At 37.3% G+C, this 60301-nt stretch overlaps 1 protein-coding gene across 1 annotated transcript; it reads right to left on the reverse strand.

The window, feature by feature from the left end:
* Positions 1-35182: 35182 nt before the first annotated feature.
* Positions 35183-53343, reverse strand: ADAMDEC1 (ADAM like decysin 1). The gene is made up of 13 exons (XM_003412371.4): positions 53265-53343; positions 48441-48559; positions 47477-47553; positions 46651-46729; positions 43897-43973; positions 42255-42441; positions 41969-42031; positions 41184-41255; positions 40721-40890; positions 40284-40365; positions 39260-39390; positions 38281-38458; positions 35183-35272 (listed from the first exon to the last, which is right to left on the reverse strand). The coding sequence occupies exons 1-13, from the start codon at positions 53341-53343 to the stop codon at positions 35183-35185; spliced, it is 1404 nt and encodes a 467-aa protein (XP_003412419.3).
* Between the last annotated feature and the right edge of the window lie 6958 nt (positions 53344-60301).

Here is a 60301-nt window from a genome sequence, read left to right on the forward strand (position 1 = left end):
GCAAAAGATCTCTTTAAAGTGTTGGAAAACAAAGACGTTACCTTGAGGACTAAGGTATGCCTGACCCAAACTGTGGTGTTTTCAATTGCCTCACATACATGCAAAAGCTGGACAATGAATAAGGAAGACCGAAGAAGAATTGATGCCTCTAAATTGTGGTTTTGGAAAAGAATATTGAATATATAATGGACTGCCAAAAGAAAGAACAAATCTGTCTTGGAAGAAGTAAAATGCTCCTTAGAAGCAAGGGATAGCAAGACTATGTCTCACATACTTCGGACATGTTGTCAGTAGGGATCAGTCCCTGGAGAAGGACATCATGTTTGGTAAAGTACAGAGTCAGCAGAAAAGAGGAAGACCCTAAAGGAGATGGATTGACACAGTGACTGCAACAGTGGGATCAGGCATAGCAACAATTGTGAGGATGGCATGGGACTAGGCAGTGTTTCACCCTGTTTTGCATAGGGTCACTATGAGTCAGAACCAACTCAACGACATCTAACAATAACAACAATGGGGAAAACAATGCAAGAAACTTCAAAAGACAATGGAAGCAAGGAAGGTCAGCCTAATTGGACTGGACTAAAAGCAAAGAGGTTTCTGGGATAAAATGAAAGCTTCAAAGATCAGCGGAGCAGGGGCTGGGGTCTAGGGAACTTGGTTTGAGGGGACTTCTAAGTCAATGGGCAAAATAATTCTATTATGAAAACATTCTGCATCCCACTTTGAATTGTGGCTCCTGGGGTCCTAAATGCCAACAAACAGCCATCTAAGATACATCAGTTGATCTCAACCCACCTGGAGCAAAGGCAAAGGAAGAACACCAAGGTCACACGACAACTAAGAACCCAAGAGACAGAAAGGGCCACATGAACCAGAGACCGACATTATCCTGAGACCAGAAGAACTAGTTGCTACCCGGCCACAATCGATGTCTGCCCTGTCAGGGAGCACAACAGACAACTCCTGAGGGAACAGGAGACCAATGGGATACAGACCCCAAATTCTCAAGAAAAGACCATACCTAATGGTCTGACTGCGACTAGAGGAATCCCAGAGACAATGCTCCCCAGAACTTCTGATGGCACAGGACAGGAACCATCCCCGAAGACAAATCATCAGGCATGAAAAGGACTGGTCAGTGGGGGGGAGAGAGATGCTGATGAAGAGTGAGCTAATTAAATCAGGTGGACACTGGAGAGTGTGTTGGCAGCTCTTGACTGGAGGGGGGATGGGAAGATAGAGAGAGAGGGAAGATGGCAAAATTGGCACAAAACGAGAGACTGAAAGGGCTGACTCAATGGGGGAGAGCAAGTGGGAGAAGGGAGTAAGATGTATGTAAAACTACATGTGACAGACTGATTGGAATGGTAAATGTTCACTTGAAGCTTAATAAAAATTAATTAAAAAAAAAAAAAGACAATGGAAGGCATACACAGAGTCACTATACCAAATATAATTGTTCCAACAGTTCTAGCCAATATGGCACCATAGACAGAAGTACCACACTTTTCCTCTACAGCAAAGACCTGAAAAACTAAGCAAAACAGAGACAAACATTATTCCTGGAACTGGAAGTGTCAAATTAAGAGATAAAGCAAGGACTATCCAAAACCAAAAGAATTACACCAGGGAACCAGAGAGGTTAATCTGTAAATGACAACAACATCAGAACAATAAAAGAGGGAATAAATGATATAGGTACAGAACTTTCTAATGGAGAGGAAGGCAAGGCAATACCAAGTAATAATAGGCTGATTCAAACCTAGGAAGATAAAGATAAATTTCAAGGTAACCACAAAGAAAGTTAACAAACCTACTCTTCAAAATAAAGAAGAAAAACATAAAGTCTCAATAAAAACAAAATCCACAGAAACAAAAAGAAAGAAAAAGAAATCCAAAAACAAAAGGAGCTCAGCACAGGAGAGTAAGAAGAACAAAGAAAATGTCAGCACTACAAAATAACAGTAATATACACCTATCAATAATTACACTAAATGTAAATGGCCTAAATGCACCCATAAAGAGACAGAGAGTGACGGAACGGATAAAACTAAAGATGTATCAATATGCTGTTTACAAGAGTCACATTTTAGAAACAAAGATGTAAATTTGTTAGAAATCAAAGGATGGAAAAAAATATATCAAGCAAATGACAACCAAAAAAGAGCAGAAGTGGCAATATTAATCTCAGATAAAATAGACTTTAAAACAAAATCCACTATAAAAGACAAAGAAAGGTACTATATAATGATTAAAGGGATGATCCATCCTAAAGACTTAACCATAATAAACATCTACGCACCCAATGGCAAGGTTCCAAAATGCATAAAACAAACTCTGACAGCACAGAAAAGAGAAATTGACAGTTCCACAATAATAGTATGAGACTTCAACACACCACTCTCAGTAAAGGACAGAACATCTAGAAAGAAATTCAACAAAGATACAGAAGAGCTAAAGAGCAAACTCAGTCAACTTGACCTCATAGACATATAAAGCACTCCACCCAACAGCTGCAAAGTACACAATCTTTTCCAAAAGTTCCCATGGAACTTTCTCCAGAATAGACCACATCTTAGGCCAGAGAAAAACCCTCAACAAAATCCAATACATTGATATAATATAAAGTATCTTTTCTGGCCACAATGACATCAAAGTAGAAATTAACAACAGGAAGAGCACAGAAAAAAAACAATTACAAGAAAATTGAAATAACACCCTGCTTAAAAACCACTGGGTGATAGAAGAAACCAGATATGGAATCAAAAAATTCCTAGATTCCAACAAGAATGAAAACACATTGTACCAAAACCTTTGGGACACAGCAAAGGCAGTCCTTAGAGATCAATTTACAGCAATAGATGCACACATCAAAAAAGAAGAAAGGAACAATATCAAAACATTAGCTACACAACTTAAATAGAAAGAGAACAGCAAAAGAAGCCCACAGCCACCAGAAGAAAGGAAATATGAGATTAGAGCAGTAATAAATGAAACTGAGATTAGAAAAATAATTAAAAAATCAACAAAACCAGAAGCTGGTTCTTGGGAAGGATCAACAAAATCGACCAATCATTGGCCAAACTAACAAAAGAAAAACAGGAGAGGATACAAATAACTAAAATAAGAAATGAAATGGGGGACATTACAACAGACCCAACTGAAATAAAAAGGATCATAACAGTACTATGAAAAACTATACTCCAACAAATTTGAAAACCAAGAGGAAATGGACAAGTTTTTAGAAACACTACCTACCCAAACTAACTCATAATGGTTTTGAAAATCTGAACAGACCCGTAACAAGAGAAGAGATTGAAAATGTAATAAAAAGAACTCCCAACAAAAAAAAGCGCTGGCCCAGATTGCTTCACTGGAGAATTCCACCAAACATTCAGAGAAGAGGTACACCAGTACTACTCAAACTATTTCAGAACGTAGAAAAGGAAGCTAGCATAACCCTGATACCAAAACCAGGCAAAGACAATACCCCAAAAATAAAATTACAGACCAATATCTCCCATGAATATAGAGGGGAAAATTCTTAGGCTCCAGGAATAGACAGAATACAAATTGAAAAGTTTCAACAAATGAATGCAGTGCTGGAAGTACTCACTTGTCTATGTCAAGAAATTTGGAAGACAGCTACCTGGCCAACTGACTGGAAGAGATCCGTATTTATTTATGCCTATAAAGAAAAGTAATCCAAGCGAAAGTGGAAATGATCAAACAATACCATTAATATCACATGCAAATAAATTTTTTTCTTTTCTTTTTTTTTAATTGTACTTTAGATGGAGGTTTCTCTTAGTTTCTCACTAAACAATTATTACATATACTGTTTTGTGATGTTGGTAGCCATCCCCAAAACATGTCAACACTGTTCCCTTCTCGACCTTCAATTCCCCGTTACCTGCTTCCCTGTCCCCTCCTGCCTTCTTGTCCTTGCCCCTAGGCTGGTGTGCCCATTGAGTCTCTCTCTCTCTCTCTTTTTGTTTTTTTTAATAAGTCTGTATAATCTTTGGCTGAAGGGTGAACCTCAGGAATGACTTCAGTGTCTCCAATATCTGTCAGACCAGTAAGTTTTTTGTTTGTTTGTTTTTGAGTTAGAATTTTGTTCTACATTTTTCTCCAGCTCTGTCCAGGACCCTCTATTGTAATCCCTGTCAGAAAATTCAGTGGTGGTAGCTGGGCACCACCTAGTTGTGCTAGACTCAGTCTGGTGGAGGCTGTGGTACTTGTGGTCCATTAGTCCTTTGGACTAATCTTTCCTTGTATCTTTGATTTTCTTCATTGTCCCTTGCTCCAGATGGGGTGAGACCAGTAAATATCTTAGATGGTCACTCACAAACTTTTAAGATCCCAGACACTACTCACCAAGTTAGGATGTAGAAAGTTTTCTTTATAAACTTTGTTACGCCACTTGAGCTAGATGTTCCGCAAGACCTTGGTCTCCAGCCCTCAGCCCAGTAATTTGATCCCTCAGGGAGTTTGGATGTGTCTGTGGAGCTTCCATGAACTTGCCTAAGTCAAGTTCTATCTTACCATTCACCAAAGTTACTGCTTACCTATTGTCTAGTTAGTGTTTTTCCCTCCCCACCACTCCCCTCCCTCATAACCATCAAAGATTGTTTCTTTTAGTGTGTAAACCATTTCGTGAGTTTTTAATTATAATGGTCTCATACAATATTTATCCTTTTGTGATTGACTTACTACACTCAGCATAATGCCCTCCAGATTCATCCATGTTGTGAGATGTTTTGCATGTTCATTACCGTTCTTTATTGTTGCATAGTTTTCCATTGTGTATATGCGCCATAGTTTGTTTATCCATTCATCTGTTGATGGGCACTTAGGTTGCTTTCATCTTTTTGCTATTGTAAAAAACACTGCAATGAACATGGGTGTGCACTTATCTATCCCTGTGATGGCTCTTATTTCTCTAGGATATATTCCTAGGAGTGGGATTGCTGCATCATATGGTATTTCTATTCCTAGCTTTCTAAGGAAGCTTCATGCCTTTTCCAAAATAGTTGTACCATTTTGCATTCCCACCAGCAGTGTATAAGAGTTCCAATCTCCCTGAAGCTTCTCCAACATTTGTTATTTTCTGTTTTTTTGATTGGTGCCAGTAATGTCAGGGTGAAATGGTATCTTATTGTGGTTTTGATCTAGTGATCTTGAGCATTTTCTCATGTGTCTGTTAGCCAACCTGAATGTCTTCTTTGGTGAAGTGTCTGTTCCTATCCTTTGCCCATTTTTTAATTGGATCATTTGTCTTTTTATTGTAGAGGTGTTGAATTTTCCTTCAGATTTTAGAGATTAGAACTTTGTTGGAAATGTCATAGCCAAAATTTTTTTCCCAGTCTGTAGATTCTCTTTTTACTCTTTTGGAGAAATCTTTTGATGAGCGTAAGTGTTTAAATTTTAGAAGATCTCAGTAATCTAGCTTATCTTCTCAAGTATGTGTATTGTTAGTTATGATTTGTATCCTGTTTATGCCATGTATTAGGGCCTCTAGCGTTGATCTTAATTTTTCTTCTACGGTCATTGTTGGTTTTGGTTTAACATTTAGGTCTTTGACCCATTTTGAATTAGTTTTTGTGCATAGTGTGAGATATGGGTCCTGTTTCATTTCTTTTTGCAGATGGACCGGACATCCAGTTTTGTCAGCACCACTTGTTAAAAAGACTGTTTTCTCCCCATTTGATAATTTGGGGCCTTTGTCGAAGATCAGGTGACCATAGGTGGATGGATATACATACGGATTCTCAATTCTGTTCCATTGGTCAATGTGTCTGTTATTGTACCAGAACCAGGCTGTTTTGACTATCCCAGCTGTATATTAGGTTCTGAGGTCAGGTTGCAAAATGTCTCCTACTTTATTCTACTTCCTCAATAGTTCTTTACTTACCCAGGGCCTCTTCCCTTTCCATATAAAGTTAATGTTTAGTTTTTCCATCTCTTTAAATAACACTGTTGGTATTTGGATCAGGATCACAGTGTATTTATAGATAGCTTTGGGTAGAATTCACATTTTCACAATGTTGAATTTATGTATCCATGAGGACGTTATATTTTTCTATTTATGTAGTCTCTTGGTTTCTTGCAGTTGTGTTTTGTAGTTTTCTTTGTATAGGTCTTTTACATCCCTGATTAGATTTATTCCTATGTATTTTATTTTTTTTAAGGGCACTTATAAAAAAATAAAAATAAATAAATAGAAAAATTTTTTATTATTTTTTTATAAATGGTATTGTTTTCCTGATTTCTTTTTTGTAGTTCTCTGTATTGGTGTATAGGAATCCAACTGATTTTTGTATATTTATCTAGTTTCCTGCTTCTTTGCTGAATCTCTCTTAGTTCCAGTAGTTTTCTTGTGGAGTCTTTTGGGTTTTCTGTGTATAGTATCATATCATCTGCAGATAGGGGCAGTTTTATTTCCTCCTTAGCAATTTGGACACCCTTTATTTCTTTTTCTTGCCTTATTGCTCTAGCTAGTACTTCCAGCACAATATTAAATAGGAGAGGTGATAAAGGGCATCTTTGTCTTTTTCCTGCTCTCAGGGGGAGTATTTTCATCCTCTCTCCATTACAAATGATGCTGGCTGTTGGTTTGTATAGATGCCCTTTATTATGTTGAGGAATTTCCCTCCTATACCTATTTTATTGAGAGTTTTTTTTTTATCAAGAATGGGTGTTGGACTTTGTGGAATGACTTCTCTGCATCAATTTAGATGATCATGTGATTCTTTTATTTTATTCATGTGGTAGATTATATTGATTGATTTTCTAATTTTGAACCATCCTTGCATACCTGGTTCATCCACTTGGATGTGGGTTTTTTTTTTTTTTTTTGATATGATGCTGAATTATATTGGCTAGAATTTTATTGAGAATTTTTGCATCTATATTCATGAAAGACACTGGTGTGTAATTTTCTTTTTTGGTGGTGTCTTTGCCTGGTTTTAGTATCAGGGTTATGCTGGCTTCAGAGAGTGAATTTGGAAGTATCCCTTCCTTTTCTATGTTCTGAAATAGTTTGAGTAGTACTGTTGTAATCCTTTCTCTGAATGTTTGGTAGAATTCTCCAGTGAAGCCATTTGGGTCAGTGCTTTTGTTTGTTGGGAGGGTTTTTTTTTTTTTTAATCTTTTCAATCTCTTCTCTTATTATGGGTCTGTTCAGATTTTCAACATCATTTTGTGTTAGTTTGGGTAGGTAGAGCATTTCTAGAAATTTGTCCATTTCCTTTAGGTTTTCAAATTTGTTAGAGTATAGTTTTTTATAACAGTCTGTTATGATCCTTTTTATCTCAGTTCGGACTGTTGTAATGTCCCCCATTTCATTTCTTATTTGAGTTATTTGCATCCTCCCCTATTTCTCTTTTGTCAACTGGCTAATGGTTTGTCGACTTTGTTGATCCTTTCAAAGAATCAACTTTGGTTTTGTCCATTCTATCATTTTGTATTCTCTATTTTATTTATTTCTACTCTGATTTAAAATATTTCCTTTCTTCTTGTGGCTGTGGGCTTCTTTTACTGTTCTCTTTCTATTTGGTCGAGCTGTGTAGCTAATGTTTTGATTTTGTCCCTTTCTTTTTTTGTTGTGTGCATCTATGGCTATAAATTGACCTCTGAGCACTCACTGCCTTTGCTGTGTCACAAGGATATGGATATGATGTGTTTTTATTTTTGTTTGATTCTAGGGATTTTTTTTTTTTTTTAATTCAACCTTTGATTTCTTCTATTACCCAGTGATTTTCAAACAGGGTGTTACTCGGTTTCTACATGCTCGATTTTCTTTTTTCCTTGTTCTTCCTAATTATATGGCATTTTGATAAGAGAAGATACTTTGTATTATCTCAATATTTTGGAGTTTGTTGAGGGTTGCTTTGTGGCCTAAGATGTGGTCTATTCTGGAAAATGTTCCATGTGCGTTAGAAAAGAATGTATACTTTGCTATTATTGGATGGAGTGTTCTGTGTATGTCTATGAGGTCAAGTTGGTTGTTTCTGGCCTTTACATCTTGTGTGCCTTTGTTTAGTTTCCTTACAGATGTCCCGTCCTTTACTGAGAGTGGCGTGTTGAAGCCTCCCACTGTTATTATGGAACTGTCAATTTCTCTTTTCAGTGTTGTTGGAGTTTGTTTTTTGTATTTTGGTGCCCTGGCATTGGGTGCATAGATATTTGTTATGGTTATGTCTTCATGGTGGATTTTCCCTTTAATCATTATATAATGTCCTTCTTTATCTAATGGTGGGTTTTGTTTTAAAGCCTATTTTTCTGAGATGAGCATTGCCACTCCTGCTCTTTTTCAGTCATTGTTTGATATATTTTTTCCTTCCTCTGATTTTTAATGTATTTATGTTTTTGTTTCTAACGTGTGTCTCTTGTAGATAGCATACTGATGAATCGTACCTATTTTTACCCATTCTGCAACTGTCTGTCTCTTTATAGGTGCATTTAGGCCATTTATATTCATTGCAGTTATCTATAGGTGTGTTTATTGCTGTCATTTTGTAGTTTTTTTTGGTGGTGGTGGTGATGGTTTCTTTGTTCCTCTTACTCTCCTGTGCTGAATTTCTTTCCTTTGTGGATTTTTTTTCATTTCTTTCATTTTTGTAGATTTTGTGTTTACTAAGACTTTGTTTTTTCTTCTTTATTTTGATGAGAAGCTTCATTAACTTTCTTTGAGGTTACCTTGGAAATATACCCCTATCTTAAGTTTGAACCAGCGTTTCATTACTTGGTATCACATTGACTTCCTGTCTATTTGAAAGTTCTATACCTAAATCATTTTTATTTCCTCTTTTATTGTTCTGATGTTGCTGTCATTTACAGATTGACCTCTCTTGTTCCCTGCTGTAAATTATTTAGTTTTGTTTAACCTTGAGTGTTCATAACCTAGGTTGGTATCTGGCTGATGCAGTCTTGCATCCTACATTAAGGCTGTTGTCTGGTGGTGTTTCTTCGCTAGCCAAAGGACTTCCTTTAATAATTCTTGAAAGTTTGGTTTCGTTTTTACATATTCCCTTAATTTCTGTTTATCTGGAAATGGCCTAATTTCGCCATCATATTTGAGCAAGAATTTTTCAGGATATATTATAATTGGTTGGCAATTTTTATCTTTCAAGGTTTTATGTATGTCTTCCCATTGCCAGTATTGTTTCTGCCAAGAAATCAGAGCTTAGTCTTAGTGTTTCCCTTCTATATGTGAGTTTTTGTTTTTCCCAAGCTTCTCTCAGAATACTTCGTCTTTGGCTTTAGCAAGTGTGATTATGGTATGTTGTGGTGATTTTCTTTTGAAATCTATCTTATGTGGAAGTTATTGGGTTTCTTGGATGATCAGCTTTTTATTCTTTCGTGATGTTAGGGAAGTTTTCTATCAGCAAACCTTCAGTGAGCCTCTCTGTGTTTTCAATTTTCTCCCCCTGTTCTGGAACTCTGATCACACACAAATTTTTGCTTTTGATTGTATCCCACATCATTCTCAGGGTTTCTTCATTTTTCTCTGTTCTTTTCTCTGATTTTTTCCTCGAAGTGGTACCCAAGGATTTGTCTTCAGTTTCACTGATCTTGTCTTCCATTGTTTCAAATTTGCTCCTAAAACCTTGTTTTGCACTGTACATTTCTGAAATCTTGTTGTTTATCTTTTGGATTTCTAATCAATATTTTTGTATGATTTCTAGTTGTTTGTTTATTTTGACATTTTGTTCTTGTATTATTTGCCTGATTTCTTCCATTATTTTGAAAAAAACAAGCCCCAGCATGGGAAGAGATATTTGTAATGCATGCATCTCACAGAGGACTTGTGTTCAGAATGTATAAAGCACTACTATCAGTTGATAATAAGCAAACAACCCATTAAAGATGTGCAAATAATTTAAACTAACATTTCACACAACAAACTTGACAGATGGCCAATCAGTGCGTAAAAATATGCTCAACAACATTAATAATTAAGAAAATTCAAATTAAAATCACAATGAGATATCACTATATACCCAATAAACAAACAAACAAAAAAACCCATTGCCTTTGAGTCAATTCTGACTCCTAGTTACCCTATAGGATGGAGTAGAATTGTCCCATAGAGTTTCCATGACTGTAACATTTAAGGAAGCATAGTGCCACTTCTTTCTCCCACAGAACAGCAGGTGGGTTTGAATCACTGACCTTTTTTGGTTAGCAGCCCAGTGCTTTAACCACTGCACCACCAAAAAAAAAAAAAAAAAAACCAAACCTGTTGCCATCAAGTCAGTTCCAACTCATAGTAACACTATAGGACAGAGTAGAACTGTCCCAGAGGGTTTCCAAGGAGCTTCTCTTGGATTCAAATTGTCAACCTTTTTGATTGGCTGCTGAACTCTTAACCCCTGTGCCATTATGTACACAATAGGATGGCTAAAATTGAAAAGACTGACAAAACTAACTCTTGGTGAGAATGTGAGTAGCTGTAATTCTCATATAGTTCATGGAAATGTAAACTAATAGTCTAGAAAACATTTTATAAGTCATATATAAAGTTAAGCATATACTGCCATATGCATAGCAATTTTACTCTTAGTATTTACCCTGGGAAATGAAAACATATGCCCACATGAAGGCTTGTATACAGATGTTCATACCAGTTATATTCCTAGTAGCCACAAACAGCCTAAATATCTATGAACAATTGAAAGGATTAAACAAAATATAGTCTTACAAAGATACACTACTCACTAATTAAGAAAAAAACCTGTTGTTGCACATAATTAAATAGATGTAGCAGTTTTAAAATATGTTCACAAATTCTTTGTTGAAGCATCCCCTTGAATTTAGCCTGACCATACTGACACAGTTAAAAGCAATATAATGCAACTGAAGCAATGCTTCATGGCTAGGTCACATAAGGACCAGCTTCTGCCTGCTTTCCTGTGACAGTTGCCTTTAGATCTCTGATAATAATTGCCAGGTAATAATTATACTACTATCAGGCCGCCGTGTTGTGAGGAAGCCCAAGCCATACGGAGAAGCCACATATTAAGTATTCCAGCCCACAGATGCAAACGAGGGCTCTGCCAATAGCAAGTGTCACCGCCAGACATGACAATGAAATTGTCTCCTGTTGTTCTGGCCCCCAAGTAGTTAGCCACACACAGTCTTCAGTCTTTCCAGCTGAAGCCCTAGACATCATAGAGCAGAAACAAGCTGTCTCCACTGTGCCCTGTTGAAATTCCTGACCCACAGGTTCAATGGGCTCAGTTAAATATTTGTTTTGTGCCACTAAGTTTCGAGGTAATTAGTTACACAACAATAATAATAATTGGAACAATGAATGGACCTCTCAAATGTTATGCTCAGTGAAAGACACAAAAGATACATACTGAAAAGCACAACGAATACATACTGTATGATTCCATTTACTTGAAACTCGAAAGGACAAATTTAGTTTATAGCAGCAGAAAGCAGTGAAGTGACCTCCTGGAGCCGGGGGGCAGGGTTGGCCTTGGCTGGGAAGCCACATAAAGGAATGGGTAATGGAAATGTTCTGTGTCTTGATTGTGGTACTGATTATATGCCAAAATTCATCAAAAGTAAGTGCATTTTATTGTATGTAAATTATACCTCAATAAATCTGTATTAAAAAAAATAGGAACAGAGGGACAGGTGCTATTTATATGCCAAAAAAAGGATAGGGTAAAAAAAAAAAAAAAAAAACCCAGTGCCGTAAGGAGATAGGGTAAATGTCTGCAAATACTTGTCTATCTGGTGCTCATGGAATCACTCATCACCAGATCCTCAGGAAAAAAGGAGGGAGCGATAGAGAGGTTTCTCTTAGCAACATACAGTGCTAACTGCTCAATATAGGAATTGCAATTTTCAGAAAACATTAGCTATTATTTGCTCACTTTCCCCTAGAAATTTTCACGTTCTATTTTTTTTTTTTTTTTAGTGATATTCTCTTCGATAGGTAAGGCCTGTTATTGACCAGAGGGGAAGTTCTTCATTTCAGACAGCAGGTGTCACAATTGCCCAATAAAAGAGAAGAATGCTCTATGATTTCTTCATGCAAAAAAAAAAAAAAGCAATAATCGCCTAAAAGCATGGCTTCAAGTAGTAACATTAACACTGTTAGAATTGACATGGTAACTAGTGTACTTCCTCCATTCAGAGATAACATGCTAGTTAGCTACAAAATTGATTTAGTAATAACTCTTAAGGGGAAAAAAAGTATGTGCGTGTGTATGTGTGCTTGTGTGTTTGCATGCAAGTGTGTGTGTGTGTGTATAGTGGTTAGTGCTTGGCTGCTAACAAAACGTAGCCGGTTCAAAACCACCAGCTCCTCCAGGGCAGAAAGATGTGGCAGTCTGTCTACACTTAATGTAAGGAGACCTGGTGGCACAAATACTTAAGTACTTAACTGGTAACAGAAAGGCTGGAGGTTTGAACCCACCCAGACACTGCAAGAGAAAGACTTGGAGATCTGCTTTTGTCAAGATTACAGCCAGGAAAACTCTATGGGGCAGTTCTATTCTGTCACCTGGGGTTGCTATGAATAGGAATTGACTTGACAGCACCTAACAACAACAACAGCATGTCTAATGTGCTAAAAAAAAAAAATGCCTTCAGGGTAGCTGAGCTGAGCAAGGCGTCCTGGTTTATTCCAAATATGATGTATATTTTCCTCAGGTTTACTATTTCTTCTAGTTATTCCACGAAGGAAGAAATATTACCCTGAACACTTAAGCAAATAAACGAACAACAATAAAATGAAACAAAAAAGTATAAATCCTTTCAACTACCAATTACAATTAATATGAGATCCCCCTGACCATGGAGACAGTCTCTGCAGGGTGAAAGCTAGAAGATGTCTTTTCTAAATTGAATGAATGGGCCAAAGCTGCTGCCTACGCAAAACATAGATGATTCCACTGACTTGGAGGGTGGAGAAAAGAGAGCCGTGCTTCTTAAATCAGCCTGGTTCTGGATGGGAGGATATCAGTTATGAGACAAGAAGGTCATCACCTAGCAGGATTAGGGACGAGCAAGCCATCAGGATATGGAACAGGACACACATGCCAGGCTCAGAGTGATAGAGCCAGTGGGAAGGAAACTGGTTGGACAAACTGATTAAGGAATAGCTCTTAGTGTCTAAATAGCGTGATCAATCAATGGACGGTAATGAAATTTACAGTCCCGAGGATAAGATATCACAAGGAAAGGCAACACACAAATTTAGAATCTACATAAGAGTTACTAGAACTAATAAGTTAGTTTAGCAAGATGACAGGATAGATATATAACCCAATGAAGCAAAATAAAGAGGCCAGAAATTGACTCACTTATTTATTTATTTATTTAAACAATTGTATCAAGGGAAATAAATGGGGAAAAGTTTTTTTTTTTTCCCCTCAGTAAATGGTGTTGGCATAATTGGCTATATATAGACATACGTGAATATTGGACCTTATCTAACACCACTCTTGAAAATTGACTTGAAATACATCATAGGCCTAAATGTAAGAGCTAGAACAACAAAACCTCTGGAAGAAAACTTAGGAGAAGTTTTCAGCCACCAAGAGACAGCAAAGATTTTTTAGGTAGTACAGACCAAATAAGAAGCATTTTAAAAAGAAAAAAATAATAAAGTGGACTTCATCGGAATTACAAATCTATTCTTATAAAGACAACGTTAAGACAATGGAAAGGCAAGCCTCAGCCTGGGAGATAATAGTTGTGTACCCACCTCGGGCTTACTGAAATATTCGTATCACAGACGGGGACAGATTCCTCATAAACAGGGTACAAATGGGTTTATTTACTAATCTGTAGTGCGTACTTTCACCAGATTAGTATTCAAACACAAGTAAGCCTGTTCCGATCACAAAGGACTTGTGTCCAAAATGCTGCCACACAAAAATGGTAGTAAATAGGTAGTCATGATGCAAGCGATTTGCCTGTATGTGAGAAATAAGGCAAAGCTCCAGTTCTAAGGAGAACTAACAAGGAAAGACAGAGTAAAAAGGCCGTTCTGCTGAGGTTGAGGAGAAAGGACAAAGATTGTGTAGAATGTAATTAGAAGATAACTTTCCCTCTGAATAGAAGAGGAAAGGAAAAAATTGATGAGCACTACCTAGTTTACGAGAGGAGCCCCAGTGGGGCAATGGTTAAGCACTCAGCCACTAACTGAAAGGATGACAGTTCAAATCCACCAGCACCTCTGTAGGAGGAAATATCTGGATATCTGCTCATGTAAATATTACAGCCTAGGAAACCCTATGGGACAGTTCTAGTCCATCCAATCAACTCAAAGGCACACAACAACAACAAGGGTAGGAGATATCATGGTGGGACTAATTTTGATCTTTAGGCAGAGCAGATGATGGTACCATCCTGCCTGTTATTTCCTTCCTACAAGTTCAAGTTCAGTGATTACTCTTGCACCGAATTCCCTGAAAGCCCATGAAAATAGATCATATTCCTCATAGGACTTAGCAGAGTCCATCTGGCTGGCTGAGCTAAAGTTACCTCTAGGGCCTGCTCTCTGGGGCCTAAGGGATGGTTACATTCGAAAGCTCTGAGGTATGTCACTCTAGAGCAAGTGATCTACCAAAACCAGCTTTGACTCAGAATTCTGAATCCTCTAGTCCATTTTTTTTTTTTTTGCCCATTCACTTGTTTGTTTGTTTTTCCTATTCATATCTGTGTTAGTTATCTAGTGCTGCTATAACACAAGTGGATGACTTAACAAACAGATTCTATTCTCTCACAGTCCAGGAGGCTAGAAGTACCAATTCAAGGTGTCAGCTCCAGGTGAATGCTTTCTGTCTCTGATGGCTCTGGGAAAAGGTCCTCGTCATCAATCTTCCCCTGGTCTAGGAGATGCTCAGTGCAGGAACCCCAGGTCCAAAGGACCTCTGCTCCTGGTACTTCTTTCTTGGTGGCATGAGGTCCCAATCCTCTCTGCTCGATTCTCTCTTTTATACCTCAAAAGAAATTAACTGAAGATACAACAAAATCCTATAGATTGAGTCCTGCCTCATTAACATAGCTGCCTCTAATTCTTTCTCATTAACAGAGGTTAGGATTTATAATACATAGGATAATTACATCAGATCACAAAATGGTGGACGACCACACAATACTGGAAATGGCCTAGCCAAGTTGACACATATTTTAGGTGGACACAATTCAATCCATAACAATATTCCTGGATAATTAACCAGAATCTTACTAATATTTGGCTTTTCCCTTTTATATTCCTGACTAAGGACGATAAATCTGTGGTTAATGACCCCGCTGCTCATATTATGGCAGCTGTGCATGTGTGTAAGGTATCAGTGCCCAGGGACCTTTTCCAAGAGCGTGGACGCTTCTGCCCTCCTCCTTACTCCATTCAGGACTCCTTTCAGGTGGGAAACTGGCCCAAAATAAAATGATTAAAAAAGAAGGTCCTTGGAAACTCTGAGTCCTGAGTTCAGTTTCAATTCAAAAGTGTAACAAAGACAACTGCGTGGAAGATAGACGTCGATTATTTATTCACTCAAAAGTCAACAAGAGAGGAACTGGTGCTATTAAACTGAATAGGGCTTGTTCAAGGATGTAGCTTTCAGCCTGAGGAGTTAGAAGGGATCAACTATTGTTAGGGTGACTGGAAAGAGGTGCAGACTGGGCTGGTAGTAGAGGCTAAGGGTAGAACTTGGTTCAGGGACAGGTGGTATTTTGGGTGGCCCTAAATATGTTCTCTGTGAACCTGGTTTCTTCTCCTGTTTGCCACGGTTGTGCTTGTATACAGGTGACCGACACACCCTAAGACCTGGAGTGAAGTCATTCTCTAAGAGTTGTGTTCTCACTGAGGATTTATCAAGTGAACAGAGGATTTAGGAGTGGCCCCACTACTAGAAACTTAGTGATTAAGAGCTACTGCTGCTAACCAAAAGGTCAGCAGTTCGAATTCACCAGGCACTCCGTGGAAACCCTATGGGGGAGTTCTATTCTGTCCTACAGCCTCACTGTAAATCAGACTCCATGCCAACGTTTTTTTTTTTTTTTTTCCTGCTGCTAGAAACATTTTAGCCGCATGAGGGAGCACAAAGCCGTAGATTTTGTCCACAAAAGCCTGAGTCTGCCTTGAATCCCCACACTAAGGCCTGCCTGAGCAGGCTCTCAGAAGTGACTTGAGAACTAAAGCTCACTGCCTTCCATCCTAGAGTCCTCTACTCTGCCCAACAACTCACTGATTATAGCCTCTCCAGCATGGGAGAAAAAGTAGACTGAGATGCAAAGATGGAGAAGGGAAGAAGTTCTTGGTCGAGAAGGCCCTCTAGCTCACTAGGATCAACCTCCCTCCCTGGTTGGCATCCCCCCTCCTCTGTGGGCACAGAGGCTTTATGGGCTGAGGGAATGTGCTTAAATTACCTTTTAGAGGCTAACTTGGACATTCTTGTGTGGGAGAGTGTTGGCTGTAAGGAAGTAAGTGGCTTTCTGTAAACTTATGGAGAGGAGCCTTACGGATGGTCCTTACTTGGGATTTTTAGGTATGAACGGGGTTCAGAAATTGAGGAAGCAAGATTACGTAATTGGTAATAAAATGGAATCCACTACATGGGAGCAAAGAGGAGGATAATGGGAATTGTGCAAGGTACCTAAGTATTTACCAGTTCTTTGGGCTAGAGTTTGTCATAACAGTAGAGAGCTGCATTTTGGAAATATGACCATGTTATATTTATATTTGTGTTTTACAATACTATATATTTCTTGTTATTATTAGGTATACAGTAAAATTCCTTGGGGAGCAAATCTGTTTAGCTAGCTATGCTGTTTCGGAAACTAAAGAAAAGTTTTATTTTTCATTACTTATGATTTATTTGTAATATGATATCAATAAGTCAGAAATTTGTGTGACGGATCATCAGAAAGAAGGTGAGAGACCCCATACAGTAGATGGCACGCAGGAGAACAACGTCAGGGCAGTCTCTTCAGAATATTTGAACAGTTATGCGTTTTTCTTATACTGTGGAAAGTTCTTCTAACTGCCCAGTTTCTAATGTAATCCAGCAGAACTGAACTTTCTAATGTAATCCAGCAGAACTGAACTTTCTGACCTTGATTCTTCCTCTTAGCTTCTCCCCATCTGTCCATGGAAATATTATTACCTACCGTTTACCTTGACTTCTCTCTGCTTTCTTATGTCCTGTGAACTTCATTACATTGGAAACAAAAAAAAATTTTGTTTTAACCTCCAAGGTGGGTGGGAGGGCACTTCCTTGCTCTTACTGGTTTATCTTTTCTTATTATCCTTGGTCTATGACGTTACTGGAAACCCTGGTGGTGTAGTGGTTAAGTGCTACAGCTGCTAACCAAAGGGTCGGCAGTTCGAACCCACCAGGTGCTCCTTGAAAACTCTATCGGGCAGTTCTACTTGGTCCTATAGGGTCGCTACAAGTTGGAATCGACTTGAATCGACTTGACAGCACTGCATTTGGCTTGGTTTGGTTTTATGACGTTACCGAAATACAAGGTACTGTGATTTTAGAAATGAAAGCTGCTATCATTTTTAATGTTGTCTGTAGGTGGTGGTGGTGGGGTAGGTTTGGGGGTGGGAGTTATATCCATGAGCCAAAAATGGCCCCTGTGTATTGGTCCCTAGGTTGTTATTTCTTCACAGCAGGCTAAGACCATTAGCCCAGAGCCTGTCAGTGCTAAACTCAAATTTTTACATATCCAATTGCTTTAAAAATAGCCCAAGTAAATGTATTTTTAGCCATTTAGAGCCTGCCTGTTTTGTGTATCCTGCAACACTGTACGTATTACTCAGCTATAAACCAAAAAACAAACCCAGTGCTGTCAAGTCGATTCCAACTCATAACAATCCTATAGGACAGAGTAGAACTGCCCCATAGAGTTCCAAGGAGCGCCCAGCAGATTTGAACTGCTGACCCTTTGGTTAGCAGCCGTAGCACTTAACCACTACACCACCAGGGTTTCCAGCTATAGATAAGACAAAATCTGTAGCTATAAAGAGCCTAAACCACTGTTGCATTTCAGATCTCTCTGACCGAAAGGCTCCCCACTTTGTTGCTGACTGACATCACCTAGGTATGTAAGTCTCTAGGAGTCTTCTCTGCCCTGAGAGTTCCCTTGCCCTCTTCCTCTTTTGGGTCGCATCCTCTCATGCCAGTGCCTCTGGAAGGTCTCCTGCTGGGAGGGTTGTCCTCTTTGATGCAAATTTGTCCAACTGCTGTTCAATAAATAGCTTGTTTCAGAAAGCTACCATCTCGTGCTCCTTTTTCTTGGTCAGTCTTGAAATCTCAGACTCACCACAATGGGTGAAGTTGAAAAGCTGTGATTAACTCACTGATATTTTGGTGTTTTGATATTTGATGGTCAAAATGAAAGAATGATTTTATAGTCACCTGGAACAGAGTGGTATTTACCTGGGAAGGGTCTTCTCTGTTCCATCTACTGAGGAGAGCAGCGTGGTTTTTAATCCTCCCCACTTTCTTTCTAGATACTTATATTTATCCCCTCTTTTCTGATGAGCCTTTTTGGCCCTCCGTTTCCTCTTGGAATTTGTTGACTGAGTGTGTGATCGCAAGTAAGAGTTGGTGAAGGCAATGTAAAGAATGATTGCAATGTTTCCAGACTTCTGAAAAACCATAATAAAATACAGTCTCATGTTACACTTGAGATGAAAGCAAGGCACAGCTAGGTGGAGATGTCTTATAGGGTCCTAGGAACCCTGGTTGCCTGCACCTAAGAAAGAAGGTCTACTACAAACCTCTGCAAAGTTCGCCTGGGTCAAGTTGATAGTTGAAGCTTTGTAACTTTGAAGTGTCTCAGGAAGAATAAAAGGCTTAGAATGTACTTTTCAGAATGAAAGTAGGAAAAAGAAGAGGAACATCATTGCAGCATCATGGAATATAAAGAAGAAGAGTTTCAAAGAAAGAGCGTTAACATTGGGCACAGCTGCAAAAAGTAAGACAACGATCAGAGAAAGCCAGTAGCTTCTGGCGGTGAGGAGGCTATTGGTGGTTTTGGAAGGAAGCAATTCAATTGTCTGGTGGGGTTGGATATCTGATTTCACAGGGCTAAGGAAGGATGAGGCGGTAAGGATATGAGGCAGTGACTGTAAATTATTCTTTGCATAATTACCTGAAATGGAGAACATGTTCAAGGGAAATTCAGAATTAAGGCAAATTTCTTTTAGATCAAGAAGACCTCGACATGGTTGTAGATAAAGGATGATTGATTACAAGAAGGAAATAAAATGACAATGCCAGTGTTGCTGTATTTTTTCCCATGTAAACATGCTAGTATTGATATCAGTATTTTGTTTTAAAATTGTTAAGAGTTCATAAACACTTCCTATGTTTCAAACATACTCATAAATGTTCAAACTGCCAAGTGTTCCTTTGGCCACTACTGGCTCTCTGCTTTTTTCTAACTTCATGGAACCCTCAGAGTTGACATCCCTGATGAAGTTAGTCAAGGAAGCCTTCAGGTCCTTCCTGCAACATTTAGCTCCACTCAGTTTTCAAGATCCCCATATCTTTGGGAAGTTCCATCTCTCTGGCCAGAGGTTTAGAGTTAACATTTGTTTAATTTTTTTCTCTACTATCAGTCAAACTTGAAAAACGGGCTCTGCTCTATGCCTAATTCCTCCCCTTCCCCATCAAAAACTTGCTGAGAAGAGTGTTCCTCTCCCCATACATCCGCACATAATGCCGTTCTCATGGTGTAATTGCATCCTTCTTTGATCATTGTCATAGGTCGAATTGTGTGCCCCCAAAAGATATGTCAACTTGGCCAGGCCATGATTCCCAGTATTGTGTGGTTGTCTTTCATTTCGTGATCTGATGTAATTATCCTAAATGTTGTAAATCCTGCCTCTACAATGCTAACGAGGCGGGATTAGAGGCAGGTATGTTAATAAGGGAGGACTCAATCTACAGAATTAGGTTGTATCTTGTGTCAATTTCTTTTGAGATATAAAAGAGAGGTAAGCAGAGAAGAGAGAGACCTCATGCCAACAAGAAACAAGTGCCAGGAGCAGAGTGTGTCCTTTGGACCCAGGGTCCCTGCAACGGGAAGCTCCTAGACCAGGGGAAGATTGATAACAATGACGTTTCCCTGAGTTGACAGAGAGAGAAAGCCTTCCCCTGGAGCCAGTGCCCTGAATTCCGACTTCTAACCTCCTGAACTGTGAAAGAATAAATTTCTGCTTGTTAAAGCCACCCACTTGTGGTATTTCTGTTTAGCAGCACTAGAGAACTAAGACAACATATTCAGCATTTTGTCAGCGATGATTCTCTAATATTCCAGGCAAGCTTGTTCCCTAAACTTTTCTTTGAATACTTCATGATCTCCCCATGTTTGAACAGAATCCTCTGAGAACACACACACACACACACACACACACACACACGACATATCCCTTAGCTTCTGTGATGCCTAAGGCTTGATTAGATCTTTTCTTCTAGTCTAGCTCTTGAAGGTACGGTTTTTTTTTTTTTTTTTTTCTGTTCATTTCTAGACAAAGAAAGCAACCACATGTTAAAGTTACGATATGATTTTAAGAATGATTCAGATCTGCTTTTCTCCTGGTCAGTTATAATATGAAAACTTCCAGAGAATTCTAGGAATCAGCTTAATTCAAGAACAACAATTACCTAGATGCTTTTCAACACTGAGGAGACTTCTGAGGGTTGTCTTAATAGTACTGGTTCTACTGCTCATTTTGAGAACCTTGCCTACTTCAGAGGCCGTGGTGGAGCGGTAGTTAAGCATGTGGCTGCTAACCAAAAGGTCAACAGTTTGAATCCACCAGCTGCTCCTTGGAAATCCTGTGGGGCAGCTCTACTCTGTCCTATAGGGTCAACTCGAAGGCAATGGATTTGGTTTTGTTGGTTTCCTACTTCAGGGAAAAGACGATTAGAAGGAACATTAACAATGACCTACTTTTCCTTCCTACTTTCTAGAAAAATTATTTTAAAGCCTTTCAAACTTTCTGGAATATCTAGCAATCTTTAATATTTATTTTTTATTTGCCTCCTCATAGATGGAAAAGGATAATTAATTTCTATCCTCTGCACAGAAATACTTTACGTGCTGTTATTTTATGTTTTTAATTTATACAAAACATGAAAAGAAAATTTGGAGCAACAACTATTGAAATATGTGGACAATTTTCTTATTACTATAATTTTAATTATTTTATTTTCTCTTTTGTAAAATATGCAATGAGTAAATAAATTCTTTCAAGTTCTAAAATTGCTGCTGTGGAAAGGGAATGTCATACCTGAGGTGAACCCCAAGCAATTCCATTTTTTGGCTGTATGATATTGGTTACATCTTTCTGAGTATTAATAATCTCATTTGTAAAATTAAAAAAGTTACTAAACTGGAACGAATATGATGAAAATTAAATTAGATGATATATCCCAAGGATATAGAACTGAGGCTGACTGCACACAGAACAAATGTTCTTCCCCTTTAACAGATTACATAACCTCACACTTGGCCTTGCAGCAGTCTCACTGAAGACTGTGATGAAAGCTGGGGGCCAGGAAAGGGCACATTGCTCACGCTTGTCTCATGTTTTATTAATTCTCATCCCTGTCTCTAAGTTTTGACTCCTTTCTGGAAGTTGTCCCCACCATCCCCAACTCTGTCAGTTTTTCCTTTCAAACCATATCACCCATCAAAAGGGTCAAGGCAAGCTTTCCTTCCTCCAGGAGCTCTTTCTCAGCCATTCCGTTCCACGTGGAATCCCCATTGCTCTAAATTTCAACAGCACTAACAGCTTGTACCATATAATCTGTCACCTAGGGACTTGCTTCTTATATTATTCTGACAGTATATTATGTACATATCACTGTTATCTTCAAATAAACTTAAAATTCTCTGAAAGCAAAAAATATGCCTTACATACCTTTTATATCCATTACTTAGTAATGTACTGGGTGTACACTAGATACTCAATAAGTCTCATTTGTGTAATATCATGAGTTCTATTAATTTATAGAGTTAAAACTCTATATGTGTGGTTTTCAATCACATGTGGTTAGTTGCTCATGAGTCTATTCTGACTCATGGTGATCGCTATGTGTACAGGGTAGAGCTGTTCCATAGGGTTTTCAAGGCTGTATGACCTTTCAGAAGCAGATCCATCTCTAGACCTGTCTTCTGAGGTGCCTCTGGGTGGGTTCGATCAGCCAGCTTTTCAATTGGTAGTCCACTGCTTAACCATTTGCGCCACACAGGGATTCCTTTTTAATTACTAAAAAAAGCTAAATTTGTATACCCTGGTGGCGTAGTGGTTAAGTGTCAGCAGTTTGAATCTGCCAGGCGCTCCTTGGAAACTCTATGGGGCAGTTCTATTCTGTCCTGTAGGGTCGCTATGAGTCGGAATCGACTCGACGGCACTGGGTTTGGTTTTGGTTTTGTTGATAAATTCTGTTTTCTTCTCTTATTACATTTTAAATTTCATATGTAAACTTCAAGGTTAAATATTTTTCTCTTTAACAATACACTAGTTCTAGGCGATTTGATAAAGAGTAGTAGGGGGGATGATTAGTGTTTTTCAAAAGCAATCACCAACACACATTTATAGATATTTGTGCTTTGAGCTCAAATGCGCTTTACAATACCATCCCAAGTTCTCTTAGGTTTTCTACTACATTTTAAGTATCAGTAAATAAGGTGTCACCTGAATGCTTTACAATGTGGAACTTATCCATCTCAAGATATAATCCTATCAAAATGGAGGATAAAATAGTAAAGTCTAAATTAGTTGTAAGCAACCTGGCTTTAGGACTTAAGGACCAGAATTTGAGTCCTATATATGCTATAAGTTTCCCATAGAGCCTTAGATACATCACACAGCAACTTCTTTGGCCACAAACTATTCCTCTATAAAATGAAGATATTAATGCTTGTCATGTTGGCTCTTTTTGATTTCATTAAGAATCAAACCAGATAAAAGATATGAAAATGCTTGAAAAATTTATAGCACTGAACATATGTATGGTAGTGTTTTGTGTTTCCTTTGGTTGGAAACAGAATTATGCCTTTGAAAACTAAGTGCTGGATGTTAAGAACACAACATCTTTAACTTTTAAACTGTATTAATATTGCCAAACATCAAAAGCAAATTATCAATGTTGTGTTATCAATATTTTTACAAAAAAATTAAAAGAAAAGAACGGAACTATTCAGATGTTTGGTCTACCAACGTGCCAACCGTCTGGAAGGTTCCAAAAATAGTATCTAATTATTTACCATAGCATTGAATTTTTTTTCCTGAATAATTCCATGAACTCTGATAAATTCAAAGGAAAATTTCATTTATACTGATGTTTGGTGTTATGTCAACTACACACATAAAGTAGACCACATCTCTGTTAAGCCAGTTTTCTGAAAGCAGACCTTTCCATGACAAATGAGGAATTCTTTCAAAATTGGGAGTTATATAATAGGGCATTGTAGCTAGGCAAGAATTGGGACTTAGGCACTGCAGCTACTTGGGGTTGGGTATTACCCTCCCCCAGAGCGTGGATGCTATTAGGTAGAATTGGAAAGGGATCTGTCCACTTCACACCATCTGCATATCTTATACACTGCCTTAAGTAACAGAGGCAGAGTATTCTTTTCAGGTGCTAAAGAATCGGGATCCTGACTCCTTCTCTCTGAAGGTTATAGATAGTAATCCGTGTTCAGTAGGCTGAAAAAGCCCTGATCAAGTTCAAATTTCAGAAAAGCCAACAGAAATCCTTTAGAAAAAACATTAAAAAAAGAGGGAGGGCCAGACTACGGATCTGGATTTAGCTCACTAGGTGAGATGAGACTGGGAAAGGTGAAGAGTATATTTCTAGGTTGGTAAATGTTTAACACCTAGCTCTCTGAAAAAAAAATGCATGTATGCATGTAAGTATATACATTTATTATAAATTTTACTGATATGCAGAATGTGTAGAACACAGCTTATAATAATAATAAAATACACAGCACTTTTTATTGTATAGTCCATGCAGCCACTTGATTCTCACAAAATGCTTTCATTGGTTTCTGCCGAACTATTATATCCGTATACCAACTATGGATTCAAGGTGATGAATGAGTATGTCATGGATTGAATTGTGTCCCCCAAAATTATGTGTATCAATTTGGCTAAGCCATGATTCCCAGTATTGTGTGATTGTCCACCATTTTGTCACCTGGTGCTATTTTCCTAAGTGTTGTATATCCTGTCTCTATGATGTTGATGAAATGGGGTTAGTAGCAGTTATGTTAATGAGGCAGGACTCAATCTACAAGATTGGATTATATCTTGAGCCAATCTATTTTGAGATATAAAAGAGAGAACCGAGCAGAGAGACAGGGAACCTAATACCACCAAGAAAGTAGTGCCAGGAGAAGAGCAGATCCTTTGGACTCCAGGTCCCTGCACTGAGCATCTCCTAGTTCAGGGGAAGATTGATGACAAGAATCTTCTTCCAGAGCCTACAGAGAGAGAAAACATTCCTCTGGAGCTGGCACCCTGAATTCGGACTTCTAGCATACTAGATTGTGAAAGAAAAAGCTTCTGTCTTTAGAAATCACCCACTTGTGGTATTTCTGTTACAGCAGCACTGGATGACTAAGACAGAGTATAAATTCTGATATGAATATTGGTCGATATTTTTGTTTACACAATGATTAAAAATGAAACAAAGATATGTATTGGAATTTTGCTCATTTGTCAAAGACTTAAGTGATTTCTTTGCTGAATTGGATAATAGTTTTTGAATTCTGGAAGAATATCCTCTCAAATTTTTGCACTATTCATACCATAATGGCAATAAACAAGGCACACTTTTAAGATATAAAAGATACATACATATATTTTATTGTGTTTTAGGTGAAATTTACACAACAAACTAGGTTCTCATTTAACACTTTCTACATAAATTTGTTCAGTGAGTTTTGGTTACATTTTTCACAATGTGTCAACATTCTCATTAATTCCTTTCTGACTGTTCTGTTTTCAGTAATTCAGTTTTCCTGCCCCCTTGCTTTCTCACCTTTACTTTAGAGTAATTGCTGATCATTTAGTCTCACACAGAGATGAGTTTTTAAAGGGGCACAGTATTCATGAGTGATGGTCTTTATTTTATGAGCCAATCTGTTATTTAGCTAAAGGGTAACTGCAGGGGGTAATTTTGGTTGAAGGTTTAAAGAATTTTTCGGGGCAATTGTGTCAGGGAGTCCTCTAGTCTCAACTGGTCCAGTGAGACTAGACTTTTTAAGAATTTGAGCTCTGCTCCATATTTTTCTCCTATTCTATTAGGATCCATCTACTGTGGCCCTGGTCAAAATTGTCGGCAGCTGAGTACCATCTAGTTCTTCTGGTTTGAGGCCGTGGATGAGGTGGTAGATGGTGTAGACTATCAGTCCTGTAGACTTATTTCTTCCTGAGTCTTTGGTTTCCTTCTTTCTCTTTTTCTCTGGATGAGTAGAGACCTGTAGCTGTATCTTAGATGGCCACTCACAAGCTTTTAAGACCCCAGACACTACTCACCAAACTAGGATATAGAACATAAACTTTGTGAACGGATTGACTGAGTTGTCCCAAGAAATTATGGCCCTGAGCCTTCAAACCCAGAAAACCAATCTCACCAGGTGTTTGGTTATATCTAAGAAGTATGCGTAACTGTGTGACCTATGTAGTTTAACTTATGTATGTGAATATACATGCATACACACACATATGTGTATATATACTTACACATAGATGCATCTATATGTGCACATGTATGTATACACATATACATACCCATACACATATATGTATATATCCACAAGTATATAACTATATATGCATTTTTTGGTTGTTGCAAATTCATATTTGTCATATCCTTTATCAAAAATATCTCTCTTGTGTACTTCTTAGTGACATAATTTACCTTGGTCAGGCTGTGCGCACTTCAACCGTATTTGGTGCTACCTTTCCCATCATCAAAAATGACAAGTGTCTACTATCTAGAGAGTGATTCCCACTCTTTCCCACACCTATTCCTGGTAACCACCAATGAACATTGGTCTCTGTATAAAAAGACAAGACCTATTCTTGTCTTCTTATAAAAGTGAAATCATGCAATATTTGTCCTTTTGTGATAGACTTATTTCACTCAGCAAAATGTCCTCCTGATTCATCCATGTTATGTTTTGAGAACTCTTTATTATGCTTTATAGCTTCATACTATTCTATTGTATGTACGTACCACATTTTATCTGTTCATCCACTGATGGGCACTTAAGTAGTCCTATAATTAGCATGGGTATACATATGTATGTAGGTGTACATAAGTGTACATAGGTGTACATAAGGTAGCTCTATTTCTAGTTTTTTTGTTGTACCATTTTACAATTCCACCAGCAATGTATAAGAGTTCCAATCTCCCCACATCATCAAAAGTATTTGTTGCTTTCTTTTTTTTGTAAATCAATATCATTTTAGCAGGGGTAAGATGATATATCACTGCAGTTTTGATTTTTTTTTTTAATGGCTAATTTTTTTTTTTTTGGTAATGGCTAATGGGAAACCCTGGTGGTGTGGTTAGAGTTATGGCTGCTAACCAAGAGGTCGGCAGTTCAAATCCGCCAGGTGCTCCTTGGAAACCCTATGGGGCAGTTCTACTCCGTCCTAAAGGGCCACTATGAGTTGCAATCGACTTGATGGCAACAGGTTTTTTAATGGCTAATGATTACAAACACCTTTTCATGTGTTTGTTGGTCCCTTGAATATCCTCTTTGGTGAATGTCTGTTCATATCCTTTGCCCATTTTATAATTGGGTTGTTTATCTTTTTGTTATTGAGTTATTCAAATTTTATATATACTTTAGAGATTAGACCGTTATTGCATACATCCTTCCCAAATATTTCTCCCCACTGTATAGGTTGTCTTTTTACACTTTTAATAAAGTCTTTTGGTAAGCACAAATATTTAATTTTTGTAATGTTCCAGTTATCTAATTTGTCTTCTGCTGGTAGTACACCTGTAGTTGTGTTTGATAATTTTTTTTTTTTTAATTAGGTCTCATAGTTTTGTCCCTACGTTTTCTTCCAAGAACTTTAGAGTTTTAGCTTTAACATTTAGGTCATTGATCTATTTTTAATTAGTTTTTATTTATGGTGTGAGGTATTGGTCCTGTTTCATTTTCCTGCAAGTGGATATCCAATTTTGCCAGAATAATTTGTTAAAGAGACTGTTTCTTCCCCATTGAGTGGACTTTGACCCCTTGTTGAAAATCATTTGTCTGTAGACGGATGAATTTCCTTCTGGAGTCTTGATTCTATTCCACTGGTCTATGTGTCTACCACTGAACCAGTACCAGGCCATTTTGATTACTGTAGCTGTGTAGTATATTTTAAGATCAGAGAGTGTGAGGCCTCCTACTTTGTTCTTCTTCTTCTATATTGCTTTGGTTATTCCAAGCCTCTTTCCTTTCTGTATAAAGTTGGCAATTAGTTTTTCCAGTTCAGTAAAAAATGTTGGAATTTGAATCAAGATTCCATTGTATCTATAGATCTCTTCGGGTAGTACTAATATTTTCATAGTATTGTCTTCCAATCCATGAGCATGGAAACATCTTTCCATTTATGTAGGTTTCTTTTAGTCTCTTGAATTAAATTTTCACTGTATATGTTTTTTTTTTTTTACAAAATTTAACACATTTATTATTTGTTTTATTTTTTTGTTTTATTGTGCTTTAAGTGAAAGTTTACAGTTCAATTTAGTTTCTCATACAAAGATTTATACACACATTATTATGGACTCTGGTTTCTCCCCCTCCCTATAATGTGACAGCACACTCCTCCTTTCCATCCAGATTTCCTGTGTCCAGTCAACCAGCCCTTGTCTCTTTTTGCCTTCTCATCTCACCTCTGGGCAGGAGCTGCCCATTTAGTGTCATGTACCTTATCTTTTTTTTTTTTTTATCTTATCTACTTAAGCTAAGAAGCATTCTATTCATGAGTATCATTTCATGTCTTATAGTCCAGTCTAATAATTGTCTGAAGAGTTGGCTTCAGAAATGGTTTCAGTTCTGGGCTAACAGAGAGTCTGGGGACCATGTCTTCCAGGGTCCCCCCAGTTTCAGTCAGACAATTAAGTCTCTGGTCTTTTTACTAGAATTTGAGTTCTGCACCCCACTTTTCTCCAGCTCCGTCAGGAACTCTCTGTTGTTTTCTCTGTCAGGGCAGTCATTGGTGGTAGCCAGGCACCTAGTTCTTCTGGTCTCTGGCTGATGGAGCCCCTGGTTTACGTGGCCCTTTCTGTCTCTTGAGCTAATATTTTCCTTGTGTCTTTGGTGTTCTTCATCCTCCAGGTGGGTTGGGACCAACTGGTGTATCTTAGACGGCTACTCACTAGCTTTTAAGACCCCAGTTGCCACTCATCAAAGTGGGATGCAGAACAGTTTCTAAATAAACTTTGTTATGCCAGTTTACCTAGATGCCCCCTGAAACCATGGTCCCTAGACCCCGACCCCTGCTACTCTGCCCCTTGAAGTATTTGGCTGTGTTCAGGAAACTTATTGGCTTTTTGCTTAGTCCAGTTGTGCTGACTTCCCCTGTATTGTGTGTTGTTCTTCCCTTCACCTAAGACAATTTTTATCAACTGTCTAATTAGTGAATATCCCTCTCCCTCCCTCCCCACCCTCATAACCATCAAATAATGTTTTCTTCTGTGTTTAAACCTTCTCTTGAGTTCTTATAATGGTGGTCTCATAAAATATTTGTCCTTTTGTGACTGACTAATTTTGCTTAGAGTAATGCCTTCCAGATTCATCCATGTTATATTTTGCAGATTCGTTGTTGTTCTTTATCATTTTCTAGTATTCCATTGTGTGAATATACCATCATTTACACAGATGGTGTTTTTTTAATCCATTCTGCCACTCAGTTTCTCTTTATCGGTGCACTTAGTCCATTTACATTCAGTGTAATTATTGATAGGTATGAGTTTAATGCTGTCATTTTGATGTCTTTTTGTGTGTGTGTGTGTTGTCAGCAGTTTATTTTTTCACTTAATTTTCTGGACTGAGTCATTTTTGTTTATGTATTTTCATCTTTTTCATTGTTGTTGATTTTGTGCTTGCTGAATCTTTATGTTTTTCTAGTTTTTTAATTTTGATGTGTAGGATTGTTAGTTTCCTTTGTGGTTACCTTAACATTTACCCCTATTTTTCTAAGTTTAAACCAATCTTTTATTTCTTTCTATTGCCTTGACTTCCTCTCCATATGAAAGATCTATGACTACATTTTTTAGTCTCTCTCTTTTGTTTTAATGCTGTCATCTTTTACATAATGACATCTCTATTTCCGCTTTCAGTGTTGGAGCTTTGACTTATTTTTGTCACTTCCCTATCTGGTTGCTCTGTTCTGTGTTCCAGTCTTGGGTTGTTTTATCTGTTGTTATTGATTTTCTAACTGGAGGACCCTTTGTAGTATTTCTTGTAATTTTGGTTTGGTTTCTGCAAATTCCCTAAACTTCTGTCTATCTGGAAATGTCCTAATTTCACCTTCATATTTGAGAGACAGTTTTGCTGGATATATGATTCTTGGCTGGCAATTTTTTTCCTTCAGGGTTTTATATATGTTATCCCATTGCCTTCTTGCCTGCATGGTTTCAGACGAGTAGTCCAAGCTTAGTCTTATTGACTCTCCTTTGTAGATGACTTTTCATTTATCCCTAGCTGCTTTTAAAATTCTGTCTTTATCTTTGGTTTTGGCAAGTTTGATTATAATATATCTTGGTGAGTTTCTTTTCAGATCTACCTTATGTGAGGTTCGATAGGCATCTTGGATAGATATCTTCTCATTTTTCAGGATATCAAGGAAGTTTTCTGCCAACAAATCTTGAACTATTCTCTCTGTATTTTCTGTGATCCCCCTATTCCAGTACTCCAATCACTTGTAGGTTATTCCCCTTGCTAGAGTCCCACGTAATTCTCAGGGTGTCTTCATTTTTTTAAATTCTTTTATCTGATTTTTCCTCAAATAAGTTGGTATCATGTGCTTAATCTTTAATCTCACTAATTCTGACTTTCGTTGCCTCAATTCTTCTATGACTTTCTATTGAGTTGTCTAATTCTGAAGTTTTATTGTTAATCTTCTGGATTTCTGTTTGCAGTCTCTCTATGGATTCTTCCAACTTGTTAAACTTGTCGCTATGCTCTTCAACAATCTCCTTAAGGTCCCCTATTGCTTTATCTGTGTGTTCCTTGGCTTGGTCTGCATTTTGTCTGATCTCCTTCCTGATCTCTTGAAGAGTTCTGGATATTAATCTTTTGTAGTCTACCTCCGATAATTCCAGGAAATTCTCTTCCTCCATAAGATTTCTTGATTCTATGTTTTGGGAGCTTGCTGGAGCCATTATGGTCTGCCTCTTTATGTGATTTGATATTGACTGTTGTCTCTAAGCCATCAATATGTTATTATATTTATTTTATGTTTACTTACGGTGTCCTAGCTTCTTGTTTTGTTTTGTTTTCATATGCCTAAATAGGCTGCTGTGTGAGCTATTTTGATTATTGGCACCTTTGAAGCTCTAACATCCTGTCATAAGGTGGTTAGATCTGTTAATAGGTATGTGAGCCCAGGAGTCTGTTTATTTTTCTTGTATGGATTCACCTCAGGTGTCCAGGTAGTCAGTCACCAAGTGTGTGGTGCAGCCTCTAACCTACAGTCCTAGATGGGCAGGGGTGATTGGAGTAGGCACAGGTACCTGGCTACAGTAGGGGGTCACATCCTGCACAATACAGGGGGCTGACAGCTGCCCCTGAGTGTCTGGGAGGAACGTGTGTCCCTGTTATTTGGAGCATGTAGGTGGTAGGCTTTGTAGATGAACTATGGACACCCAGTGCTGTTGTAAGGACTGGGACATGCCACTTATTCTTGGACCCCTGTCGCAGGTGGGTAGGTGGTATAGGCGAAGCTACCAGTCCTCAGGCCCCTAATGTGGGTAGGTGAGAACCTTGGATAATGGGCAGATTGGTGTCAAATGTCACGAACCTACCACTCCACCATATAGCTGATACACTGAAGTTAAGCTTCAGGTATATACCTGGTTGTACTGTGCTAATGAGGGCCTACACTGTTGAAATGGGCCCACACAGGTCTATGCAGTGGTAAAAGGCATTCAATGCCTGTGGACCCCTTACTCCTGTGCGTAGGCAAAGGAGCTGTTTCTGCCCTGAGTTCCCAGCTTAGGGGAGTCAGCAGATTATTTTTTTTGTTTGTTAATTCGTTCCCTCTCCAAGGCCAAAAGAATGGCTCAGGGTGTGTGATGGGTCCTACTTCTGGCCCAGGCGAAGTAGCAATCACTGAAGCTGGCCCAGACCCAGGGCAGAGCAAGGAGGGAGCAGATAAATGGGAGAGAGATTCTTCCCAAATGGGGTATTTTTTGATCTGCGGGGTAGATCAGACACATGTACTTATCTTTTTCCTATTCAGTGCTGCTTTTCACTGGTTCTGGAGGCTTGAGTAGACTCTCTGCCACGTGGTCTCTCCTGATGTGGAAAAAGCACCCCTAATGCTACTGGTTGTCTCACTGTGCACGCCAGCTGATCCAGCCTGCAGGGTCAGGTCAGACAACTCTTCATTGCTTCTGAACCATCTCTCCCTCCCCTGCCACTCAGTTGATTTCTGAACTGTGCCTTCGATGTTCAGGGCTCCTAGACTGTCATATATAATTGATTCACTTTTTGGTGGGGGGTCTTTGTTGTGATAGGTGCCACAGGAAGGGTCTGACTACTCTGCCATCTTGACCCCGCCTCTCTCATTGTATAAATCTTTTTACATTCCTTGTTGGGTTTATTCCTAGGCATTTTATTATTTTGGATACTATTGTAAATGGTATTGTTTTCTTCATTTCCTTTTTGAATTTCTCCCTCTTTGTGTAAAGAAATTCCACTGATTTTTGTGTGATGTTAAACTCTGTAATAGTGCTGAAAACAAGACACACTTTTAAGTTTATTCTGCATTATCGACATTTTTTCATTCACTGTCTTAAGAATAGACCAATAAATAAATAAGTAAATAAATAAATCGAGCCCTGATTTTCAGCTTTTGCCTACTTCCGTGATAAATTCTGATTTCAAGGCACCAATGTGATATCACTGAATGTGGAGTTAGAAGAAGGTATGTACTAGCACCCCATTACATAGTGTTTCTACTACACAGATACAATAAACCTAAATAAACATAAAAGCATAGATTAGTAAAATATAGTATAATAATTAGGAAGTGATACATTTTAAGCACTTCCTTTGCTTTAAATATAATTTATTTAAATATAGCTTGGTTTTTAATAAAAGCTGTGCTTAACAACCAGCTTACAATTTTCCTGAACTTCTTACAATTGGCATTCATGAGTCAGTATGAGTCATTTTCAGCACACCATTAGCTATAATCCTTTTATTTTAAGCAATTTTGCTGTAAGTAACCTCTACCTGAACATAGGTTGGAGGAGAACTCGTTTAAGGAGCCTACTTTTCTTGGAAGAATTGGCTGGAAGTATGTATCTGACTGGGGGTCGGCACAAATCTTGGCAGGTCAGGCTCCGGGGCCGTAGCATCTGAAATGCAACTTCCCCTGTAGCACCAGCAGTGCCAACCCACCAACAGCAGTGAGGAATGAAGTGTAGACAGACAGCAACCGCAGAGGGCTTCCTGGGAGGCCTGTGGTTTCAAAGCTGGATCTTGACAAGTGTGTATAAGGTCCTATTCTCCAAGCACAGGAATTTACGAAAATATGAGTAACTTTTAAAAAGTATTTAAAGGACGAAACTGGATGAAGTTTAGTCTCCTTGTCTAACTGGCCTCTATTCATTGCATCTTGGACATTAAAAGATAAGTGACCTAATTTTCTCATCCCTGTACAGTAATACTTGGCTAACTGGGGCAACACTGTCCAATGACCAGAGGAGAAATGTTCTAATTACGTGAGGCTGGTTGCTTCAATACCTTACACAAATAAACAAAGAAGTTAAAAATATTCGTTTTCTAAAATGACCACTCAGAAAATTTCCAAAATTTTTTTTTTTTTTTTTTTTTTTAATTATTGTGAACTATGTTTCATTAGGATTCTCTAGATGGTGCAAATGATTAAGTTACTCAGCTGCTAAGCAAAAGGTTGGAGGTTCTAGTCTACTCAGAGGTGCTTCAAAAGAAAGGCCTGGTGATCTGCTTTTTAAAAATCAGCCATTGAAAACCCTGTGGAGCCCAGTTCTACTCTGACACACATAGGATCCCTATGAGTTGGAACTAACACCACGGCAACTGGTTTTAACTAGTGTATTTCATTAAATCAATAGATTCCTTGAGGGCTACTGTAAAATGTAAGCCATGTAGACTTCTCAAAAATAAATTCCATATTTGATGACCAATGCAATATGGAAAGGACTAAACATGATAAAATAAGAAATGTTTATCTTTAACACTGATGTAGTATTAAAAAATACTAGACGTATAAGAGCAAGGCAAGCTGAACATGGAGTGGTAACAAATGAGACACGAACTCCGCTCTCCTTTCAAATTATCAACTAGGCTAATTTTTTCATAGGCTGTACTAGTAAAATGAAAGTGGATTAAAATACAAGTCACTTGTAATTTTATAATTCTGGATTGACTCTGAGCAATTCAGCAGTACATTTTGAGATGTTTTTGTCAAAGTGTAATTCTTTTGTTTTCTAAAGAGCAGAGGTAAGCAATGGCTTCAAGGTCCTTAAAAATCAACTAACGATCAGGCCTTAAAGAATAGGCAGCTCTCTAAATGCATCGGTTTACCTGTTGGCAGAGTGATAAGTAAAAAACAAAATATGTGTAACTACAAAGGTGAAAATACATTCAACTCCAGGTGCGTTCCGAGTTGTCCGGTTCTTGCCCTGACAAGATAGATTCTTAATGAATGTAGACTTTTGACTCACTTTCTGTTTAAAAGAAAAAAAAAAAAAAAAAAAAGCTATTATAAACTGTAAAATACTAAGTAATGATGATCATAAAAATTTATTGAATTTAAATAATAGTAGCAACCCTACTGAAAGACAATACCATTAACTCCATTTTACAGTTAAGAAAACTAACTAAACAACTTGGCTTAAATTCCCGCAGCTAGTTAGTGGCAGCACTAAGACTAAAATTGCAGTTTCCGAAGTCTAGTTTTCTTTCCAGAATACCAAATTGCTTATCTTGCTCAGTAATTGGGCAGGGGACATATCCACGTCCACCTATCATTCTAAGCCACCAAAGAATTGAATAGTTAATTTCTGAGATACTATGCTCTGGCCTCTGTGACAGAATAAGAGAATGAGAACAACTTCCTGAAAAGCCAGCAGAGTGGATTCACATTTTGGTTCATACAGGCTGTGCTAAATGGTGCTTTGTAAATAAATGAGCGACAGTCCCTAACTCATGACCTTGTTGGTTCTTTCCTTAGGAAGTGAAAGTTGCAAGTGTTTGAGTCAATTACTCTCTCTAAAATCTCTTTGTAAGTTCAGTTCCACACCCTATTCAAGAAAGGGGAGCGAGAGTAGCGCCTTCTATTGAACTTACCCTGCCTGAGTCTTCTAGATATCATTTCTTTTCCTTATTTTTAGATTTAGAGACTATTTCTCACTGAAACAAACACCATATTCAGAGAAATTGGTTGCCCTAGCCCAGCTTATAGCTCATATATATATAGGATTGTATTAAAAAAAAAAAGGTATCTGTTTATTCAGACCCTTTAAAAGGGGTGCAATCATCAACGCTTACAGTGTGTTCTTAAAAGTTACTGATTTTCTGACTGCCTTGCAGATTACAGCTAGTAGCTCTTAATCAAGAATAAAATTTGCTCATCAATTGAGGTTTTCAAAAATAATTTTTCAATGATTTTTTTGTAAATTTAATCTGTACTAATCTCATCACTGCCCAGCAGGAATTTATGCACTTTTTTAGCAGAGTTTAGGTGTCCTAATTTCACAGATGTCATTAGTGTATGTATATACAACACTGAGTTACTAAGATTCGTACATAATGGTAGCTTTTTTTCTCTCTCTAAAATTCAGTCATTTTTAAAATATAATGTTATTTTGTTTGTGCATTATAGAACTCATTGGGACATCCTTCTCATATATGAAATATAAGTGAGAAAATATTTGAAAAATAAAATATCTTACACGATATGATTCTGAGTGTCTTTCCCACAGTCAGGTCCAGTTTTCAATTTGCAGGTCGTGGCCTCACAGCAAGAATCAGTGCAGTCCTTCAAAGACATACACAATGATAAATGTGGGCTGAACATTGCACTTTCCACAGACCTGGCCCATATGGAACAAGATGGCAATGAAACTCCACTTTTTCCATTACTCTGCTATACAAATTCTGGTGGAAATGACCAAGGAAATTCGATAACAGGAAAAGTTTGTTATGCGTAAGGAAAACTACCTCTTAAGAGGCCAGAAAAAGAACTGTCGGTGAATTAAAAAAAAAAAAAAAAACAGTGCTATAGAGTCGTTTCCGACTCATAGCGACCCTATAGGGTTTCCTAGGAGCACCTGGTGGACTTGAACTGCTGACAGTCGATGAATTACTCCAAATAAATTTGACCTAGATGATATTATTGGTAAATTAATTCAAAACTTGAAGTATATTTACATATTATTCAAGCTATTTAAAAATAGAGAAAAAAACCTCCAATTTATTTACCAAGCCCATGCAACCATCAAAAATGATAATGAACACACACACACATGCTTCTCAATGTGAGTACATAAGCAAAAACTTAAATAAAATATTAAAAAAGCACCAGTTTATTAATATAACTTTTTATTACAACAACGCGGGTTTTTTTTTTTTTAACCCAAAATGCAAGGGCAGCTCAGCTTTATCAGATAAGTAATATAATTCACTATACTGAGACTGAGGGAGAAAGAAACTAATGTTATTTGGATACATGGTTAGTAAAAATTAGGTAGCCATTATTGAGTTATTTAATTGTATTTAAAACTATGGACAGAATGATATATCATCATAATAAAGAAAATGTATCTAACCAATAGCAAAATATATTCAATAAAATAAAGAATAAGACAAGGATTATTTATTTTCCTAACTTTTGGGGGTATTTCAACAAATACTATGAAACACGGAAAACATATGGAAGCATAATAAGTGAAAAAAGGAAACACATTTTCACTATTTGTGTGTAATATGAATCTCTATTTGGAAAAAATAGAGGATCAACTCTAAAAATATTAGGTGAGTCAATAAGATAGTTGAAAATAATAACAAAAATATCAAAATAGTAATAATTAGATGGACTCTAAGATGAAAAGAAAATATTACACTTACTAATAGCAAAATGAAAAACAGAAAAACACTTCAGGGCAAACTTCTATGTGGTACAATAACCACATGAAGAACTTTGTAACTTTCCTGAGGAACTTTAAAGGCAATTTTATTGTTGCCATTATACAAATTTATTATTGTGAAAATGTCAGTGGTTTTCAAAGTAAAATATGAATTTAATGAACTTTAATCAGAATCTCAATTGCTTTTTTGGGTAAACTGACCAACAACAACAAAAAGAAGCCAAAAAGAAAACAAACACAACCACCAAGGTATACGGAAGAATAAACACTGAAGGACTATCATACTGATATGTAGATTCTGTAATAAAAAAAGACTCATGCAGAGATTTGCCACACGAGATATTAAAATACATTGTAAAGTTATGATAATAAAAATAGAGTGATGTTTGTACAATAATAACTAAGCAGACAAACGTAGTAATTTTTAAAATCTAGAAGAAAACCTAAATATATATACCAGAATAATAAAATAGTATATGAGACTTATGGGAAACTGTATTATTTAATGAGGAGTAGTATAAAAAGAATATATGTTATTTTCTGGATAAGAAAGCAAATTTTAGTTGTTCATAAGCCTGAGCCTTTTAGGTTTATTTAACTACATGAGAAGCAAATTAATAAAATATGTAAAAAAATAGGAGTTGACTACTATAATTTAATAATATTGGATCTTAGACATCATATAGACAGTAGTTTTCATTTACTTTCGGTCAGCACACATTGATATAAGCCATTTACCTGCTTGAGCTAGAAGTGCCTAGAGTTATACACAACTTTGATTATCTTCCACTCAAGACACCACATGGGAATATAAGTAATTAAACAATGAGATGAGATGAACTGTAATTATAAAATGCTATATCACTTGTAAAATTACATATCTCATTGCAATTTAACAAAATATTTTCAACAATCTTCTGAAATGATTAAGACATACTATATAATCTAATATAAGCTAACCGTTTTCTGTCTAAATCTAAATAAATTGTGACATAGCAAGGCTATATGACTTCCCATTGTCATAAAACCATCTAAAATAATGGATATATCTTAGGTCACAACTGGCTTCACCAATTATTAGCTTTGTATCTTTGGAACAAGTTATTTATCTGAACCTCACTTCTCTAGACTGGGATAACAGTACATATTTTAAAGGTTTGTTTAGAGTGATAAAGATGGCATATGTAAAAGCATTTTTAAAGTTGCATGACGTGTGAAAAATCTCTTTAAATGTTAACTCTTACTGTTTTTAATTTTAAAAGTTAAAAAAAAAAGATTAAGACAACAGAATCTCTTTTGTAGAAACCTAATATGGGATTGCCAGTGGAAATTCTATCAGAGACATACCTTAGAGTACGCTGATGCCGTGACGATGTCGAAGTTTTCAAAGATTTGCAGAATTATAATTATGTTAGATGGTTATGTTAATCACTCATTCTTTACAGGTCTACATGATTGTTTTATTTGCTCTTTTTCCATTTTACTTACTCCTTGGTTTACACACTGACTCAATGAGAAAAGAGCACCACTTTATGGAACTTAATTTAGAGATCTGTAATTGTGAGTGCTCAGCCACTGACCATTTTGATTTTGTGTAATTTAGGATTCCTGACTAACAGATCTAGGAATGATCATAAATGACACATTATAGCTAATGATTTCCTTCCTTATATTCAACTTCCTACCATCCTGTCATAATCATATCATGACCTGTGAAATGCCTTTTAAAAGATGATTAAAATCAGTAGCAAAAACACAAGGGCAAGTTTACTTTTCACTATGACACCAAGCTTATCTTTTGAAGGAATTAAAAAAAAAAATTAAAACGGGGGGGGGAACTGTATAATTCTTATGTTCCAGTAACTGTAATAAATATTTTAAACTTCAGATATTTTCATACCTTGGAGGAGCCACAGTCACAGTCTTCTCCTAATTCCAGCAGTTGGTTCCCACACACTGGTGTTGTTATTATATTTTTAGAAATTGGTGCTTGCAGGAGGCACTTAGGTTTTTGAGATAAAAGGTATCTTCGAAAATGTGAGCGGGAGGTTGTGCTGAAACCCTTTGGGAACTTTGAACTGTGTCCAGAAGAAAAATCAGAAATGACATGATACAGAGTGCTGTGGCTTTTGCATTAGAAACGGACATGAGAATCTGACTTGTCTAACTATCCTACTTGGTTCAGTGGAAATGCTGACTTTGACATCTGTTTAGGATTGCACTTTATTATACGTGGAGGGCAATCAAGCACGTATACTATGCTAGTTGGAAAAAACATCCATTTTCCTAGACATCCCACTGTAGAGTTGGAAGGATTTAAATTCTTCTGTGGATTCAGTACTGTTCTAAATGGCAACAGTGATGAACTTCATCATTAGTTATCATCCACACATCTTGTCATTCAGGGAAGAGAAATAAGAGATTTCATGAGCAGTGGGAGGAAATAATTGCAGGCCTATTGGTTTTGTGGACATGGTTCTCCTCTAAGCTGTGAGCACTTCAAGAACAAGGCAGTGTTATTCATTTTTTCCAGCCCAAGTCCTTGCAAAGTGCCTGCCTGGCATTAGCAGGCAATTAATAAATATGCAAAAATGGATTGATTAATTGATGGGGATATATAAATATGTTGTCCTAATCTTAATTATATCCATATTTTTAGAAAATATGATATTATTTTAGGGTAAAATAATATGATGACCATAGTTATAAGCTCTATCTTGTCATCATTGAAAATCTTAAAGAATGAGCCCTAATAGCAGGAGAATAAATTAAAGGGATACACAGCCTTCAGCGACAAATACCCAGTTAACGTATGTAGACTACATATGAATTCCTTAAGGTTCTGGAATATTGCTTTCTCTAGGGTGACAAAGTCTCACCTCAGATATTGATTCATCACACAACTCCCAGAGGGACACTCGGTGTTAAATGGAACATCAGGCATACCAAGGACATGGCCTAACTCATGTGACATCACTGCGACAAGAGCCACATTATTCATTCTTTTAGCCTGGAAAGAATTAGAAGGTTCCATTACTTTCTATTTTATTTAGTTATTTCTTAGTTATTGGCAATGCACAGAATTAACAGAAAAAAAATAGTGTAAGGGGTGAAAGGTAATATGTTACAAAGGTCCATTCCCTATCATTGCTGACTGCAGAATGTTGAATGAACAATTTGAAACTGTTGGCTCCTGAAATCAACATGTAGTCGTTGAACTAATGGATAGCAATTTCTCAGTAAACGATTGTTAAATTAATTGCATTCCTCATAGGAAATATTAAAATCCAATGTACCGTGGACTCAGAGGTTTCCAAAAACTATTCCTATGGTGCCTAGAGGATTTACAGTACCTGGCTATATGACACGTACATGCACCTTAGTTACTTGTCTGAACCCTGGCAATCAATACCAAAACCAAACCCACCGCCGTCAAGTCAATTCCAACTCATAGCAACCCTGTAGGACAGAGTAGAACTGCTCCATAGGGTTTTCAAGGGTGTAAATCTTTAAGGAAGCAGACTGCCACATCTTTCTCCTGAGGAGCAGTTGGTGGGTTCAAACCAACAGCCTTTTGGTTAGCAGCCAAGTGTTTTAACCACTGCACCAGCAGGAACAATTTAGTGTTATCTCAGGCCACAAAAAGCACCTGGATCCTCTTTCTATCCCAATCTTTCTGCTTTTATGTCTTAACACCAACTAAAGAGTGGTGCCTTCTGAGAGGGCCAATGTAAAAGGTTCCAAAATCCAAGGAATATTCAGTGGAATGATCTGCCAGTAGTTTATTTCTACTTTTATTTATTTATTCAACAAGTGTTCATTATGCCAACTCTGCGTAAGGTATTATCTTGGTCTTCATAGAAGATATAGAACCGTAGGGAGTCTTACTACGAGTTTACAAACCTCAATAACAGCAACGGAAGATGGAGAACACAAGGAATTCGCGGCTGCCATTCCTACATGTCGATTGTTGAAGCTAATTCCACTGCATGAAAGTTACAGATATACTGTTACAATCTGAGTCTTCAGACCATTAGCTCCCATTAAATATGTTATAGATTTCCTTTGTTGCCTGAGCTCTTTTATATTCACTAGGCCCTAAAATGCTTCTCCTATCCTACAGCATTCTAATGACCACAGATGTTTATCCACATCTAGCTTCATTTTTTCTTTTATCTGACACATGCCTCCAATAATTTCACAAGTAAATTGCTAAGAGTAGAACGTCAGGCACTCTGAAAACTGGGGAGATATAACTGAACAGAAATCCCTGCTAAGAAACCTGGGGGATAATGATCCACCTGCCTTCATACACCTGGTCCTGCAAAGCATGTGCTCACCTGAGGAGCTGAGCATGGTCATGGATCTTCTTTTTCGCCAGGTTAGAACGATGCCAAATCATGAAATTGTTAAAGGTGACTCCTGTATTGGGTACCACCTTTATCTTGTCACCATCAGACCAGACTTCCATACCTACCAAAGCCACATGAACATCTATGGTGTTATAAATCTGTGAAAAGAACATTTTTCTTTATAAAATGTTCACAATTCCTTTAGTGTTTTAGACTTTCTGTTGACCACAAGTGATGAATAGACCCATCCCATTTTGAAAATAGAAATTCTAGAAGTTGCTTTTGCTACATGTAATTTTACCTTGATGTTGACCTTTGCCCTGTTAAATTTCCTACAACTGCTAACCTAGAGTCATTGTGACCCTATTAACCCCTTATTTTTTTTAGTAAAATTATAGGGAAGTCCCAGGCTCTTATGTGGAAACAAGTGCTTACATGACAGATATCTTACCACATTGAGCAGGTTGATCACATCAAACAAAAAGCTTCTTATTAAAGTTAGATTCCTCTTATGCAACTTATACTGTAAAAAATAATATGCAAAGTATAGTTAGAATATCAAGTTAAAATGAGAAAGCTGATAGGGTATAGGATTTCATATTTTAAAAATTATACATTTTAATACAGTTAAACATCTACTCATTCTTCCTTATGTAAGGCTCTGTGTTTCAATAAATTGTATTTCAAATGTAAGAGGTTTTTTTGGTAAGAGAAAAATTAGGCATTCATATAAAATTTTAGTGTTTTTTGTCTTTAGGTTAAATACATGAAATTAAAATTTTTAGAATTTTTAAACCAATTCAATACTATTAAAATTTGATTACAAAAGCAACATTTTCCAAAGAGAAAAAAAAAACTTCAGTATTTTTTTCTTTGTATATGTAAATACAATTTGTAAGGTATATACAATTTTGTGTTTACTTTATATTTACATGATGTAGTGAGAATTTTAAAACATATTTTAATAATCTATTCTTTTTATCATTATTGACATTGATTTCCTGTAACTACTGGGCGAGATATATATATATCTCCATAATCTGAATACTTTGGTAGCAGATGGATATTAAAGAAGGTAAGTGAGTGAAAACTATTGCTGGCAAGGCAGATAGAACAGACAAAACACCCAGGTGGCTAAACTCTGTATTGTTCGCTAAAATTGTTGCTTGTCTTGTTTGGGTAAGTCAACTTAAGAGTTGACTTAATGGTCCAGGAGCACACATATTTCATACTTACAAAGGCATTATCCAGCACCAAAAAGAGTTCAATGTATTTCTTAGCCCGAAGAAAATCTTCTTGCTTTACAAAGAGTAAAAGAACATTATTAATAATTACTTTCACCCTGAAAGTTTCAAAACCTTGCAAAGAAAGTCCACTCCCCGACCCCGGAGAAAAACTGAATTGAAGAAAAGTAAAGCAATTACAACCTTCACGTGCACCAGTCACTGTTGAACACACCAGTATGCCATTATCATTGCTGAGACATTTGAAATAGATGAGAACTTAAAAGAGCTATACTCACTTCTGAGTTACTGAGTGACCTAGAGGTTCGGATCAGGCCTTGTTGCCTGCCAACGTTTCTCACACCACAGGTGTGGTTAGCTGGGTCAAGTTCCTCCTGGCTGTCTGTGAGGACAGCGTGTTCTTCCTGGTCTGTGCTCTTCAGAGGCTTTATCATGTACCTCTGACCATGATGTGTGAAGTATCCCCTATAAAACACAGAGATTTGCATTTCAGGACTTCCTACCACTCAGAGTCATCTAAACTGACCTGAGTAAACTGATCCCTCTCCCATCACCCCATCCCAATCTCATATGTACAGATTTCGTTCACAGGCCTTTCAGCCAACTTTTGCTAATGTAAGTACTAATCAGTATAGTAAACTGAAGTCAATCTTACTAGAGAACTGTGAACAACTAAAATGAAGCTATTCAAAGAATTTTGACCTTACATCATGAACTCAGGAAATATTTTTCCATGGTGTATCCATTCATTCAGCAAACATTTCCTCCTAGATCCAGGGAATATAATAAAAGTCTCTGCCATTGAGTCAATTCCCACTCATTGTTACCCTATAGGACAGAGTCGAACTGCCCCATTGGGTTTCCAAGGCTGTAAATCTTTATGGAAGCAGAGCGGCTGGTGGACTTGACCTGCTGACCTCTGGTTACCAGCTGAGCACTTTAACTACTGTGCCACCAGGGCTCCAGGGAACATTATAGATGCTGAGAACTCTAGAGGGGAGAAAAAATGCTTAGTAGGCCAACCAGTATAGCAAGTAGTAGCTTTAAGAATCCTTCTTCCAGGTAAGATAATTAGCTCAGAAACATAAAGTGAATCCGTGTGATGGAAAATTATGAGGCCAAGTAGTCATTGAACATTATACCTATGAGGGTATTTTGTGATGTGAGGAAAAGCTTATGACATCATGTTACATATGTACCTTGTTGAAAGAACAATTATGTAGATTTTTTTCATATTTCAATCATGTAAAATGTATGTTTCTCAATATGCATAAGAGGCTGCAATCATGACAAAATGTTAAGAATAGTGATCATTCAGAAGCAAAAATTTGGACTAGTTATTTTCTTATTTGTGCTTTTTCTTATTTTCTGAATTTTCCCTAATTGTCAAGGATTGACTTTTGTAAATAGAACTATACACACATACACATATACACATAAGTTAATGTGGGACAATTGCAGGGTAACCCGCTGCCACTGAGTCAATTCCAACTCATAGCGACCCTACAGGACAGAGTAGAACTGCCTTATAAGGGTTCTAAGGAGCGGCTGGTGGATTCTAACTGCCGACCTTTTGGTTAGCAGCAGAGCTCTTAACCACTGCATCGCCAGCGCTCCAACTGCAGCGTAGACTCTTTAAAAAATATAAAACATGTGGGTTCAGGGAATGGGGTGAGTAAACACGGAAATAGATACAAGTGTCATCAGGGTTGTTTAAAAATGGCTAGAGCTGGCTTCTGCTACAGCAGCAGGTTATGAAATAAGTATAAGAATGATACTTTCCTCTTTAGCCACATATATTTGGCATTTTAATGATTGTTAAATTTTACCAAACTAGTAAGAAAACAAAATATCCAGAAAGACTTAATTCTGTGTAACAAAATTATGCCTGATGTTTAACATTTTGTGGATAGCTCTCACCTCAACCCATCACAAGTACTAATGCTGGCAACAGAATCCTTTTCATTTAGGGTGTGGCCTTCATAGTAACAGTGTTCCTGGAGGTAGACAAAAGAAATTCTGTTTTAGATTCTTTTTTTTTTTAATTATTATAATAATTTGTGTATCATAGTTGTGTAAAAGCTGTCATCTGCAATATTCAGCAAAATTTTTCAAATAGTGACTGTGCCCACACCAGTTTCCTGAAACAAAAAGCCGTGAGAACCTCAAAGTTTTCTGAATTGCTCCACGGGTGACCCTAGCAAAATGTCCGTATTGGTGGCTGAGCTATCTTCCCGACACTAATTCGTACTAAGGAAGAAAATGCAGGTAGGTTGATCTAAGCAGGCTCCTGGATAAAGAGGAAGCTGCAGCTAAGCAGCCAACACCCTTGAGACTTGCTGTACTCCTGGAGAGCTCTCAGGTTTGAGGGCCAACTTTTAAGAGTTTAGCTCTCCTGTGGTGAATCTCAAGGAGCCCTGGTGGTCCCGTGGCTAAGCACTGGCTGCTAACTGAAAGGTTGGCAGTTTGAATTCACCAGTCATTCTGTGGGTAAAGATTACAGCCTGGGAAATCCTGAGGGGAAGTTCTGCTCTGTCTTGTAGGGTCATTATAAATCTGAGTCAACTCAAAGGCAACAGATTTTTACAGTGCTGAATTCCAGTGATACTGTGCATCACATATTAATAAAATGAGACATCTATTTTTTTCTAGACTCGGGTCCTCAAAAGGCTGCACTACCACTCCTGTGCTCCTCATCACAATTGGTCCACTTCACCATTTTCGTTGGTCTATTCAAGGAATCCCTTAACCAGTGTCAAAAATGAAGAGCACTTGCCTACCACTGCTGTTGTTGTTGTTAGGTCCTGTTGAGTTGGTTCCAGTGACCCTATGTACAACAGAAGGAAACACTGCCTGACCTGGCATCATCCTCACAATTGTTGTTATGCTTGAGTCCATGGTTGCAGCCACTATGTCAGTCCATCTCATTGAGGGTCTTCCTCTTTCTTGCTGACCCTCTACTTTACCAAGCATGATGTTTGTCTTAGTTATCCAGTGTTGCTATAACAGAAACACCACAAATTGGTGGCTTTAACAAACATAAATTTATTCTCTCACGGTCTAGTAGGCTAGCAGTCCAAATTCCGGGTGTCAGCTCCAGGGGAAGCTTTTCTCTCTGTGTTGGCTCTGGAGGAAGGTCCTGGTCATCAATCCTCCCCTGGACTGGAAGTTCTCAGTACAGGGATCCTGGGTCCAAACAACATAGTCTTCTTCTGGCACTACTTCCTTGGTGGTATGAAGTCCCTAAGTCTCTCTGCTCACTTCTCTCTTTTATATCTCAAAAGAGACTAATCTTGTAGATTGAGTCCTGCCTTGTTAACATAACCCCTGCTAATCCCACCTCACGAACATCATAGAAGTAGGATTTATAACACATTGAAAAATCACATGAGATGACAAAATAATGGACAAACACACAATACTGGGAATCATGGACTAGTCAAGTTGACACACATTTTTTTTGGGGGGTGCAATTCAATCCATAATAATGTCCTTCTCCAGGGACTGGTCCCTCCTGATAATGTGTCCAAAATTTGTGAGACCAAGTCTCACCACTCTCACTTTTAAGGAGCATTCTGGCTGTACTTCTTCCAAGACAGATGTTTGTTCTTCTGGCAGTCCCAGTATAGTCAATAGTCTTGGCCAACACCATAATTCAAAGGCATCAATTCTTCTTTGGTCTTCCTTATTCATTATCCAGCTTTCACATGCATACATGGTGATTAAAAATACCATGGCTTGGGTCAGGCATACCTTTGTCCCAAAGTAACATCTTTGCTTTTTTTTTGTCTACAGCAAGAGACTCAGAAATGATTGGTTACTCATATAAGCAAAGTAGGGAGGCACGTATGTGGTATGATCTAAGAAAACGAATGAACAATCCCTTGTTCAGAATAAAGTGGCTTTCTTGAGAGCCTGAAGTTCCGTCCATGTTTATCTGTGCTTTGGAAGAAAACTTGTGATTCATAGACATTTTCTCATAGAAGATTTGGGAAATATACCACATTAGGAGTCATTAGCTATTAATTTGAGCATAAATTACTCTATTAGGTACTTTCCCCTGAGGAAATTTTGCTTCAGCAAGATTTTAGATATTCATGAAATGAGAATTTTGATGTAACAAAGGAAGAAAAGGCCATTTTGTCAAAGAAGTCTTAGTCTATTTTCACAGAGGCATACACATTTGGGGTGCCACTGCATGATTGTGACAGTTTGTTTTTTTCTTCCCGTTCTTTCCTTAGCCATAATTCTCTGTTGTGTCTGACATCTGGGTCCTAGCATAATCTGTAGAATGTGGTTTAACTGGATATAAAATATATTAAATAACTGATATCCTAATAGCTGACCCCACCATAAAGGTATATATCTTTATCTTCAGAAAATAGTAAAGAGTGACATAATATTATTTATTGAGGAGAGTATTTCCAGCCTATAAATAAAATGATCTAAGGGAAAGTGAGCTTTTGGTTGGTTCTAAAAACATACTACTTAGAAGCCTCCTATTACTCCTACTTTTAAAAGTAGACAGTGATTTCATTCGTTGTCTCACTGGTCATAGATGACCTCCTTGCTACCAGATTCATCAATTTTTTTTTTAAGTTGTCCATGGACCTATGAATCTTATAAAGTAAGAGGCAGATCCCAGAAAGAGTCTCAGAAAGCCTTTGACCCTACCATGTTCTGAGGGCTCGTGGTGACCTCCTCTCCTCTGGATGAGTAAACCGTTTCAGTGTAGTCTGGTCCTAGGAGATACCTGTAGAGAGGAGAAAGCGGCATGATGCACTTAGGTTGGTAATAAGTAAAGGCCGAGTTTGCTGATACAATCTTTTGCACTAAAGGAGCAATAACGTCTACAATGAGAAACAGTTGACATTCTGACCCACTGTTTTTTTTCCAATAGTAGAACTCTACTGCTGAAGCAAATCAAAGCATTAGTTATGCCTATTAGATTTGAGGGAATAAATGCCCTCAGCTACTTTGCAGCTACAGATTCTTCCTTTTCAAAAGAGTCTTTTGGAATCCTTTGGCACCAAAGGCATACCCTCCACAGAATCTCTGAATGGTATTGGATCACAAGTTTGCATAAAGAACCATTGTATTCAGTGAGTTTACTGACTACTACAGTAGTTGGTGCAGCCTGACCCTGTAGTATGCATCCCAAGGCCTTTGCAGCCTGCATCCATCTTGGACATGTATTCTTATTTAAACCATAGAAAGCCACATCAAAGATTTGAGTTTTTCTGCATAGAGAAGATTTTCAGAAAATTCCAAGTATCTTTAAGGAAGAAAGGCATTTATATGTGACGTTTCTGTTTTACCCCTTGTATATAATTTCTTAGGAGAGTGTCAACCTTCTTAGAGAGTGCAAACTAATTACATTTAAAATTCAATAGGTTCCTTGTCTCCCTCTCTAACCACAAAGAATAGAGCCTCAAGATTTATTTTTCACATCCTCTTAGCAGAATCCAGTGTGATTAGACTGTCAGGAAACATAACTTACTCAGTTTTCTGTAGATGAAGAATGATTTCTTCTCCATTTAATATAATCTGATACTGAACTTCAGGCTCATATTTTTCCTAAAAATATTTAATGGTATAATTAAATTAAAAAATATATATTTCTGAGTCTATCTAAATAATTATGATACAGTAACAAAAGTAATATATAGTATGAGAACAATAATACAAATGCATGTAAGACAACAGCATTAGTTCCCTTATGCCTTTAAAACATGTAAAATAAAACATAAATTGTAAATCAAGATGGACTTCCAGAAAGTGCCATTATATGGAATTAAATAATTAAGGATTAAACAAATTCTACATATGTGGAATAGAGCTTATCATTTAGCCTATCGAATAGCACACTGTCTTCGGTGTATCACAATGGATCCTTAGTGGGATAACAATCAGGTATATATTTTCTTTACTTTAAACCAAAAACACTGTATTAAAGAAAACAAAATCTAAGAATTAAGGTAAAAGTGACAAAATGGGGGAATATTTGTAATTATATAATAGAGTTAATATCCTTAATAATTTCAAAATCTTATAATTAATGAGGTAATGTTAAAGTCTCTGTCCTAGATACAATAAAAACAAAACAAAACAAAAAGACAATTCGTGGTGGGGAGCTTGGGAGGAAAATATGGGAAGTTTGGAGAGACTGGAAAGTAACAATATCTCTTTGTAGAAATGGCTGCCCTTCCTGTGATTTTTTTTTTTTTTCCACACACTTGAAGAAATGTTTAAGCAGCTTTGTTCTTTATGATCCCTTCCTGTTACTTACCTGTAGCAGCATTCTGAGACATGTTGTGTTCTCCCCTAGACAAAGGGGAATTGGCTATCTGGGCTCCAAGATTGAATCATTAGATGTTGATTGTGACATCACTTCTATTAGTGAAAAACCTCTTTCTTTTCTTCAAAAGATTGTAAAATCTACCACAGTCATTCACATTGCTTACCTCTTTGCCATGATTCTCTGTCTGGTTGTTCTTTGTCTCTCTTGTGTGAAAAATGTGTAGTTTCTTAGGATAGACCACTTCATACAGCTTTAATTCCTGTGTTTGCTTTATAGCTGTTGCTAGAGAAAAAGAGACAATATTGATGTAAAGGATTTAAAACTGTTTTTATGTTTGGTTGCTTGCCTTTGTTGAAAGGATAGGAAAGACTAAATTCCACTGTAGGGAGCAAAAATTGAGGACAAGTTTATAGTCAAATTAAGCTTTGGTGAAACAAAATCATTCTTTTATTCCCTCCCCCAATTGTGAAACAACTCGAAGATGATAAAACAAGTCTTGGGGTGATCTCTCAGTATATGCAAACTCTGGGCCACCATCCCCAGAAAGGGTAGTGTTGGATTAGAGCAAAGTTTGCAGGGTCCATGAATTCTGCCTGTAGTGACCCAGTTCGTTCTTCCTCTACAGTTTCTTCACAATTGTGAATTTCTCCCTCATTGTCTTCAGAGACCTCTCTTTTCCCTTTCAATGTCCTTTTCCCTCTGTGGTGCAGTCCCTCATTTCTCTCCAAATATTCTTAAGAAAAGCTCTATTGTTGTCGTTAGGGGCCATTGAGTCAGTTCCAACGCATATCAACCCTATGTGCAACAGAACAAAACACTGACCGGTCCTGCACCATCCTCGTAACCGTTGCTATATTTGAGCCTATTGTTGAAGCCACTGTGTCACCCCATCTCTTTGAAGGTCTTCCCCTTTTTCATTGACCCTTTACTTTACCAAGCATGATGTCCTTTTCCAGGGACTGGTCTCCACTAGCTCTGGTAGCAGTTTTTTTTTTTTTTTCTTCTACGTGCTCTTTGATGCTATTAAAATTCCTCCAACACAGGACAACAAAAACTTTATTTTCTTTGAAACCTGAAGTCTTGAGGGCAAACATCAATGAAAGAAAGGGAATAGTGATTTATTGTGGTACTGTGGAATACAACTGCTGGTTAACAGCTTGGCAGCAAACCAAAAGGTCAGCAGTTGGAATCCACCAGCCACTCCTTGGAAACCCTATAAGGCAGTTCTAGGGTCGTTACAAATCAGAATTGACTCAGTGGCAACAGGTTTTTTGTAGCAGGAGATTTCGATAATCCAAGAGAAAGGTGGCGGTGGCTTAGATAACAATCAGTAGAAACAGTGAAAAGTCGTCAAATTCTGGACATATACTGAAGGTAGAATCAATAGTACTTGTGGGTATTTAATATGGAATGTAAGAGAAAGATGAGTCAAGGATAACTTGGTATTTTTTGTCCTGAGAAAAGAGAATTGTCATTTACAAACTTGGAGAAAGATGCAGGTAGAGCAGAGTTGTAGGGAAAGGTTATGGACATGCTAATTTTGGATGTCTAGACATCCAAGTGGTTTTACTGGAAATAAAGTGTGCACTACAGTATGAATAAGTGCAGCTGGGAACTGTTCTTTTATGAACACTGTTTAAAGCCACAAGATTAGATAGATCACCAAACGACTGAATGCATCTAAGAAAGAGTATCAAGGACTGAACTTGGGGATACTCCAATATTAGAATAATGAGGAAAAGGGGAGGAACCAGTAAAAGAGGACAGTGAGGTAGGGTGTACAGCAAAAGAGATGGTGTGTTTTACACTGAGGGAGAGAGAGAGAAAATCGTGCCTGAAAAATAACCTCTGGATTTAATATCACTGAGGTCGTAAGATCTGTCTTGGTGAAGTGGTGAGGATGAAAACTCTGTTGAATCAGGTGTAGGAGAGAACGGAGAAGTGGAACTGGACAGTGTTTCGACTGCTCCTTTGAGGACTTTTGCTGCAAAGGGGAGAGAAAAAATAGGATGTTAGCTGGAAGGGGAGGAATTATAAGGGTAATTTTTGTTTTAATTTGAGAGGTGTAATAACAATTTTTGTATGCTCATGGGAATGATTTGGTGAAGAGTGTGAAATAGATAAAGGAGGAAAGACGGGGCGGGTGTTGTCAGAGCAATATCCTTGAGTAGATGAGAAAGAATGAGATCTAAGGGACAAATGAGAGTATTAATGTGTGCCTGACCCAAGCCATGGTATTTTCAATAGCCTCATATGCAAAACTTGGACAATGAATAAGGAAGGTCAAAGAATAATTGATGTCTTTGAATTATGGTGTTGATGAAAAATATTGAATATACCATGGATTGCCAGGAGAATGAACAAATCTGCCTTGGAAGTACAGCCAGAATGCTCCTTAGAAGTGAAGGTGGTGAGACTCCTCACAAATTCTGGACATGCTGTTAAGAAAGACCAGTCCCTGGAGAAAGACATCATGCTTGGTAGAGCGTCAATGAAAAAAAGGAAGACCCTCAATGAGGTGGATTGACACAGTAGCTGTGAATAATAGGCTTAAAAATAGCAATGATTGTGAGGATGGCACAGGACTGGGCAGTGTTTTACTCTGTTGCACACAGGGTTGCTGTGAGTTGGAACCGACTTGACGGTACCTAACAACAACAACAACGTTAAGGTACTAGTATAGATAACTCATTTACAAGAACAGGACAGAAGGCTGAACTTGTGAGGGCAGGTGCTGGTAAATTGGTGAATAGGGTCAAACACCAGTTGAAACCACCTCCCAAGCCCCCCAAGAAACTTCTGTAATGGTTTCATACACATAAAGCAAAAACAAATGTAATGTTCAAATTATTTTTTGCTTAGCAGTTCCACAGGTACATGTTAGTTTGACCTTGAGGGTCTTATTTGCTTTTGATAATGAAAGTCCATCTGTAACAGATTTCCTAGAATTTCCATAAAGTAGAAAGCTTGAAAGAAGAATGATTAACTAGGTAAAATTATGTATGGAAAATAAAGGAACATAGCAAGTATAGAATTATCTAATTGATTGTAATGTGTTAAAATCATGGCTTTATTGTTAACTGTTGTGCCACCTAAAGTAATAAGAACATAACAAAACAAACAAAAAAACAAACCCATTGCCAATGAGTTTATTCTGATTCACAGCAAATAACAGGAACAGATGTTTAAAAATTCAGGTTAACTTGGGTACTGTGGACTTCACTATCACCATCAAAGTCTGAGCAATTTTAGTGGTTTTTGAGAAGAGTATTGACAGGCAATAGTCAATAAGTTCCATTTTTCAAGAAATATATTAATAAGCTTTTTAGCGGGTGAGAACCAGGAAGGAAAAAAGAAGACACAACACTTTTTTTTTTCCCTCAATCTAATGAAACCATTTTGTTTCACTATTTGGTTTGTACCTCGTCTTGAATGCAATTAATTCCGATGAATAGTACACTATCTTCTGTTCTGAGACAACACTTGAATTTCTCTTCAGTTAGTTAATTAACTTTTTCTTTCACTTAATAATGAAATTATGTCTAATTTAACCCTATTTTACTTGAAAAGTCTTCCACATGGGACAGGTAGTTATCACCACTACTTTGCCTGCCATCCATCCTAGTACAGCCTCTGACGAAATCATGTTTTTGGATAAATAACTGTCTCTTTGTGAGGTAGAAAATATCAAACGATTCAAACTTTATTCAAAATGACATCGGCAATATTTAAAGAGTTCTCATAAACTTAATTTCTGGTCCGGAAGTTAGTTCTAGTGTGTCATTTGGGGTTGAGTGTTCTAGAAAATAAAATAATACCACGGTAGGATAATTGAACGAGAAAGATAATTTCAGAGGCGTCATTTCTAAAGTATTATGCCAATCACAACACCCTGATTTTAAAAGCCTACTTGGAACTGTGAATATATGGCATGATTATTAGTTTAATAACTGTTATACTTTATTCTTTTTTTTGGATAAAGTATTAGGGTTGGACAATGTGAGGAATATATGAGAAACACAAGTGCTAGAGCCAGCTTTATGTATGCAACTTTTGTACATTATCATTAAGCAAGTGAACTTTGTGGTGACATCAGATGGCTTCTTAGCCATGGCCTTTACCTGCTTTGGTAGAAGATTTGCCACAGATGTTTTTAGGAACTGTGAAGGTTCACAACATTTGAATTTTAACATGCTCCATAATCAGCGATAGAATCAATGGACTTAATTTTATTTATAATAGGGAGTATATAGTAGTAGTATCGGATTGACTCATCCATCAGTAAAACATCTGCCTAAAATTTTTTTTTTAATATTCTTTTTCTCTTAGATGCTGTAATTCCACTTAAACCAAAAAACCGGTTGCCATGGAATCAATTCTGACTCATAGTGACCTTATAGGACAGAGAACTGCCCCCTAGGGTTTCCAAGGAGCACCCAGTGGATTCAAACTGCCGACCTTTCGGTTAGCAGCTGAAGCTCTTAAACACTATGCCACCAGTAATTCTACTTAGACCCTACAATTCTACTTCTGAGAATCTTTCTTAGGTAAATATCCTAAAATACAGATCTTTAAAAAGCCTCAATACATGAAGATGTTATTTATTAGTGGAAAAAAAATAGAATCAACAAAGAAATAGTAAATTTTGGTTCATCCATTTGGGAAAATATTGTGCAAACATGAAATTTATTATTAAAATATATAATAATTTGAGAAATTATGAAGAATTTTACCATACATGTTTTATATAGTGTTTTAAAATGTTTTAACTCACATAGAGATATTTATACATTCAGTTTGCTCTTTTAGAGAGAAAGGCAGAAAATATACCAAAATGTATGTAGTGATGATCTTTGGTTCATGAGACCATATTATTTTCTCTCTCTTTCAGTCTATTTCCATGTTCTGTAAATAATACATTAAGGGACTTTATAAAATTCATTAAAATATTCGACTTTTATATAAATATCAATACATTAACACTTACCTTGAATTTGAACAATGAGCCAGAGTACAGAAAGCAGGACCAATGACATGTTGGCTACTTCACGTAGCTGAGAAGTCATGCAGCATAAAGATGTGATCCCCACAGCTGTCCAGTTTTATTCTCCCCTACTTTCTCTTAAAATTGAAAAAAAGAAAGAATTATAACCTCAAACCTTTGTTGTGTGATTGGGGAATGTTTCCTAATGGTGTTGTGAAATTTCCAAGAAATTGCAGTGTAAAGGTCATGAGAACGTTCCTCATTTATGAGAGAGATTTATATGTGGGGTTACAACTCATTAAGGAATTACAGCTGGCATCTTGTATTGATGGTAGAGATGCAGTGGAAATATTTGGACTGAGGCTGAGATGCTGTTGTTCATATTTGGATGCTCACCAAGCTGAGCCATCACTGGCTGTTTAGTATCCTCATAGATATTTACCTACAAATTTATAAAATGTATCAGGATATTCTGTACATATTTTGAGAAACTAGCACAGAAAACACAATCTTTTAACAAAGGTATAACAAGGGTTTGGAAGGTATGGCAGGTTTGGCACCTGGGTGTGTGGTACTACAGGCCAGTTTCTATTAACCCTGTAAGGCCAGGGGTGTATACACAAAAAGTGGTGCCTACTGCACCCCTGTCCAAATATCTGACACCCCTCTTTTAGAAAACTTATCATAATATCAGCTCAAAAATACAAGCCAAGCTTGTGAATATTTTAATTAACACATTATTGTGCTTGAGGAAGGATATTGGGCTGTACCAGGTTAACAGAAACTGTTCAGCAGGACGACATGCCCAGGACTGGTACAATACCCTAGATATGCTGCTGGTTACCTCTCTGAACCTCAGTGTCCTTATCTGTGATAAATGGATGATAAGAGCTACCACCTCAAACTCGCTTATACTTGGAAAACTGTAAAGAAATATGCAAATATAACTTCTTACTGTATAATCTCTACCAATTTATACTGGATATGAACTATGTTTAAGGTATACTATGAGTCAACACAACTGGACTAAAGGAAAGCTAAGAAGTTTCCTGGATAGAACCAAACACTTTGAGGGATGGAGTAGCTAGGACTGAGGCCTGGGAACCATAGTTCTGGGGGACATCTAGGTCAATTGGCGTAAAAAAATTTATTAAGAAAATGTCCTGCATCCCGCTTTGATGTGTGGTGTCTGAGGTCTTAAAAGCTTGCAAGCGGCCATCTAAGATGCATCAGTTGGTCCCAACCCTCTTGGAGCAAAGGATAATGAAGAACATCAATGACACAAGGAAAATATTAGCCCAAGCGACAAAAGGGCCACATAAACCAGCAACTTCATCAGCCTGAGACCTGAAGAGCTAGATGGAGCCCAGCTACTACAAACAATTGCCCTGACAGGGAACACAACAGAGTCCCTGATGGAGCGGGAGAAAAGCATGGAGCAGAACTCAAATTCCAGTAAAAAGACAAGGCTTCATGGTCTGACAGAGACTGGAGGAACCCCTGAAAGTATGCCCCCGGGAAGCTCTGTTAACCCAGAACAAAAACCATTCCCGAAGCCTACTCTACAGACAAAGATTAGGCAGGACTATAAAAAAATAATACTTGTGAGGAGTGTGCTTCTTAGTTCAATCAGATACACGAGACCACGTGGGCAACTCCTGTCTACAAGCAGGATGAGAAGGCAGGAAGGGACAGGAACTGGTTGAATGAACGCAAGAAACCAAGGGTGGAAAGGGGAAGGGTGCTGTCACGTTGTAGCGATAGCAACTAACGTTACATAACAATATGTCTACATATTTTTGTATAAGAACTTAACTTGAGCTATAAACTTTCACCTAAAGCACAAAAAAATAAAATAAAAGCTTATTGAAGTGATAAAAATAAATAAAGTGTAGGGCACACTGGCCTAGGGGCAAGGACGAGAAGGCAGGAGGAGACAGGAAAGCTGGTAATAAGGAACCCAAGGTCAAGAAGAGGAGATTGTTGACATTTCATGAGGTTGGCAACCAATGTCACAAAACAATATGTGTATTAATTGTTTAATGAAAAACTAATTTGCCCTGTAAGCCTTCATCTAAAGCACAATTTAAAAAAAGAAATTATTAATAAAAATAAAAAACTAGTTGAGTTGATTTTGACTCATGGCTAACCTAGGTGTGTAAGAGTAGAAATGTGCTCCACTGGGTTTCCAGAAAAAAAAAAAGAAAGAAAGATGACAGCCAAGAAAACCCTATGGAGCACAGTTCTCTGAAACACTTGAGGTTGTCGTGAGTTGGCATCAACTCAATGACAATGAATTTGTTTTTTTTTTTGTTTTAGTTCAGTTACATATTTATTGATTTCATATTAAATTTGAGTTTGTACTAGATTCATACTAAATTTCTGAGAATTCTAAGATGACTCTGTTACTTTCTTGCTATTGGAGATATTCTTGTAATAAAATTTAATAATGGAGCAGACCCACAGATTATTTCTATACAAATAGGAATAATTAAGATTGAGGTTTGTGCATTGTATTTATGCAGATTTTAGAACTGGCAATTCACTTGGTGGGTGGAAAGAGTCAGATACTATTAACTAGAAAAATAGAGGGGAATTGGGTATTTTGGTTTTCAGAGTTTCAGAGAAAACTATATTAGTAGAGGCATGGATATGTAGAAAATCATGACATTTGTTGAACTGCAATATGTTCCCCTTAACTGAAGAAAACGTATGTTACATAAAGCTTGTGTTATGTTCAAGGACCAAGCTATGCAGGGACATACGCTAATGGTCTTGAAGGAAGAAGTAGATATTTGAGAAATATTTAGCTCATAAAATTATCATGTTTGCCGATTGGGTGGAGCAGCTGAAGAAGCAGCTGAAATGAGAATTCTAGATTTCAGCTTGAGCAACTAAATGAATTTTACAGATGGCATCTTCCCAATGTGGTTGTTTGATGAAGACTGAAGTTTAGTTAACTCTTCAGGAGTTAACACCCTTCAGGAGCACGGCATCTTGAGTATAATAAATGTTCAAAATGTTCGATAAAAAAAGTTTGAAAATTGCCCTCTCTGTGTGGGTTAATGATGATGTTTATAAGATAGTTCAATATCAGCCTATAAATTACAAGTGTGGAAATAGCAATGAGGGGATTGTTTACTTGATGCATCTGGAGAGAATGAGTACTGGCGTATATATGAACCCTTAAAACCCTTAGGGATACAATATTCAAGAACTGACTAAACATATGACTTAATTTTGATCATAAAACTAAAGAATTCTGATCAACATCCTAACCACAGGAAATTTTGTTTCCATAAAACTTGCAAATTGACATTCTAGAATGTTCCATAATAAAGTATATTTGAGGATAGGGTGAATGCTTAAACATTGTCTAACTGGAAATGAAAATAGAATGTCTTTGTTGTTGGGTGCTATTGAGTTGATTTTGACTCCTAGTGACCCTATGTCACAGAGTAGATCTGCCTCATAGAGTTTTACAGGCTTTAAGCTTTATAGGACCAAATCACCAGGTCTTTCTCCTGTGGAGCCACCACTGGATAAAGGTTATAATGATTCCTTACTCATGCAAAGTCCTTTACAGTTCCTGAAGGACTTTCACATACGTTATCTTATTTGATCATTATAATAACAGAGCTAAATGAGTATTATTCCCATTCTATAGATGACTTAAAGAGGTTAACTGACTTACTTCCAATCACCCAGAGGGCAAATTAGGTCTCCTAAAAGTAGAAGAAGAGGTGACAGGTATTAAAAACTACTGTATTTAGAATATTTTATTGAGACAAATCTTCAATTACCTCAAGGAAGAAGCCTATTCCAAGAATATATAAGGATAGGGATCAGCAGGTTGGGTGAGAGGCTTGAGATGAGAAGAGAGGGTTTGGACTAATCCTTGAGGATAATGGGAGAAGGAACTAAAAAAGAAGAGGTAAAAAGATAATATAATTAGTGTTGATGAAAAACTAAGGCTAGAAATCACAGAAAAAATTATATGTATAAAATTTTGAAATTAGAAAATGAGTGAGGTTCTCCAAACTAAACCAAACCAAACCCATTGCCATCAAGACAATTCCAACTCGTAATGACCAGAAAGGATGGAATAGAGCTGCCCCGTAGAGTTTCCGAGAAGTGGCTGGTGGATTCCAACAGTCGATCTTTCACATTCCTGGAACTCCATTAGTCAGAACTCATTCACATGATCATAATTACTAAAAGAGGCTGGGATAATAGTCTAGCTATATGACAGAGCAAAGGGAAAATGAGTTTGGCCAACAGCTTTGCCACACAGATTTGTTTGGAAAAGAATAAAGCTGTTAGATATCAAAGATGAGTAGGAGTAGAAAGTAACAGCTGGGCAGCATGAATCTCAAAAGAAACACGTGGAAAAGCAATAGTTTGGTGAACTAGCAAACAGTTTTCCCATTTATGATCTTATAATATGTGGAGTATGTGAGAAACACATCAGGGTGCTATGAGTCAGAATCCACTCAAAGGCAATGGGTGTATAAGAAACATACCTAAAGATAGGTACAATAAAAAAAGGTCATCACCTGAAGAGTGAAATTTCAATTATGATGATGATAAAGAGGTTGAAGAATGAGAGCAAGTTTGTCTGCAGTGAATAAAGGTCCCTAGATATTTCAGTAGTAGGGGCGAAAGAGGGTTCAGTAGGATCCAGTCATTCATTCCACAAACACAATTGTCTATGTTCCAGGCTCTGTAGAAGGTTTGGACCTGCAAGATTAAATACAGCCATGCATTGCTTAACATCCACAATACTTTCTGTGAAATAGGATGTTATGTGACTTAAACGTTGTGCAAACACCATATTATATAAGGCAGTCCCTGCGTTAGGAACATTCAACTTAAATACAACCAGTAGTTATGAACCAAGCCCCATAAAGCATATTGCGTTAAAAACTTGAGGTTCATACAATGTTTTGTAACAACAAATGGGCGCCTGGCAGTGCAATCGCTTTTGATACACAGACGTGAGATACACGTGCTGCGTACAGGAAGCTCTTGTGATCGCTACGTTCAGTTATGTTCCCTATCTCCCGTTTCTAGATTATTTGCTTTTACATATTTCCAAAATTTTGAGAGGGGTACTTACATTTTTGGAAATCAAACTAGGGATTTTATTTTGTCAAATTATTCTCTGCCATTAATGTCTGAACGATTTTTGTCTTAAAGAATTAATTCTAAATTTGCGGAGTACTTATTCATTTCTGTCTGGTACTTTTAAATTAAATAAAAATCCCCGTGTTTTTAGAAAGTTAGGCATTTGATCAAATCATTCTTTGATCTATGATAGCATTACTTCCAAAATTTTATTAAAGCTTTGATTTCAAAGATGCTTCTTGGGTTGGAGTTGAGGACTACTGCAGACCTTGGAGAATGAAAACCCTGTCAATAAATGCTTCCTGACGGCGTGCTCTGCCTGATTGGGGCAGTGGCCTTGTGACTCACCCTTCTGCTCAAACTGCTTTCAGGGACCCTCACAGGGTTCCCACTTATAGTGCACACCTGGTAAGTTGTCTGGAGTCCTCCTAGCATAGCAGTAAACTTTTCCTAAGACATTAAAACAGTAATTGGTTTCTTAAACAAGAGAGTATTTTCTAAAGCAGGGTTTGGTATACCATACACAGGCCACAGCACATAGTTTGGGAACACCTATAAAAACTTATATTAACTACAGACTATTTCTTTTAATAATGTTTTAGTCAAATTCATTTTTGATACACATATTGAATTTGTAATCCCATTAAGCCTAATGCCCCTGGCGACCTTTTGTACCAACCAAGAAAACCAAACCGATCGCCATAGACTCGATTCCGACTCATGGAGACTCATGTGTTGCAGAAGAGAACTGCATGCCATAGGCTTTTCAAAGCTGTGACTTTTTGGAAGCAGATCACCAGGATTTTCTTATGAGGCACCTCTGAGTGGGTTCAAACCATCAAATTTTATAATATTGTACATATGGTTAAATACTCAACCTTTCATGTAGCCCTCCCTTTAATCTGGCAATGAGTAAGTATTAAGGTGATCTACCCTGAGACTCCACCACCCATCTGTCAGTTTGTCATGCTGTGGGTGGTTTGCATGTTGCTATGATGTTAGAAGCTACACCACCAGTATTTCAAATACCAAGCGGGCTACCCATGGTGACTAGGTTTCAGTTGAGTTTCCAGACTAACACAGGCTGGGAAAAAAGGTCTGGCTATTTACCTCTGAAAATTAGCCAATGAAAACTTAGTGGATCACAACAGAATAGTGTACAATATAGTGCTGGAAGATGAACCCATTGGATTGGAAGACACTCAAAATACACAGTAGCCTCAACAATGGACTCAAGCATACCAATGATTGTAAAGATGGCACAGGACCATGTAATGTCTTGTTCTGTTCAACATGAGGTGGACTCAAATTGGCCAGACAGCAACTAAACAACAACCTTGAGACTACCTGTTAGATGCAAAGGTACATTTTGGTGTATCCATACAGTAAAATACTATACTACAGCAATGAAAGTTTACAGTCTGCTGTTACATGCGAAACTGTGGATAAATCTCACATACATATTTTGAAAGAAGCTATACACTATGAGTCCACTGAAATACGTTCCCAAACTTGCAAAACTCATCTCTGATATTAGATACCAGGTAGTGTTTCCTTTGGGAAGGGAGAAATAAAGTGACTGCAAGAGGGCATAAGTGAGTCTTCTGGGATACTCTTATAGTTCCTGTCCTGGATAGTAGTTACGTAGGATATATATTTTGTGAAAATTAACTGAATTGTACCATTATAAAATTTGTGTACTTTTCTGAATATCTATTTATCTGTAAAGATTTTAAAGCTGATATATATACAGACATGTTTTTTCAAGAATGAAGATTACATATGTCTATATGTAAATATATACATATATAGTTGTCAATATTTTCATCTTAAATTATATATGCATCAGTTTTATATATATATATCTTGACAGGGACAAGATATATATATATATCTTGACAGTTATATATATA

This window comes from Loxodonta africana, chromosome 19, assembly GCF_030014295.1.
Source record: "Loxodonta africana isolate mLoxAfr1 chromosome 19, mLoxAfr1.hap2, whole genome shotgun sequence".
Taxonomy (NCBI): Eukaryota; Metazoa; Chordata; class Mammalia; order Proboscidea; family Elephantidae; genus Loxodonta; species Loxodonta africana.

Excerpts from the sequence above, each read along its gene's own strand:
- ADAMDEC1 (XM_003412371.4), bottom strand. The coding sequence starts at position 53,343 with ATGACTTCTCAGCTACGTGAAGTAGCCAACATGTCATTGGTCCTGCTT. Across the intron at positions 42,442-43,896 it reads AGTACTTGTGATGGGTTGAG|GGGATACTTCACACATCATG; the intron begins GTGAGAGCTATC and ends TGTGTTTTATAG. Across the intron at positions 42,032-42,254 it reads GGTCACTCAGTAACTCAGAA|CAAGAAGATTTTCTTCGGGC; the intron begins GTGAGTATAGCT and ends CTCTTTGTAAAG.